Source organism: Podarcis gaigeae (assembly GCF_964106915.1).
Source record: "Podarcis gaigeae genome assembly, chromosome: 9".
In the NCBI taxonomy this organism is placed as follows: domain Eukaryota; kingdom Metazoa; phylum Chordata; class Lepidosauria; order Squamata; family Lacertidae; genus Podarcis; species Podarcis gaigeae.
The window spans coordinates 32394842-32466930 of record NC_139685.1 but is presented as its reverse complement, the minus strand read 5'-3'; the positions used below and the strand labels follow the sequence as shown (position 1 = coordinate 32466930).

At 42.2% G+C, this 72089-nt stretch overlaps 2 protein-coding genes and 1 long non-coding RNA gene across 3 annotated transcripts in view; 2 read left to right on the top strand and 1 right to left on the bottom strand.

Moving 5' to 3' along the window:
* The window catches only part of NEIL3 (nei like DNA glycosylase 3), a 23157-nt gene extending 9947 nt beyond the window's left edge, over window positions 1–13210 (top strand). Inside the window, exons 6-10 of the mRNA XM_083754740.1 lie at window positions 1002–1168; window positions 3995–4164; window positions 8312–8690; window positions 10677–10851; window positions 12475–13210. Of these exons, the coding sequence (XP_083610866.1) occupies window positions 1002–1168; window positions 3995–4164; window positions 8312–8690; window positions 10677–10851; window positions 12475–12657 (1074 nt within the window). The 3' untranslated portion in view covers window positions 12658–13210. The remainder of the gene's footprint in view (window positions 1–1001; window positions 1169–3994; window positions 4165–8311; window positions 8691–10676; window positions 10852–12474) is intronic.
* Window positions 13211–25847: 12637 nt separating this feature from the next.
* Window positions 25848–41387, bottom strand: AGA (aspartylglucosaminidase). Its single transcript, XM_083755937.1, has 9 exons — window positions 41168–41387; window positions 38961–39114; window positions 37690–37802; window positions 36056–36168; window positions 33642–33759; window positions 31329–31404; window positions 29980–30087; window positions 29205–29338; window positions 25848–28545 (listed from the first exon to the last, which is right to left on the bottom strand). The coding sequence occupies exons 1-9, from the start codon at window positions 41310–41312 to the stop codon at window positions 28445–28447; spliced, it is 1062 nt and encodes a 353-aa protein (XP_083612063.1). The 5' UTR covers window positions 41313–41387; the 3' UTR covers window positions 25848–28444.
* LOC310852567 lies at window positions 33771–36135 on the top strand. Its single transcript, XR_014568271.1, has 3 exons — window positions 33771–35464; window positions 35496–35633; window positions 36013–36135. It is a non-coding gene; the product is annotated as an uncharacterized lncRNA (long non-coding RNA).
* Window positions 41388–72089: the final 30702 nt, after the last annotated feature.

Sequence of the window (72089 nt, the reverse complement as noted above, 5' to 3'; positions counted from 1 at the left end):
ATTCAATGTTCCCAAGCCATCAGAAATTATCTGGATATAGAAAGGTAGCACAACCAGGGGAAGTGGTTTTGGTCTTCAGCATGCTAGGTTTCTGTTTGATTATATTTTTAATAAGAAAAATGTAATGTGAACTCTCCTGGAGTGCTGCACTATCAGCTTTTTGTGTCCAGGTTGGTTGGTGCTTAAGCACCATTGATGGCAACTGCCAGAGAACTGGTAACTAACCCATCATCCTTTGCACTGTCCTTAAAAGATGAATTGCATTGCTTGACGTCTTGCTTACCTATAAGTCAGAAAGCTAGGGGAAATGTTGATGGTTTCTTTTCTCTTTTTTGCTGATAACCTTTTGCTTATTTTGCAAATAAGAAATATGGGTTTGTAACATATATATAACTTTTTTAAAAATTAAAGAGCTTATTGGTTCACAAAAAAATGTGCATTGTTGAATTTCAACCAAGGGGAAGCGAGGAAATCACTTAACAAGGTCAATAAGTATAATTTTCAATAAGGTTATGATTTTTGTTTGTTTGTTTGTTTTGTTCATTTATAATTTTGTGAAAATTAATTTTAAAAATTGAGAGGAAAAAAATGTGCATTGTCTTTTTCTGACAACAACAAAAGCCCTGCAGTGATTGACAAGCAATTAAAAAAAAAAGCAATGATAAAGTTATAAGAACATATTAAAAGCAGATTTAACAAAATAGCATCATTTGTGCTGCCCGAGGAAAACAAACCTCTTTGCCCAGTGCCAAAACAAGGCTGGTGCATGGTTATTCCTCTCTGGGGAGATCATTCTATAAAGGGGAAGCTAATTTACAGGACAGAAAAACAGGAATTTCTCAAATTCATGGAACTTTTTTTAACTGCCCAAAGTGTGAATGTATTTAAATCTCTGTTTTTGGATTTATTTATTTTTTTAGTCAAGGATAAAATGATTTGACAATGGGCTGGAGCTCTGGCTTTCTGAATCACATGAATAATAATTCAGTTCTCTGTTCTAGTGTCGCAAGACGGGATCAGCATTGTATAAGCATTACAGGGTGTACAAGCGCCCTAACTGTAGTCAGTGCAGAGCAAAGATCACGGTGTGCCGCTTAGGAGAGAATAACAGAATGACGTACTTCTGTCCTCTGTGCCAAAAGGACAAGCCTCAGCTTGTGGATCCTGGGTAGGTTGTTCACCTTTATCAAACATTTTCTAAATTATCTCAGCATTCTGAGAAGAGCTGGTTTTCGAAACGATAACCTTTTGCTCAATAGCTCTCCAGCTTGTCCAGTGTCAAAATCCAACCTTTGGCGTTTGTTTGTTTTAAATGGCATTCTGTATTTTTCTGTCACTCCTTTCTCCTCTCTCTGGGCTACCCTTGCCCATTGCCCAGCCACCTGAATTAAGCCAGCAATTCTGTACGCTAAACCTTGGAGCGAATCCTATTGAACTTATTGGGACCAAGTAGATATGGATAGGCTACCACAGGAAAAGAGTTGAATGTGCACCAGGGATGTCCAACCCGTCAATTGCTATCAATCTATGTTTACAAAATGCCTGAATACACTGGAAATAAATGAATAAGTTGTTATCCGAAAGAATATACTGCTCTCTCACAAAATATCAGCGTATATAACATGTTTAACAGTAAGATCACATATTTGTACTCCACATTTACAGGAGAATAGTTGCTTCCTTGCAATCTTTGCTCATAAATAAATGGATGTTTGTACTAGGGCTGCAGGGTTGAATCACCTTATTTTTTAAATGTCCTGATTAATCAGGCAACAGACTTCTTCCCCTCCCTCCCTACCCACCCAAAGTATTGCTATATAGCAGGGATGTCCAACCGGTCAATCGCGATCTACTGGTAGATCGCAGGGCCTCCCTGGTCGATCCATGTCTTTCATGTGATCCTGACTGATTCACCCCCCCCCCCAAAAAAAATACTTTGAACACGGTGGGGCTTATTTCAAGGAAGGCATGCATAGGATTGTGCTGTAAGTAGCCCACCTACTTTTTCTTCGTCTTCCTTTAAATATTTTTCATCCCACCTCTTCCCTTCCTTAGACAAAGTGGTTATTTTTAGGGCCGTATTCCCTGATTCTAAAACAGTAGGGTTAAGGAGCGCATTCACTGCTGGAGTCACACAGATATCTTATTTTCATCCCCTTGTTTCTCTCATGCAAAATAATGCAGGCAGCAGGGTTTCAGCTTGTTAAGCTGCAGATGGAGGATGTCTACTGAGAGCACCAGGGGGGCAAGCTTTTATTGAGAATATTTTCTCCACGATTCAGAAAAGGGGAGAAAAGAAAAATTCTGCTACCTTCTAGCTAAATTGGAAGAGATTTTCAGGGAGGATCGTTTTAAGAACATAAGAAGAATTCTGCTATTTAAGACTAAAGGCTTGCCTAGTTCAGCATCCTGTTTCTTACCTTGGTCCACGAGATACCTCTGGAAAACCCAGAAGGAGGGCAGCAGCCTCCTCTCATGGATGTCCCCCAGTGGTATCCATGTACAGTGGTACCACGGGTTACATACATTTCAGGTTACATACGCTTCAGGTTACAGACTCCACTAACCCAGAAATAGTGCTTCAGGTTAAGAACTTTGCTTCAGGATAAGAACAGAAATTGTGCTCCAGCGGTGCGGCGGCAGTGGGAGGCCCCATTAGCTAAAGTGGTGCGTCAGGTTAAGAACAGTTTCAGGTTAAGAACGGACCTCTGGAACGAATTAAATACTTACCCCGAGGTACCACTGTATAGCTAAACCGTTGCTGTGAGGGCCTGATGCAATACCTGCCTTTTTCTTAGAATGAATTATGCATTTGTCCTCTTCTCTCCCCTCCCCCCGCAAAAAAATCGGGTGTACTCTTTGGGTAGGTACATTTAAGACTGCAGTGACAGCATGCCGCATTAAACTATGGTTTGGTCAGGATAACAAACCGCTGAGATGGGAAAGCAAGAAGAAACATGTGATTGAAAATGGCTTCCATCATTCATTCCATTCCCTGGTTTTCAAATCACAAGGGGGGAGCCTGCACATTAGCATCCTGTCCCATCTACAGGCTGCCCCCACAATGAATGGATATTGGAGGCTGGGGGGTTGAATCTAGCAAGCGTAAGTCCACACTCTCCTCCTCATATGATTGATTGTTGATTACATGAGGAACAATGCCCAGTCAGGGTTATTTTGTTGAAATCCAATTTTAAAGCATGGAAGAATTTGAGAATTAGGCTGGAACACAAAGTTCCCATTTATGTCCCCCCCCCCCCAAAAGAAAAACTCACCTATATCTAACAATCTCAGTGCAGGATACACAGAAGCATGAAACAACAGTTCCAATCACAAGTGGGGGACGGAGTGGGCAGACTTCTCTTCTGATCTACACGTGTCCATTGGAACATGTGTATAGATCCCTCTATGTATGGCAGCTGTTATGACTGTACAGGGCAAGGGAGGAACCTAATTTCCATCACTTCCTGGCCTAGCATGTGTATTGAATCTATTTAGAAAGTCTTGAAGGGCTGGATTGCATAGATCAGGGATTGGCAGCCTGTGACCTTTCAGACATTGTTGGACTTCATCAGTTCAAGCCAGCATGGCCAACCACCAGGAATGGTTGGCGTAATGATTGAAGAGCTTCCAGAGAGCCAAACAGTAGCCATCCCCAGTACATGTGGCTGATATGCCACTGTGTTTTATCATCCAGTGCTTTGAAATAAGTAAACTCTTATTGTTGTTTTTGGGAAATATACTTTTGAGGAGCAGGAATAGTGCCCTTCCCAATCCATGTCTCAATAGCCAAGTTCATAGCCTTGATAAACCCTCAAGGCGAAACTGGAGCCTCCAAGCTATCAGACGCAGCAGTCCAACTTTCCCCCTCGCTGGTGGCCAAGCTATTAGAATCCAGTGCTGAATCTCCCATATAACCCCTGGTGGAACACAACGCTCAGAACAAACCTCTCAACATGTTAACATCAATTTCCCCCTTTCTTTCATTGTGCAGCAAACTGCCAGGAAGAAATGGTTTAATTGGCTGGGCGTACAGCAGGGGGTCGTCTTGTAAGGAACATGTTGCTCAGGAATCGGAAGAGGAGTGGGCCTGTACACTATGCACGCTGATAAACAAGCCGTCTGTCAAACTCTGTGATGCATGCCTGACTCCAAGGCCTGAGCGTAAGTCTATAGGGTTGTCTGACTGGCATCATAATGTATTACAGCAGTGCAAGTAACATGGAACCGTTTTGCTTTGCTTTGTGTTGTTTCTACTCCTGTTCACAACATACATGTAATATGTTCATTAATACGCTGGTCCTAAATGCCTATTACTTGCCCTAATGCTTCAAATCTGAAATAGTATATGAGGAGGAAGACAAAGGATATCATTGATATCATTTTATTTCAGAGTTGCTTTATACTTTGTGGCATGGCGCATGCACTGTTCCCTCCCCCTCTCCTTTTCTCTCTGCAGAAAATGCCACTCCCATTTAGCTAGACATGTCCCCAAACATTTAGAGACATGTGACGGACATGTAGTTGGAATTGGGAAGCTGCTATTGGATGTGGCTTCCTGACACATGTTTACTGCTTATTTGTTATCTTTTCTTTGTGGACTTGACCCCTTTGATGTAGGAACTGTAGGGGTAGCTAGCCTAGTTTGAGGGCCTGCTCTGGTTCCCCAGGCAACTTCTTCTGGGACCCCAAGACCTGGCCAGTTTTCATGACAGCATCAACAAGAAGGAAAAACAGTGGGATGCAGCGCTGGGGTTGGTAGGCCCAAATTCCTGACATGGATGCAGATCTTCCCTTCCCCAGTCATTACACCAATGACTAATGCGTGGAGAGAAAGAATGATAGCCAACCATGATACATCTAATCTGTATGCTTCGGCTGTGGAATGGGATGGGGAGCAGTCTGCTGGTGTGCCTTTTGCATGTGTGCATAGATGAGGCTATGTTTTGAATGTGTGGCATGGAGGGTTGAACAGGGCCAATATATACTAGCCACCCCAAAGTCCCAATTAAAAAGTAAAAAAATGAGAAGGTCCTTAGGTGTCCTAGCTACATGGGGTGGGAAGGATAGACAGCCCTTCTTTCCACAGACTAGGAAAGAAATTCAGAGGAAATCCTCGCTCAAGAAAATTAAGATAGAGAAAGGTTATATGAAACAGCCCTGAGCAGATGCCCATGTTCTTAGAATCTGCATTATAAACCCAGAAACTTGTATCAAGGAACAACTGTTTGTGCAATAATAGCATGTTCCTTTTGTAACTCAAATATATACTTTCACAGCTGTTATCCCATTCCATGCTGCATGAATTATTCAGTTAAACCTTTGGTACTTTTTGCAGATTTCAGCAACTTCCCTGAATTGTCAGACCAAATGTTCCATAAATTGAAAGGGAATGCATTTGTAAGGAGAAAAAAAATCTTTTGTAGCTGGAAGGGACAAAAGCTGTCCTCCACCCTGTTAGTATTTCAAAAACAATAGAAGTGTTTATGTGTGTGTGCATGAAAACTGTTTAAAACCTGTAATAAAAAATGTGATTTTAAAACTAAGTGTTGAAACTTCACATGGGTATTTTTTTGACACCTTTTACAGTTGGAGCCCGGTGTTTCCGGGCGCTGCTCTGGTTCGCCAGAAGCGGCTTAGTCATGCTGGCCACATGACCTGGAAGCTGTATGCCGGCTCCCTCAGCCAATAAAGCTAGATGAGCGCCGCAACCCCAGAGTCGTCCGCAACTGGACCTAACAGTCAGGGGTCCCTTTACCTTTACCGTTGGAGCAAACACCAATCACTCAGCAATGATGTCTTTCATTTCTCCCACAAAGAAGAGCTGTTCTCAGCTGCAGTGTTCAGCTTCTAATCCCTGACGCACTCTACTTCTCTGCCCTGCCCTACCCTGATTGTATTTCCTCCTTTCTCTTCCATGATTCTCTCCTCCTTGCTGCCTCTTCCTTCTCCTTCCTCCTGCCTTTGTGCTTTCTGCTATGCTGCTCTAATTTATCATGCTCCCCCCTCTAATGGACAAGCCAGTTTCTTTTAAGAAGCTCCCCAAGTTTGGGTTAATATACTCTTTCCTGCATGTCCAGTCTCACCTGGATCAATTGCTGGCTATCCTTACTAACTGCAAATCAGGGGTGGGGAAACACCCACTTTTGCCTCTTCCTTGCCCAGCAGCGGGCATGTGGCCCCAGAAGGTTGCATGGCCCTCAGACTGCTGTCCATTCTTGTCACTCTTCCTCTTTCAGGTCTATTTGTTTTGCACCTGGTCGGCCAATTGCAGTCCCTGAGAAGGTGTCTTTACCCATAAGGATGACATAGACTAGTGAAATATGCCGGGAGTGGGCTTGGCTGTCAGTGGAGTACTGATGCTATAAGCATCTGGTAGGATCTTCCAGTCGAAGCTCCCGGAAGCCTTTCACACTCGGGACCGCGACTGGCTGTAAGGGAAGGTTGAGAAAAGATGTGCCGACCTGCTGTAGGCCTTCTGGAGCCAGCAGAGTGCTGGGCAAGGGAGGTTAGCGAGCAACTATCTGCAGTCGGGAAGGATTTCTGTTGTCTGCCAAAGTTGCTCTTGGCTGATTGTCTTCCACTAAAATGTCAGCCCCAGGAACCTAAAGATTTAGTCTGTTCAGAAAGTCAGATTTGCCAATTAACTTCTCTCCTGGAATTTATGCACCCAGCTGGTTCCCTAGAAGCTGAAGCGGACCCAATACAACAAAGGCAGAGTGGCTTAGGGCTTTAGAAGAAAATCACGATAATGCTCTTTTTCTCTCTCTCGGCATCTTTCATTCCAGTTGTGAAGCTTTTGAGCTGTTATCAAAGTCCAATGCTGGCATCTAAAGACTTCTTTAACATATGTTTAAATAAAGCAACTTTATCTCAAAAATCTACATTAAAATAAAATCTAGAGAGTTTTTTTTTAATAAAAAAGGTGATGTAAGTAAAATGATTTCCTCAATGTTTATAATTAATACTTTTGTCCTAGAATCAGAATTGTAGAGTCAGAAGGGACCCCAAAAGTCATTTAGTCCAAGCTCCTGCAATGCAGGAATCTCAATGCACCGACGGTCTTCCACCCAATTTGAAACCATACCGGATCCTGCTTAGCTTTGCAAATGTGCTTGCAGTTTTCCCCCCTCCACTTAATTAATGTATGTAAAATTCCCTTAATTAATTGAATATATGAAATTTTACTTTCTCTGAAAAGACCCTTTCAAAAACTTAAGTTATTCTACATTCCCCATCCTTGCATATGTTGCTAGTGTGCATTTATAAGGCCCTTGCTGTCTTTCTACAATGCTAACCTGAACTGACTTGAGTCCCATTGATGTAAATGGGGATGTGCATCAGCATCCAAGCCTAGTAGACATGATGGATAACTATTTCTTAAGGAAGAACTGTCGCTCAGTACTTTCATGCAGAAGGTCCAATATTCAATCTCTGGCATCTCCAGGGAGCGCTGGGAATGTCTCCCTGTCTGAAACCCTGGAAAGTTGCTTCCATTCAGGGTAGACAATCTGAGCTGACTGGACCAGTGGTCTGATTTGGTGTAAGGCATCTTCCTATGTTCACAACTATTAAAAGGATCTAGGGGTCTTGGTGGACCACAAGCTTCACATGAGTCAACAGTGTGATGCAGCAGCAGAAAAAGTGAATACTGTTCTAGGCTGCATCAATAGAAGTATAGTGTCCCGATCAAGGGAAGTAATAGTCCCCCTCTATTCTGCCTTGGTCAGACCGCACCTGGAATAGTGTGTCCAGTTCTGGGCACTGCAATTTAGGAAGGATATTGACAAGCTAGAACATGTGCAGAGGGCAACCAACATGATCAAGGGCCTGGAAACCAAGCCTTAAGAGGGTCTGTTGAGAGAATTGGGTATGTTTAGCCTGGAAAAGAGGAGGCAGATATGATAGCCATCTTCAAATATCTTAAGGGCTGTCACAGGGAGCTTGCTTGTTTTCTCCTGCTCTAGAGGGTAGGGCTTGAACCAATGGATTCAAGTTGCAAGAAAGGAAATTCCAACTAAAGAACTTTCTGACAGTAAGAACTGTTTGACAGTGGAACAGACTCCCTTGGGAGGTTGGGAACTCTCCTTCATTGAAGGTTTTTAAGCAGGGGTTGGATGACGATGTGTCGTGTATGATCTAGTTGAGATTCCTGCATTGCAGGGCATTAGACTAGATGACCCTTGGAGTACCTTCCAAATCTACCATGCTATGATTCTATGATTAGTAGTGTGTAGATTCCAGGGGGTGATAAGTGGTTCAAAGAGGATACTAACTGGGATCTCTTCCTTTTCTTGCTATCTATTTTAAGTTCCAGAAATACAGAAGAATGAAGCTTTCGCAGCCTTTAACAGCAGCTTAATCAAGTACCCATGTAATAACTTTGGAAAACCAAGGGGAGAAATTAAGATCAACAGGAAAACTGTGTTTGGGACAACAACATTGGTGCTGTCAGATTTTGCTAGCAAATTGCCTCTGCCGAAGCATAATGGAAGCAGAAGTCTAACTCCAGATGGAAACTCTCTGTGTGATTCTTCACGAAATGATTATAACAACACCAACCACCATGCTGTAAATACACCCATATCATTCTCCCATCAATATAATTCTTTAAAGCCGGCACAGAAGAAACAGAAGATTGATTCCTCATCTTCATCTGTTGGGACGATCAATGAGAATTTAGCAATCAGGTTTGTTAATTCCAGATCTAAACAAGATTCCTCTAAAGTATATTTCATTGAATGTGGACTTGAAAGGTAGAAATTGATGGGTGCAAGGCAATGTTTAGAGGGAAACATTGGTTTGGGGTTTATTGCGTGTTTTGCTTTTGAAGTGGTTTGATATATATTCCGTCCAATAAGGATAATGGGTAACTCATGAAACAGAGTTTGTTGCTGCTGTGTGTCCCTTATTTGTCACAGAATCACTTGTGACTTGGGCAGCTTGTTAGATCAGAAGAAAGGGCAATTTGCCAAGCTCAAGTGGCTAACTGTAGTGGCAAGAGACTAGTTGCTGTGTCTTAGAAATGAAGTGGGGCAGAAGCCCTGGAACTTTAAAGAATTTAATTGTAGGTGCAAGGGGGCCGGTGGGCTTCTCTATAGCACAGCAGAGCAATGTATTCCTTGCTGCCTGCTTCCATACTTGGTAGCCAAGAAACAAAACTGCATTGTGGTGTAGCAGGTGTAGCACCATGGTTGAAAGTCTTAGTCATGGACCTGTGAGACCAGGGTTCAAATCCTTACTAGGCCATGAAGCCCACTGGGTGCCCTTTGGCCAGTCTAGCGTACCTCACGGGGTTGTTGTAGGGGTGAATTATTAATTAAAATTGTATACCGCCCTATGCCCATAGATCTCAGGCCGATTCACAACATAAAATTGAGGCTGGAGAGAACCAGGTATGCCACTTTGAGCCCCTTGGAGAAAAAGACTGGGTATAAAGGCAATAAATTAATATAGTTGTACCTTGGTTCTCGAACGCCTTTGTACTTGTACATTTTGGTTCCTGAACGCCAAACACCCAGAAATAAGTGTTCTGGTTTTTGAATGTTTTTCAGAAGCCAAACGTTCAACGCGGCTTCCACTTGAGTGCAGGAAGCTCCTGCAGCCAATCGGAAGCTGCACCTTGGTTTTTGAACAGTTTTGGGAGTCAAACGGACTCCCAGAATAGATTAAGTTTGAGAACCAAGGTTCCACTGTAAAGGTATGGGGTGTATATAACCCATTTGAGTAAGGAGCCAAGTAAACCATTACCCAAAGTTGGACCTTTGGGGAGGTGGTGAAGACTGAGAGGGGGTTGGAGGAGGGTGTCAGAGTTCCCAGGTAGCACTTTACGATGTACACAGGAGCGCGAGAATAGCACCGCCGGGTGGAATTTGGCCTTGACTTGTAGAATTATAGCAAAAAAAGGTTGGCAGCTGCTAAATCAAAGTAACAGGGAGCGAACTAACCTTGTTTAAACATTAACCATCAAGGAAGATGCCCTTGTGCCTTGTAAGCGAAGATGCTCTCCAACTCTTCTGGTGACGCTAATGTTAGGGGAGAGTAAAGCTTCCCTGCCACCTTCATAAAATATACTTTTCTGCTCCGCCAGTCAGACTTCCTCCTCTGTGGAACATGATTGGGATCATTAAAGTAGCTTTGATCAAAGAGCATGGAAAATTGTCTCCGAAGCGGACAAGTAGGTAGAGATCCCCATGGCCTGGTCTAAGACACTTGTAATAGCTTTCCAGAGGGGGAGACTATAATTGGAGGGAATTGGACCTCGAGTACGTCTTGCTGCTGCCAATTCGGAATGCCTTTTAAACAACATGAAAGGACAAAATTTATGCCAGCGACACCAGAATGGTGCTGTTTTATATTTTTAAAATTGAGATAAAATAAGAGGCCATGCAATTTGGGGACTTTAAATTTGCCACTTGCCCTTCATTTCAATTGCCTGGGTGCTCAGTGAAGATTCCTTCAGTTTTATTTAAAGAAAAATCAAGTAGGGCAGGTAAAATATCCGGTTTCTCTATTTTGGTCACTACACGTGTATAACAATGCATTATTGACAGCTGTGTACGAAAGGCAAGAGTGTTTGGTGGAAGGGAGGAAGAGTGTTGCTGCTGCTGTTGCTGTAACTAATCCCTTTTAACTTCATGCAGTTTTTATTATTATTTTGCAACCTGTCATTGCAGAGCACCTCCAGTTAATATGACAGATGGTTCTTACACATTAAATACTGGCAACCCTCGCTGCAGTAAACACAGCCGCTTCTGCGTTCTTCGCGTGGTGAGGAAGAACGGAGAAAACAAGGGCAGGCAATTTTATGCTTGTCCTTTACCCAGAGAAGCCCGGTGCGACTATTTTGAAGTACGTGAGATTGCGTAGCCTTGCCGAGTACCCTTGAAGGGTACAACTTTTTCCCTCCAACCCATTATGATTACTCATGGGTTTCATTCGTACTTTCGGGATTAGTGTACTGGAAGGAGAATTACAATGTCACTGATGAAGTTAGCTTTCCTAGATAACTTCTAGACACATCCTGGCCACTGCAGAATGGTTTTCTGCGTGTAGTAGGGGACTTTGAATTCAGATTTTACACTAAAAGGTTTTCATTTATGGACACTATTAAGAGTTAATAGACACATGGAAAGCTATGGCTTATTGATATCCCTTCCCCAGTTCTGAAAGCAGAAGCAGGGGGGATGCTCCTGTCAGTCACAAGCGGGATTTAACTGCCTGGCTAGGGTGACTTCTTGCGTGGGGAGGGCACAAGAGAGAATTTATTTGAAGAGTGGAATTGATGCAGAGATGGGAATAGAGATTCTTTTTCAATCAAGTCGCCATTGCTGTCCTTGAAAAGCTGGAGAATGGGGAGTTTGGGAGAGGGTTCTCCCCCTACTTCTCTGCCTCTTCAACCAATAGCCATCTATGGCAGTGATGGGGAACCTCAGTGATGAGACAAAAAAAATTCCTTCCAGTAGCACCTTAAAGACCAACTAAGTTAGTTCTTGGTATGAGCTTTCGTGTGCATGCACACTTCTTCAGATACAGATGGCAGACCAACACGGCTACCTATCTGTACCTCAGTGATGAGGTTCGCCTTGGGCCTCTCAGTCAAGTCTTCAGCGCTCTCTCCAGGCCACAGACCTGCTTCACATCCTCCTGGGATGTTTTTGCCTCATTGTGGAATGTGTGGTGGTACCTCCTTCTTGCTCAGATGGAGACAGATTTGTTCCTTCCATATACACATGGAGGAAGGAGCAGCACTTTCTTCTCCCAGACGTAATTGCAGCTTGTTGAAAGGTCTGAAAAGGGCTCCCTGTGCAAATTAGCGGTAGTCGCTGCAAAAAATAAATAAATCTAAGAATCTCTTTGTATGGACCTTGGTATCCTTTTCAGACCTTCTACCTCATGGGGCTGGGACCAGCAGAGGACAGATATGTTGGGAGTGGGGCCAGTGTATACACTCCACTCCTCTCCACATGCTTAATATAGACATGGAAGGAAGTTCTGAAAGGGGAGTAAAAGGCCCTCTCAACTAACTTCCCAAGGATAGGCTGAACGCAATATACAATAGATTATTTTCACGTGGGTTTTGTTCTGTTAACACAGCAATTACACTGGCCTCTGCTATGCAGTAAGGAGTGCAGTTATGTCATTTTGACCTTCAGATTCTGAAAAGGGAGAGAAGGAAGTTGGAAGTGTGGGGAAGTGAGATCTATTGCTATTCAGCTATGAGGTACCAGAACTTTACTTGGATAAATTGAACCCATGTTGCCTCCAGAGTCAGATAAGACTTCCGAAAACTCTACTCTCACAAAGTCAAACCAGTGGAGCTCAGGCGGTGAAACATATAGCGTATTTGAAAGAGAGCCATTTACCCTGATTATTAGCAGTTGCCACCTACCTGGCAGAATTAAAGTCGAGTTTCTTGCCACCGGTCTAAAAGAGGGATCTGATGTTAAAAGGAGAAATGATTTTTCTCTACAGTGGGCAGACCTGCATTTTCCCTTCTGCAATCACCGGAAGCGCAGCATTATGAGGACGGTGTTGAAGATTGGTCCTAATAATGGAAAGAATTTCTTTGTGTGCCCTCTTGGGAAGGATAAGCAGTGTGACTTCTTTCAGTGGGCAGAAAATGGTCCAGGAATGAAGATTATCCCAGGATGCTGAGCAATTCATCTCCAATACACCATCTGACGTTAATCTTCTCAAACTGTGTGTACAACGCTGCTCTTCTCTCGGAGATACTTTAGGAGGGTCATGATCAAGTGGTATCTTGCGATTGCAAATCCATCTAGATTATACATTTGGACATGCTTTCTTTTGTTCCCTCATTCTAACTGCCTCTGTGATTTGTTTTATCTATCTAGCACTAGAAGCTCTCATGCGGAAGGGTTAACATATCTGAACAATACCCAGTCGTATCTTTTGTTGTCTTGTTTCCTGCCACCCCACCCCACCCCAAATTGCTTAAATGCAATCTTCAGGAATTATCTGGATTTAGTTGTCTCTCACAATGTGCTACAATCTGTCAACAAAACATACATTTTTAGTCAGAGTTTGTACATGTTGTTTGTCCTTCAGCACTTTCCCCCCACTCCCAATTCTTAAGCTGTGCTTCCATAAACATTTATATTTCAATGCATTTAAGATGAATAGATTTTAATACACTTTGTAATCAGTTATGAAAGATTAATATATTCAATAAACTTGTTTCTAGCAATGACGAGCCTCTGTTTGTTCTTAAGGATTGCTCTGAATGAGCTTCTTGCCAAAGTAGAAGGGATGCATTAAACTAACACGCTTTGTTTGTTGCAAATCTGTAAGTGACCTTGTGATGGTTTTCCCTTCACCTTATGTTTCTTTATATAGGAACCTGTCCTAAGAAAAAAATGTTGCTCCTTTGGAACTGAACAGGTGGTCAGTTTAGCTTGGCTTATGCAATCAGCCTGATCCCCTATACAAAATTAGGCACACGCATTTGGGGTGGTTTGGTGCATTAAGTCTGCATAGGCCACTTGCACTTAAATTTGGTGGAAATTTGGACAGCACTTTACCCATCTTTTTAGATCCATGGAGTTTGGCTAACAAGCATGGCAGAGTTGGCCACTCTCTTCGCATTTATTGGTGACCTGTGCAAATGGATTGGACACATGCCTATTTGGGAGTAAGTCCCATTGAATTTAGGTTGATTTAGTTCTGAATAGACATGCATAGGGCTGGGCTCTTGGCATAATTCTTAAAGAAAGCTCTGGCTCCAAACATTAGCTAGGTTAGGCACTGGCCAAGAGCCCCATGAACCCAGAAGGACCTCTTGCCCTGACCTCCCTGCCAAGTCCCTGGGTGGTTGTGGGGGTTTTTTTGGGGGGGGGGATCTCTGCTCCCACCTGCAGTGTTCACCGATCATTTTAAATTTACCCAAAATGCAATGCCCTAGCCTATAGATCTACAAAATCTATACGCTGGTTAGGAATATAGACCCACAGTGGAGCATTGCATTTGGGGCAAATTAAGGTGATGGGTGGCCATCACAGATGGAAGCCCATTCAAAAATGGTAAAAGGTAAAAGGACCCCTGACCGTTAGGTCCAGTAGTGGAAGTCTCTGGGGTTGCGGCACTTCTGGCGAACCAGAGCAGCACATGGAAACGCCGTTTACCTTCCTTCCGAAGTGGTACCTATTTATCTACTTGCACTTTGATGTGCTTCCAAACTGCTATGTTGGCAGGAGCCGGGACCGAGCAACAGGAGCTCACCCCGTACCAGGGATTCGAACCGTCGACCTTCTGATTGGCAAGCCCTAGGCTCTGTGGTTTAACCCACAGTGCCACCCGCATCAAAAATGGTACTGCCCGCTAAAATATAATGGGTGGGGGTAGTCAGCAAGGAGAGCAGCAGGTGTAGCAGAGCAGAATAAAATATATTGCATGTTTATCCGGTGGAGGCCCTGCTGAAATACCATTGTGGTAGATTCTGTTGGTGGATTGGCACAGATTTTCCTGTAGTTGCTCATTCAAAGACGGAATGTTCTCCCCATGGCTGCTCCTCCTATCCCAGACTTCCTCTGCTTCTTTGATCTGCTCCCCTGGCATATAGTTTTTCTTGGGAGTCTCTTAGAATGAGCACCTCCCGTGGCAATTGAATTGTACCTCATCTTTGTTTGTTCAGCTCACCTATTAAGATCATCCTGGGCCAGCAACAGAACTTAATTGTGTTGAAGTGCTTTAACACCAACGGAGTGCTGTTTATTCTTTAAGGTCACTTTGAAAGTGCTTACACATCCGTCGTTCAAGAAAGCCTAAAGCAAAGCAGCTTATGGAGAAACCCTATGGTTGTGTGCGGTGAACTTTGACGAGGGATCTTTCGAAAGGACAACCTACCATAGGTACAAGAAGAGATGCATTGCGGGCAGGAAAATCGCCTTGGTAAACCCAGAGGGAAACATTTCCTGCCCCCTGTGACAAGACTGCTGCTCTTCTGAACCCTCTTAAAGTGCACAGCACCACCTTGTTTTCCTTCAACCAGTGTGGTGTAGTGGTTAAGAGCAGTGGACTCGCAATCTGGTGAACCGGGTTTGATTCCCTGCTCCTCCACATGCAGCTGCTGGGTGACCTTGGGCTAGTCACACTTCTCTGAAGTCTCTCAGCTTCACTCACCTCACAGAGTGTTTGTTGTGGGGGAGGAAGGGAAAGGAGAATGTTAGCCGCTTTGAGACTCCTTCAGGTAGTGATAAAGCGGGATGTCAAATCCAAACTACTCTTCTTCTTCTTCTTCTTCTTCTTCTTCTTCTTCTTCTTCTTCTTCTTCACAGAATGTTAGACTTAGAACCCAGATTTAAAACCCAGAGTTCATTTTGTAGGCAGCCTCTGTCAAATGAGGGTAATACTGAAGTTTGTCCTCCTGACATGCTTAGTTGCAGTACATAATTCCACCTCCTTTTCAAAGGCATTCTGCTTCTACGACAGGAATGACACGCCTGCACTTATTGCCAGATGGTTTCAGTGCAGGAAATCAATGCTGTATGTACATATGTGACATACATAACATCTTAAATTAGCGTTGAATGACCCACAGTGGGGTGGGGGGGACAGACTGCTAGAGATTATGTAGGAGCCTTCAATATTTGTTGCGGCACAAATGATGTAGAGACGCTGCTTTTGTAACAACAGAATTTCAAGAAGTAAAGCACTGCCCATAACTTGCCACCTGTTGCATTTATCTCATACATCGTTAAAGATTATCTGTCAGTGGTGAAAAGGTGGCAAACGGCAAGTATTATGAAACAAAATGCACAGAATTCTCTCTGAAACCAATTATGCCATATAGCTAGCTGTACATTTCATAGCGTTTGGGGATATATACAGGAAAAAACAACGATGTGGATGCCAAATGCTGAAATGCAGAGAAAAAGGAAAAGTCAGATCTCTCATTTCCCATCAGTTTTTCATTGAAAGGGGTGTCAATTATTTGCTTTAGTTTATCTATCCCCCTATTTAAAATGTGTTGAATTTAAATTAGGGCATTATTAAAATTACCAGCCTATTAAAAGGCACCCTACCTTTCATTAGGATTGCAAATCTTTTAAAGAGAGTATCCAAAATGAAATTACACTATTTAAGGCAATAGCTTAATTCTCATCTAATAGTTCTTTCAGCATTAACATTTCTATTGTAGATTGTGAAAAGCAATAGCAATTCTGCAAAAGAGAATGCAAGATGTGAAAGAGTAAGATTTTGTTGTAATCGTTACCTTGGCTTTTAATGGTTCTGTTTTCCAAAGTTTAGCTAGATGTGGAATGCTGTTTTAAAAAATTCTAGAACTGTAAATGTAAATAGAATAGTGAGCCTTCAGCTGTCATTTAACACGGAATAAACAAACTCTGCTACAAGTATCTCATTTCCTGGATGTTCCTATTGGGAGGCAGCAAAGGATATAATAAACACATTAACAAATTAGACAGAAATGCAGAAGCTTGCTTTTAGCAACAAATGGAAGTGCTGCTATAGCTAACTTAGAATCAGACTAAAGCAGATTAAAGTAGATTGTCGGCAACTGTGCATTTACAGCTGAAGTTTTTGTGGGTTTGCACAGTATCTCTCCTAAAATAAAAAGAACTGGTCTTACACATAATACAATACCTTGGGGGGGGGGGGAACAATACGGCAGAACAAAGCTAAGGAAGACAGGAGCAGGAATAAACAAGAAGGTATGAAGGAAACATGTAAATATAATGAAAAAGTCAAGGCCTTTGGGTTTGAACTGCGAATGACTTTAACACAATGTAATTATAATGGGAAGTAGCTAGGCAATGAGCTTTTGAAGTAACATCCTGAATGGATCATTGGTTCATGCCCATATAAGTATTTATTATTGAAAGGGGTTTAAAACACAGGACAGATTTCATGCTGGAAAGAAGCACCTCTATAAACCCTAGGGCAGAGGTGGAGAATCTGGCCATATGTATGTTGCTGGAGGATAATTCACATCATCCCTGAACATTGACCATGCTAGCATCAACTGATGGGAGCTAGAAGTCTAAAAATATATTGTGGGTCACTGGTCCCCAACCCCTGCCCTAGGCTTATAGTTATAGTTCAGGCATCCCCAACCTGCGGCCCTCCAGATGTTTTGGCCTACAACTCCCATGATCCCTAGCTAAGGTAACAAGACCAGTGGTCAGGGATGATGGGAACTGTAGTCCAAAACATCTGGAGGACCGAAGGTTGGGGGTGCCTGTTATAGTTGATATCTTATTTGCTCACTTCTCTTTGCAAAACATAACACAGGTGGAAAAGAACTTAGTTACTGTGATGGGGGAACGAAGACTTCTGTATTAGGAGACAGAAAACTGAGACAAATACTTAGGAAATCCGTTTTAGCTTCAACAAAGGCTAGAAAGATACACAAAAATTTATGGCACAACTTTGAAAAACTATGAGAACTATGAAGATACTCAGGAGGAAAGAATATTCCCTATGAGGAAAAGTTACAACATTTGGTGCTTTTAAGTGTAGGAAAAGGGCAAGCGGGAGGGGGGAGGGGAAGAATGATGATAGAAATCTATAAAATTATATGTTGTGGAGAAAGTGGATAGAGAGACGTTCTCCCTGAAATAGGAGAACCTGGGACAATCCAATGGAGCTGAATTCCAGGAGATTCAGGACAGATGAAAAAGAAGCACTTCTTCACACAGCACATAGTTAAACTATGGGGTTTTCTACCACAAGATGTGGCAGCCAGCAACTTGGACGGGAGTTGGTAAAATTCTTGGAGGATTAAGCTTTTGATGGCTTCTACCCTTGATTGCTTTTAGCTACTTCTAGTAGAGGTGCTAGGCCTCCGGATACTGGTTGTTTGAGAACATGAAGCGGAAAGCGGCTGTGGGGCTCATGTCATGTTCGCATGCTTCTAGGCATGGAGTTGGCCACTGTGAGAACAGGATGCTGGACTAGATGGAACTTTGGTGTGATCCAACAAAGCTCTTACGATGAAGTAATCATCAGACCTGCATATCTTCTGGGTTAGCAGCTGAGGTGCTTGCTTTGAAAACTCCAGTGAGAGTCAGTGTGGTGTGGTGGTTAGTGGTGATATCAGGCTTTGGGGGAGCGGCTTCCTCCCTCCCTTTGGCCATGGATAAGCAGAACAAAGCAAAAATAGTCTATTACCATTTAAAGGGATTTAATGATCAAAGCGAAAGAACCAAGAGTCAATTCTTGGAGTAAAGGTACTTCCAATTAAGGTTTATACCTACTTCCTCCTGAGTCACCCTCACCACTTCCTCATCTTGCATCCTGATCTCGCAACCACTGTGCCTTCTGTGCAGCTACTTATCTAATCTCTGTGGCCTTGGACTATCCAGCGAACTGGAGTCTGTTAACTCTCTCTCTCCCAGTTCTTCTTCTCCTAGTTGTTCACCACCCAGTTCTTCCCAACTTTTGTCTTCTGAACTATGTCCCTCAGCAAACCACTGTTCCAACTCTATACTGTCCCACTTTTCCTGGGAAGATTCGGGATCCTGATCAGGGGGAGGAGGAGGGGAAGGCTCCCACCATTCCTCATCTGTGCAGCCCTCCTCAGCACAGTCCCTGACAGGTTATCTAGGACCTGGGAGACCAGGGTTCAAATCCTGACTTGCTCATGAAGCTCACTGAGTGACCTTGGACCAGTCACTGCCTCTCAGCCTAACCTACCTCACAGGGTTGTTGTGGGGGGTTAAATGATGAGAACCACATGTGATTCATTGGAGAAGAAGGTGGGATATTAATGCAATAAATAAATTTCACACTAGGCTACGAAGTGAGACAATGTCTAGCGCAGTGCTACTAGCCCCCTGCTGAGGTGTGGGCCAATGCCAACCGCTGATCCCGATCACATCTGCAGGCCAGTATCCCATGCTAACATCAGCCCAAGGACACTGCCTCCTCCTGCTCTTGCCTTCTCCAGGCCTCATAAAAGGTGTCTGCCAGGAACAGGACCTTTTGACTGGCACGTGAAGAAAGCTTCACATTCTTTAGACGGCTCTGACAAGGCTGCTTACAACATAAAACACAACCCCAGCGCTAGCCCCAAAATTTCTCCCCAAGTCGGCATTCAAACCTAACACTATTCATCAGAGGAAAGCAGGAAGACAAGCACAGAGTGGCAATTTGAAGCAGATGATGAACACCGCGTGTCGGAATGAGAGATCCATTTAAGCATAAGTATAGTTAAGTGCAAGTTAGGCAACAATTGTAAGCATCAGATTTCAGGATGCTAACAGCTGGGAGGTGGAAACACTGATGGCTGAAACCCACAGAAGCTTTTTAGCGGCATTATACAGCCATTCATCTTGTTTGGGCTTCTGCTCTGGGAGATGCTGGAAAAAGAAAAGATAATGTAATGGCAATAGTATATCAACAGTCAATTGTGGTTCTCTCTGAAAGCAAGGAAAGACACTTTGGATAGAGGAAAATATTTAAAATGCTTTTTGTTGTAATTAACACTGCAGCGCTGGTGTTTTTAAAGGGTCTTGTTACACCCATTTACTGGAAGATTTCATTAGAAGGCCTCTCAGTTGTTGAGCCAAGCAGCTGTAGGGTTGCTGCAGGTTCAATACAAGAGAAAAAGAGAGTGAGTGAGTGAGTGAGTGAGTGAGTGAGTTAGTTAGTTCCTGGGCCTTTAACTGTGGGCAGAGACTGCTTCTTGCACTATGGCAGCTTGATGGCAGGGTAACTCAACCCTTCCCAAATACTACCTTCTCTTAATCATTTAAAGTACTGAATTCTCCTGAACTGGGCAGCTCTAGGTGAGAAAATGATATTACAAGGTTCACCATCAAGTTCCAACATAAAGGGTTGGGGGTTTTTTTAAGTACTTTTAACTCACGACTATAAAGGGCAGGTTGAGTTGTTTCACATGATAAATATGAAAGACTTCTGTGCTGTAGTGGTTAGAGTGTTCAACTAGGACTTGAGAGACCAGAGTTCAAATCCACACTCAGGCATTAAGTGGCCTTGGGCCAGTCACATTCTCTAGGTCTAACCTACCTCACAGGGGTTTTTTTGAGGATAAAATGAGGGAGAGAAATTTGTATGCTACCTTGAGCTGCTTAGAGGAAAGGTGATGTATAAATGGAAAGAAGAAAAGAAAGACTTTTATACATAATGTAGGACTGGTGAGCAGGGATTGCCTTGACATACAATGTCTAATCATACTATCTAAGCTCCATGGTATGCTGTCTCCTTCCTCGAGTCATAAGATAGTGTCTTGGGACATGCTTGCATCATCATGTCTCAAGATAATCCTTAATATACGGTACCTCCATGTTGGAATCTGTTTGCACAGCAAGATATTAGTCCAAGGTAAAGTGAAGAAAACTATTTGGATGGTCAGAGCTTTTTTTCCCCACTCTCTTGTTCTGGGCTGGGTCCCCAAATAGGCTACACACAAACACTCAGAGTAGCCCAAGAAAATGAACTGCCATGGAGACATGGCATGGATATCCCTACTTATTCAATTTTGTCTCCAGCTTGCAAACATTATAGAATGTATAATGCCACTATCTGCCTCCTGAATTGCTTCTAGATTTCTCCCATCAAAAGCAATGGGATTTGAACTCCATCTCTGTCACATTCAGACAGCAGTTTCTAATACACCTTGCAGAAAGGCAGAAGTGATTTTGTATCAGTTTGTTGTAATCAGCTCTCACAGCAAAAACAGTTTGCAGCTGCTTTGTCCAAATGAAGCTGCATATTGTAACAGTGACAACAGTCCAGCAATTTTAGCTCCTGTTTGAAGCAGGTGAACAAACAATCAGAGGTAGTTATAACTACAGTGGTGCAGAGAAGAACATATTTTGGACACCAACTGTGTTCTAGGCCACATGTGGTAGGAAATGTTTGGATAAGCATGCCTCCATTGATAGGTACAGTATCCCCATGATTAAAAAGTATTTGTATATTCGGTGGTTTGGAAGGGATGAAGACAAATACTTGAATGCCACAGCTTCCGGGAAAATATGGATGAGAGTAATGTCATAAGACTTAGTCACTTAAACAATGCAGAAAGCATCCAGAGAGAGAGAGAGAAATCCTGCTAGCAATTTACTGAGAAAAACCCCCCAGAACTAAACCGTGTATAATTTGAGGGAAAAGCAGCAGAAAGGCTTTTCCTTTCTCAGTTCAGGCCTTCAACAGAGCAGGGACACATTCAATAAAATATACACAGAAAAAACTCCCTCATAACTACACAGCCAATCAGGAAACATGCTACCTCAGTAAACATCATGCCCCTCCACCTGCCTGGTTGCTAAGCTATACCTCTACCTATACCCTTCTTGGCCAGTTGACTTCAATACTAACAGAATTAACCATTAAGTTGCACACAGAATGATCTCTGCTGTTGCACTTTCAACAAAAATACAGTCCAAAATACAGTTCTTTTTTTTTTATCCAAACATAACTGGGAAAACATGCTACATTTTTAGCATTAAGCAGTAAAGGCACATTCTGAAAAATTATGCCCATAGATGACACTGTACAAATAACTGGAATCGTTTCCATGTAATGTAAAAGGAGTGTGTGGTGAGGAATGGTAATCTATGGTGGGGCTGAATTTGTGTTTGTGATGCATCTTTAACATTTAACATGCATACCACCACAATTCGTTAAATTGTGCATTGTGCACATATTCATTTTCCCACCTCTCAGCTTGCCTTTGGTAAAGCTTTCTCCACAGTAATAGAAAACAATTGATAATTTTGATTTTAAAAGAAAAAAGAAATAAAAGTTCCCACAAGGCTGCTATTAATCAAACACCATTCAGCAATGTAGCACTTTCGTCTGTTAATTGTAATTGTTCGGGTATCTACTGTAGAGTGGTCTTCACAAATAGAGAAGAGTCCTTTAATGACTACTTAGGTGATTGTACGCAGCCTGTATTTACTGACAGAAGAGCCTGGTTGATTGAGGACTTTTACTGATGGCTGTAAGTTGCTTTTCCTTATCCCAAAAAGAAAAGAAAAAATCATGGCCAGAACTTTTTGTCCTCAGGTTTCCTATTCCAGAGTTATCTCTTTCTATTTATTTATATCCCAACTTTGCTTCAATGCACTCAAGTTGGCATATACTTTTATTACTGTAATCCAACAAGATACAGAAAACCAAGGTTGAAGAACACTGCCCTAGCAGATCTATGGATGGTCTGAAATAGATCAGCAAGGTTTTATGATTACCAGTTGTTCAACAATGACAATAAAATGCCCCTCCCCTCGGATTAGACTGCTGAAATTAAGAAACCTTGGGGTAACCAGAATTCTTTTCTGTGGAAGTATGGAAGTTCTGCTGTGATATGCAGAAGAAATCTGTGTGCCCAGTAACTACTCAGAGGCAACCCGTACTTTAAATCTAAGCATATGTGCTTTTGCTCAGGGCTCCAGTGAAACACAAAATAGATCCTGCAATCTTGAAGTCTGCCTTCCCCTGTTGACTGTACCAGCTTACCTGCATTGTGCCTGCTTAAATTCCTGGTCCAAATGAGTAGGAATGTGCAGTGACGTATGTTGCAAATCACCCTTCTTCTATAATGATCTGGTGATCTAAAATCCTAGTTTAGAATGTTAATATAAATAGACACTATTAGTAGCCAGCTTGCTTTGTTTCTATTTGTATACCATTCTTGAATTTACCATACTATGCACTTACTTACTAAAGGCCTGCTTTTGTGTTGTTTTTAAATCTCAATGACCAAGCAACCAGAGTGAGAAGCAGATTGGTCCTATGTTAAGTAGTGCCAGCTTGAACATTTGAAAGGTGATGCCGTTGCCATTTTCACCCTTATTTAATGAGAGCAGTGTCTTGTTTTCTGTATAGCTGACCTTTGATTTATTCCCCCTGGAGTGGGACATCACTGTAGGGGTTCAGTATATAATTTTAACAATGGCTATCAGAACAGTAGGGATCTCTGCTAGAGACAAGACATCTTTGGCATGAAATATGACAGTTTTCTTCTTTGGTCTTTACAGTGCTTGTTGATGTGTATAAAATGACTGCTTCAAATACAAGAGCTTAGTTAAGGAGCATTTCTTTTGTTTTCCTTTTCAGGATTCTATTTTCTTTTGCTGTTTCCAAGCAAATTAAATTTACTTTCTCCAGCCGCTGGTCTGGATGGAAGTAATGCAACCATCATAGATAGAAATAGACCAACAGATGTTTTTGGATTTTGTACCATTATATGAATGTAGGTAGGCATGTTGTAGATGAGCATGTCATGTACTCATAAGCCCAATCTATGCAGGCAAATTGACAACCTGTGAAAACTCTTCCAGCTTATTAGGAACAATAAAAGTGACGTTTTGGACTTGAAATCTTGCAGTCCTTACTTTTGACATGTCTGGTGCAGGACAAACTAGGTTAATAAGAAGTTGCTATTAATTCTGAAGAGGCCATGTAGAGTGTTAGACAGTTAGAAAAGCTTCCTGCAATCAGAGGTTGGAGGCAATGCTAATTTCCAGTTAGTCATGTAACTCCATTGTTTTCATGTGAATTGTGGCTGGGAGGTCTAGACCCTGAGAAGGTTCATTTACCTAGAGCTGTGGAGAATTGCAGCTGAATGACATATGATATGGTGGATGGAATTTTTCCATCATTACACAATAAAGGTATAGGAACTCTCCCGAAGGATGCCTTCGGACTTTCACTATTTTGCAGGAGAGATTCAAGTACATACCAGAACTTTGTTGTTGTTGTTTAGTCATTTAGTCATGTCCAACTCTTCGTGACCCCATGGACCAGAGCACACCAGGCACTTCTGTCTTCCACTGCCTCCCGCAGTTTGGTCAAACTCATGCTGGCAGCTTCGAGAACACTATCCAACCATCTCGTCCTCTGTCGTCCCCTTCTCCTTGTGCCCTCCATCTTTCCCAACATCAGGGTCTTTTCCAGGGAGTCTTCTCTTCTCATGAGGTGGCCAAAATATTGGAGCCTCAGTTTCAGGATCTGTCCTTCTAGTGAGCAATCAGGGCTGATTTCCTTAAGAATGGATAGGTTTGATCTTCTTGCAGTCCATGGGACTCTCAAGAGTCTCCTCCAGCACCATAATTTAAAAGCATCAATTATTCGGCGATCAGCCTTCTTTATGGTCCAGCTCTCACTTCCATACACCACTACTGGGAAAACCATAGCTTTAACTATACGGACCTTTGTTGGCAAGGTGATGTTTCTGCTTTTTAGGTTTAGGTTTGCAGAATTAAAGATTAAAGCACTCGTCACCCTAGCATAAATCCACTTTCAAAATCCAGACCCAGACATCTTGTGGTTAGTAAATTGATGGGGGAGTGCATGGAAAAGTATAGGATGAACAATTGTCCTCATCATCCATGAACTAGCTGTGGCATCTGCACAAGCCAATCTGCAGAGACTTTCTTTGGAGTTGGAATCCTGAATGCTGAGGATTCCAGCTTCCAGGGGAATCCTACACACAGAGAGATCTACATAGGGCAGCTCTTCCTAAGCAGATGTCTACACTTAGAAAGCCATGAAACATCAGAGGCAATGCCAGCAGTGTGGTCTTGCTGCCCCTCGATTGTGTGGAGGCCTCTTCATGTCAATAATATGTGAAGCAGGCTCATCCAGGCAACCAGACTATTCCGCATGAGAGTGTCAAATGAAAACCAGTGGAACCTGGGGTTCAATTCCCTGCCTGGCACGACTATTTCACATGGGGTCACTGTTTACTATCACAGAAGTGGGGTTGTCCCTAGTCAGTCTACTTCTGCATAGCAGTCTACAATGTAAAGTGGGTACCCAAAGTTTATTTTATCCCACTCGGAAGGGCAAAATTACTAGTTCTAGCTAATTCAGTCAATACAGTTGCTAATACTTTAGTAGTCAAATAAAATTACAACTTCACTTGCCATCCTTATTGTCCTTTAATTGGTTCCCTAAACCACACTGCAGCTAACGTCTCACGTTCTAATTAATAATGGTGATAAGGAGAAATTATCTTCATTGGGCACAGTATGTCAAAGCTATTAGGACAGAGTCTATTAAGGAATATCATAATTTGGGTTGTTCCAAAGCAGGGGGTATATGGAATGTTTTAGATTCACCGACTCTGGGATCTTCAGCAGTACTTATTTGAGCAATCTTAAAAGGAGATTCTCATCTTCAAAACATACATGAAGAATAATTCATCCAAATACAAAGGACAGCTTCCATTTCCCCCCCTTTTAATGTTGCAAAGAAACCCTCTCCCTGCCATTCCACACAAGATAAAATGAAATTCGGAATCATTAAAATGATTGTCTCTGCAAATTTTACTTAGGCTGCAATCCTATAATCAGTTAGCTGGTAGTCAGTTGAACTTAATGAGGCTTACGTCTAAGAAGATATGCACGCTACAGGATTGTTAAGACTGCTGTAGGGGGAAAATCATAAGAAAAGGCTAAAGCCTATTAAGGTCCATCCTTATAATTAATAGAACTGGAAGAGACTCTAGTCCAGCCCTCTGCAATGCAGGAATCTCAACAAGAGCATACATGAGAGAGGGCCATCCAACCTCTGTTTAAAAACTTCCAAGGAAGAAGAATCTACCACCTCTCATGGGAGTCTGTTCCATTGTTGAACAGCTCTTACTGTTAGAAAGTTCTTCCTAATGTTTAGTCAGAATCTCCTTTCTTGTAACTTGAAGCCATTGGTTCGGGTCCTAGCCTCCAGAGAATACATCTTTTGCTTCCAGTGAGAGGAGTGTAAGGCCCCAAAGAAACACATATTTATTTACAAATCCAATGAGACAATCCGAATTCAGTCTCATGAATAGTATGTCCTCAGACTAGTATGTCCTGATCAACCTAAATAACAACAAACAACAAACAGGTAAGACCTACTCTTGCAAAACACACAAAAAGAGAATGTTTTATTTTGTCTGAAGACCTGCTTCAGGAGACAGTTGTTATTTTAAAAGCATGTTCCCAATCAAATGTTATGTTCCACAAAGCCGCACCTAAGGAAAACATCTCCAAAATACAGATGCAATAGCTTAATGGGCGTCACCGAAACAATTTAGTTAACACTGGTAATAAAAAAGGAAAAAGGAAAGTCACCTGAAATATTCTCTTAAACAACACAAACATGAACAAATATTTCTGACTGCCATACATTTAGGGACTTGACCTACACTTAGAAACCCTGTGTGAGCAAAGTCTGCTTCCAGCGAAACCAACACAAAGACATACAGTATCCCAGAGTCATGGGGATAAGTAATAGGGAATGAGCTGACAGAGGCAGCTGCATCCTGGCTTGAGAGTGGATGTATACCTTAAATGCCTTTTAATAGGTTTCTGCAAAGAAGACTAGGTTCCAGAAACTGGACCTGTACTGGAAAGTGGTCCAAAAGGAGGTTGGGATTAATGGTGCTTTGGGAAGGTCCATGGCTCAGTGGAAGGGCATCTGCTTTGCATGCAGAAGGTCCCAGGATCATCCTAGTCATCTCCATGTAGGGCTGGGGAATATTCCTGTCTGAAACCCTGGCAAGCTGCTGCCAGCCAGCATGTGAAGATGGACCAACAGTCTCAGTACAAAGTAGCTTCCTATGTTTAGCACAGCGCCTGTGGGTCTGTCCTTCAAGAGTAAATCAAGATGGAGAAGTAGAAGCCTTGTCAGTGCTATTCAAAGTATCGTCATTGGCTCTTGTCTCAGGGACCAGTGGATAGGCAAAATCTCTTACCTGGTCTGGTTGAGTAAAACAGGTTGTAGGTTCCAAAGACTACTTATGAAAGGTGTGAAATGAGAAGCATGACACTTAGGTCCAGCAAGTTCATCTTGCACCAGGGCAAAGAAGGCATTAATACTGATCTTGGTTGTAACCCAAACACAGCAGGTCTAGGACACGGTTTTGGAAACTAAGCTTTTGATTTTGGCCCTATGGGCTGAAATGATCTGGAAACAGATCTGGTGAGAAGCATTTTGCAGAGATATTGTAAATTAGGAAGGAATTTACAGGGGTCCAAGGAAGGGTTTTTATTAGCAGCTATTTGTATCCATCTTTTTGAGGGGGGGGCGTACACAGGGCAACATTCACAAGGCGATCCCACTTCATTGGCTTGGCAACAAAAGGAAAGTTAGGTTAGGTTGACTGATAGGAACTGGCCTAAGCGAGCTTTACAGCAGAGCTCCAGAAGTTAGCTGAGTGGCTGGGAAAACCCAGCCAGGTGGGTGGGGTATAAATAATAAAATTATTATCATTGTTGTGGTTAGCAGCAAGAAAGGGCATGGAAGTAGTAGCTGATTATAACACATTTGGAGGTGTGTTGTTGTTGTTGTTTTAAAAAAACAACTACTACAAATTCAAGAGCAGGGTGGCAGTTCGGCAGCTCCAGCATGTGAAAAGGGGAATATTATTTTGTAAATTGCTAGAAGGAATGATTTGATTTGTACATTTTAAAAATAGTTCTTAAAAATGAATGTGTTTATGGGGAAAATGTCAATACTCAATTAACATAACCAACAGTCCTTCCAGGACTCACACAGCCCGAGTGCTCATGCTGTATATTAGATAGGTGGTTTCTTTTACATCAGGTGGAATGTAGCAGTACGTAGCGGGGGAAAGTATTTCCGCCCCGCCTCCCACAATAGCTAGTATTGAAACCCTGTCCTGTCGCATTTCTCTTCCATTCTTGAAGATGCATTTCCAGCTGTTACTGGGAGAAGGGACATATTCAGAGTGTCCTAGCAGGGCTATTCCTCATTCAGAAATAGGAAAGAGAACTCCGGTGGATCTTTCAAAACAGAAGTCAGCTGAGAGGAAGGCTTTGTGGTAGGGTTTGTTCAAAGTGCCTGGGCTTGACACATTCATTTCTTCTCTCCCACAGACGGTAGACTGCTTTGGTTGAAGTTGAGAAATATCTCGGCATATATTTGAGTGAATTTCTTTACTCAGCTTATTCTGTTTAAATTTACTTAAGGGTCAGCAATACGGGAAAGCAAAATTAAGGCTACAATCTTAAATTGTACGGGCGGAGAATGAAGGCCACCTAAAATTCAGTTTCCTGCTAGACTCACGCAAACCCTCCTCTATCCTTTTACCTTATTTAGTTTGGAACATTTACCCCCCCCCTATAGAAAATAACAAGGAGGAAATTAATGAGAAATCTTGAGGGGAAATCTTCCCATTCTGGGAGCATGTCAGGAGGATGAGACGGCGATGGCTCCTGCTCTCTCTTTGATGTCAGTAGGGCAGCAGGAAAGCCTAGGGGGTGGAGATCTGGCACTCTCTTTCTCTGCCCCCCTCTCCTCCCAAGGGCCAAAAGATTACAGTCTTAAGACAGAGAATATAGGCTCCTTGGCGCAAATCAGTAATCCCGCTGCACTATAATTTATGGGGAAGTTGTGTGCACAACAAATTTTTGTAAAAAACGGCAATGGCAAAAGTTTAATTTTGTCTTCTTCGTTTCTTCCAGTGAACTCTTTAAGTTTAGGGGGGGGGTTAAATGCAGTCTATTATTTGCTCAGATGGTTGCTTCAAAGTGGGATTAGAAGCCATAAAGTGAAACTGTGTGAATCCTGAAACTTTATTGCAGGCAGCACCTGTGTCAGGAAAGGGAGAGATAAGAGAATAAAGAGAGAACAAACTATGAGAGGCGCATTAATCTGTCTCCTTGTGCTTTTAACATCTAAGGATCCCACTATTAATTCAACTACAATTGTGCAATTGTTCTTTTATAGCCTTAATTAACCCAGCATTGCGCTTTCTTTAAAAAAAGTCATCTTTCCTTCACTTGTTTTAAACTCTTGAAGACGAAAGAGTCTCCAGCTAGCACTATGGCCCTCACAACCTAAAATATAATTCCAAGTTTAGTATATTTTGTTTCAATTTACATCTTAATACTGGCAAATGTAATGAGTCCACGGGTCTCTAATCTTTCAAACGGAGAACTGTGGGAAATCAAAGATAAAAGAAGTGCACTGAGCAGCCTAACCCAAAACGTCATATCGATTAGCAAAATGATTCTGCATGGTGATCCAAGGGCTCAATAATGAGATACCCAGCATGACTGATCTTGGATTGCTTTGAAGCAGAGTCTCAGACTCTGTCCCCCCCCCCCCCCCCGAAAAAGTGAATATTTTGTTTTGAGCCCTTTCCTGCATGCTGATGTGACAAATGGGCAACGAACATAGAATCCGAGTGTTGCGAACTTATTCCAACCTATAAATTTTCATGAAATGAACTTCTGAGGTAGACGTACCATAGCTTCCACTCGCGTTGGCACAGATAACGGCACCAAAAAAGTATGGTTCATATTTCTGAATTCTAGAAATAACTTTCTGGCAGGCTATGGTGGGATCCATTCCTGTTCGCATATACTCCACGGCTTGATAGCTGATTTAAGAAAAATAAACAAACAGATATTAACACAAAGGTTCTCCAAGTGTCATAGTATGCATAGTATGCCAAGGAGGAGGAAACCCTCCTCCGCTGATAACAAAAAGGGAATCTTGCACGAACTTGCCCAACGTTGACACGGGATAAAAAACCAAGACAGGGCCTTTTTAGTGGTGGTTCCCTATCTCTGGAATGGTTTGATTTGGCCCTAGTGATCCACTGTGATCAAATCCTCTGGGTCTAACTGTTATCAAAAACTCATAATTAACTGGTTTGGTATAATAATTTGTCCAGGTCTTAATGCTTGGATGCAATATGAATTGAACACTAGTTCCCTTCAAAATTCTTCTACGGCTAGGATTGTAGAAAGAGAGTCTGCATATTTTAAAAAAATATGAAATAGCTATTATTAGTTCAAAATCCTACTGTTTGGACAAGGCTAAGCAACATCCCCAAGATGATGTTGTTTTTCTACATCACGAAGGACCTATGGGCATGCCTAGTGATACCCCCAAGGCTTGAAGCAGTGCAGCGCAGCTTCTGAGCTTGCCTATACAAAGCCCATCTTTTACCCCAGGCTGGTCTCACAATTAAACCCAGTATCAAAAAGACCCAAAGAGTTCACAGAATATAAAAACCTGGGCAAGAAGCGCATCATCAAATCCCCATCTCCAGTGGCAGCTGCAGCTCCAGCTGTACTATCTGCATATGCTCCAGCTCCAGCAATTGGAGAGTCTCCCACACGTCTAAGAAAGATGAAGGTGACGTTAATCCAATGAAAACAGCCGGACGATGGGGAAAGATTCTGATAGTTCTAACAGAGTCACAAACAAGCTAGCAACAAAGACACGCTGAGGCATGTTTCTCACTGAGGTAGTAAACCTGTGCCTGCCTCGAGTAAGCTTCTCGGAGCTATATGTACAATCTCAGGACTCTGCCAGACAAAGCATTTGCCAGATTTGCTTGTACAAAACTTAGGCAGAGGTAACATGTCTGGTATTTACTGAGTATTTATTCAGATTTGTTTGTTTCTTTAGGAGGAGAGCTTATGAGGACAAAAGGCCATTCATCCTGATCTGCTTTTGGGGTGTCTTCCCACCAATCATTTGATCATTCCACACTTTTCTATACAGAGCACTTTCATTGCGCATGTCTAAGTTTCCTACTATGAGCTCGAATTTCCCTTGCAAAATACATGACAGAATGCTTGTCTATTAAAAAATAAGACACACACCCCCAACCAAAAACCACAAAACTTAGAATTGCTTCTTCTCAACATTTAGTTTTCTGTGCAGAGGATAGTTCAGTCATGGGAGTCTCTGACTGTAGTCAGTACAGCCCAGACACAAGCTTCCCACCTCAAGAAGATGTAGTGGAATGTCTCAGTACAGTGGTACCTCAGGTTAAGTACTTAATTCGTTCCGGAGGTCCATACTTAACCTGAAACTGTTCTTAACTTGAAGCACCACTTTAGCTAATGGGGCCTCCTGCTGCCGCCGTGCCGCTGGAGCCCGATTTCTGTTCTCATCCTGAAGCAAAGTTCTTAACCTGAAGCACTATTTCTGGGTTAGCGGAGTCTGTAACCTGAAGCGTATGTAACCTGAAGCGTATGTAACCTGAGGTACCACTCTATATAATAGCAGATTTTGTTTTCCCATGTGTCAATTCCGTTCTTTTTGGGCAGCAATATTTATTATTATATTTGCTGAACTGGGCTGAAATATCAAGGCAACACTTAACTTACAAACATCCAATATAATCAAGCACAGCTCTAAAACGGATAGAATTGAAGAGGAAGAAGACAGAAAACAAATTCATGCATTCTTGACATACCCACTTTTCCACAAAATCCTTCTTTCAGGTGATATAAAAATCATTACCATTACAGCAGCAGTTCACATACACACTCATGCTTACTATAAGCAGCACTCAAGAAAGGAAAACAAATCTCATCAATATTGAATCTTGATTTTATTGTGACACTAACCCCTGAATTTTGTGGTCTGCACCATTTGTAGACGTCCCCACAGCAATGCTTCCATTCTGACCAATCACAATCATGCCTACAAATGAAAACAGTTGGGGAATTTAGAAGCAGCATTATGGGTTAATGATTTTGTTAATTGAATAGGGGTAATGTTAGGCGACCACCCTTTAAAACAAACCAGACTCCTGCTGTCCTTCAGACAGAAGTGGGGAACTGGGTTTGACTAGTGAGTTACAATGTTTATATCCCCATCCCCTCATAGGCCAAATTTGACAGGTGGGTGGAGCTCATGAAACCCCTTTCTAAATTCTGGGCAATGTAACCCTTGGACAAAGCACAATCTCGTCCATTGTTTTACATAGTGCTTCGTAGACACTGCTGATCAGCCGGGCCTGCAAACCCCTTTTCAGCTAAGCCACGTTTTGACCTGGCCCATACTGACAACATATATGACAGCAGCTGTGTGCAGTTGGGCCAAAGTGGTCTTGAAGGCCAAATGGGAGGCCTGACAGGTGTAATCAGGTTTGGAAGCTGGGGGTCCCTGACACCTATTTTAAGAGTTCCCGGTAATATACGACAGTCGCCACAATCTTTTCTTATCACAACTAGATGGTGATGGGATCCACTTCACCTGGGAACTGTTTGCCTTCCTTAGGCCTCTTTTATGTTTGGAGTAACTCCACCCTAGAGTCCATCTATTACGTTTAAAGAAAGAAAATCTCCCATCCGCGAAGACAGATGATCACCAGGATCACAGTCTGTCCCATAATTCTGCACTGATTAAGTCAGAAACATGGGCTTTGGCTCCTGGCTTCAGATGGGAGGCATTATAATCATTCACTTCAAGTGTGGAAATACATATTTTAGGACACTTAATTGTTAATTTATAGACCCACATCCAGATAATTCATGCACTGGCTACCGGAAGGCAGTAAGTGCCATAAACATAGTGTCAACTGACACAGCATGAAGCAATTGTTCAAAGTTTGCATTCAGTTATTTGCCAAGTAGGCAATTTGCCTAAGGAATGCAACTGCCTACAGTAGCCTAGTTCAGTTCTGCTCGCTCTTTGCCTCCCAAAGAAGGGAAGCAAAGAATAAATCACTGACTTGGGCAAACTGCCAAGGTGCAAAAGTTCATAAGGACACACCTTTAGATTAGCAAGAACCTTGGCATTTGACATTTTTAAAATGCTAATTACTTGGTGGTGACGAATTTAATCATCACACTAGAAGTGCCTCTTAAGTGTCTGGGAATGAGGCTTGTGCTCCCAAGTCACTTAGGTGCTTCTGTAAATTCCAAATTTAATTACTATGCAGATGGAAGAGGCTGGATCCAAACAAAGTCGTCGTCCCCCGCCCCACCCCATCTTCAGCTAATTTTGCAAAAGGTAAAGTTGAAACTTGAGCTTATTTGAAAAAAAACAACTTCCAGACCTATGTAGTTCTGGAATATCCACTAGGATGATCAATTTACTGGAATATATAAGCTCATTTTGAAATTACTTCTTCAAGAAGGAGCACTCTTGATCCACGTTCAGCAAACTAGCAAGCAAAAAGAGTAAATTAAGTTGTTCCTGCTTGAAAACAAAGTGGTGCTTCGATTTTGGATGATAATCATGTTCTACTAACACAAGTTCCGCCTCATCAGACCATGTGCGTATTTTTTAAAAAATGTTCATCATGTATCTGTAGAATGAATGTATGAATGTACGGGGACTGGGAAGGAAAGGTGAAAGGGGAATAGAATGTCACATTCCTGGTTCTAGAACTAAACAGAGAAGCACAGGCCAGGTTCCTACAGTAAGTAGGGAGACTTCCAGAATGGGGTGAGGGGTAACATGGCAGGCGTCCTTCCACATCCCAAGTCCTGCCAGTTCATGCTGGCCAAGGTGGAAGCTGGCTTCCATGAAATTTTTCACTATGCCAGCAATATATTGACATAGCTGAGAAACCCGAGGAACTTTTGGATCAAGTGGATCCAAGGCTGCTGCTAATCAGCCTCAAGACTCATTTCAAGGCTCCTACACACAGTAGCGTTTCACCCTCCTGGGCAGAGCCCCATGACCAGCAGAGAGGCAACTATGCGTAATCTGACAGCCTAGCATTCAACATTATGGGGTGCTAGGGCTTCACGCTTGGGAAATGTCTTGCTGAATCAATGATGTTATCTCTGCATCAGGCAGACTTGTTCTTAAGTGGATTGTGTCCTTATATCCCGCTTAAAATTATTCACATTCAGTTTCTTTAGTGACTCATTAAAAACAAGCAGAGGGATTGCAGCATGAAATAAGCTGCTGTCAAGAAGGCATACCAATAGTGTCATGGTTATGAACATCTATTCTTTTCTTTGATGCACTCCACTCTTCTTTGGTGAACTTTGCAGCCTGCTTGTATGGGCCACATGATTTTGAAGCATCTGGCGTCACACTCTGCAATCAAAGTTTCATTCACATTAAAATCTTGGAAGAAAAACAAACTGGCATTTCAAACAAACCTGTCTTCTATCCCTCCCCCCCCCCCGTCATCCCAAAAGAATAGTGTAAGATTTCTGTATATGCCAAGGATGAAGTTTCATCGAAGGCAAATTACTGTAGCTCAGATGCTTTAAACAATGAACAGACAAAAGCATCTCCCTCAATTTAGAGTAACTCAATACTCAAAACACTCTAGTTATCACAGCCCGGCTCAGATTCCACGTTATGTGATTTGCAAATGTTTCCTACAATGAACAGCCAGCAGAGAAATAATACATCAACATTCTATGTGCAAAAAACGCAGCATGATAATTTGTCTTACCACCTACCGCTATAATTCAAGATCAGTTTTTCTCAATCCTCATGAGCATCCATGCTGATTGTGATGAGACAACTTTATAGACAAACCATACAGCTAAAGGCGCTGAAGCCGGATAATTCAACTTGCTCTACTTCCACTCCACATACCCTGCAAACACCCTTTACAATCTAACACACCCTATTTTTTTCCCTTTTGCTGGTGGCTCAAGTAATAATTAAGAAAGACTTTGCTTCAGCCACACAGACTTCTCCTGCTAGCCTTAAAGGTTGTTATCTTTCAACTTTCTTCCTATGGTCTTGGGTGCAGAGGTCCCTCTACAGGTTTCTACATAGCCTGTGTTTTCTGCAGGGATAACTTGAAGGGCATAGATAGTCAAGAGGGTGGGATCTGCATGCACAACGAAGGAAGAAAACATTTTACACAAATCACAATAGGCTTCTGAATCAATCATAAACGAATAGTACTGGAGTTCCATATTATATTTTTAACAGTAAATATCTAATTGGAGATTTATTTATTTTAAGTGTGCCCATAGTTATACATCTGAGCGAGGTAGCATAAAAACAAAAAAATGCCCATGCTGAACGGCTCCACATAAATTTAATGGTTACACACTTATCAGGATCACAGCAGGCTCAGAGCAGATCTTAAAATGAACCTGCATTCCAGATGCATGGCTAGAGGCAATTAAAAAAATCTTAACCAGAACATAAAAATAGTTTAGGAATTTAAAAATAAGGTAAACAGCAGGCAGAGCTTGGGCTTGTTTATATGAAATAACAATGTGTGGATTCTAATCATGGCACAAAGCTTAAAAGTTCCAAGGTGGGGGAAGAGCAGAAAACATATGCGAAAGATAACCAAGAAGCTTAAACCTAGCTCCCACAGAAGATCTGGTGAATAGAAGAACACGGGGAAGTCCCTGGGTACATAAACTCCTTAAAAGCAACTGTCCAGTGATGGCAGGGGGACACAGATAGGATTATCAGGTGCCCAACACTTACAAGGCAAACAATATGAAAGAGCAAGAATCAGATGCAGTGGAAGGATTCAAGTTGAACTGGTTAGCAGAAGCTGGTATCAGCAGTGACCAATTCTAGGTCGACTGGAGGCTAAAGAGAACTGAAGAGCAGGACCCTCAAAGCTGATCAGCAGGACCATTTGGCTCCATAGGCCTAGCTCCTTCGGAGAACTCTCTTGTACACATTCACGTACATTTGTTCTTTGGTACACAGCACATTCCTCTTCCCCTGCAGCTTGCTCCAGTGATGGAGTGGGGTGCTGAGAATGTTGCAGACATAAGAAGAGCCCTGCTGGATCAGGCGCAAGGCCAATCTGGTCCACCATTCTGTTCTCAGTGGCCACCCAGATTCCCATGGGAAGCCTATAAGCAGGACCTGAGTGCAACAACACTCTCCTCGCTTGCAATTCCCTGCAGCTGGCATCCAGAGGCATACTGCTTCCAAGAGTGGTGGCAGAACAATATTTAATACAGTGTAGCCACCAGGTTTTGAATTATGGTGCTGGAGGAGACTCTTGAGAGTCCTCTGGACTGCAAAAAGATCAAATGCATCCATTCTTAAGGAAATTAGCCCTGAGTGCTCACTGGAAGGACAGATTGTGAAGCTGAGGCTCCAATACTTTGGCCACCTCATGAGAAGAGAAGACTCCCTGGAAAAGACCCTGATGTTGGGAAAGATGGAGGGCACAAGGAGAAGGGGACGACAGAGGACAAGATGGTTGGACAGTGTTCTCGAGGCTACGAACATGAGTCTGACCAAGCTGCGGGAGATAGTGGAAGACAGAGGTGCCTGGCATGCTCTGGTCCATGGGGTCACAAAGAGTCGGACACGACTAAACGACTAAACAACAACAACAGCCACCAGGTTTATAAAACAAGAAAAAACAAGGGGGAAAGTTGTGTTTTACCTTCCAGAAGTTTGGCTGACAGTTTCGATTAAGCCACTGTAAGTACATTGAAAGAGAGCTCTGTGTAGTCAGGTCTTCACTTGGAAACCCCATGCTTTCTGCAAATAGTGAGGCTTTATGGAACAGAAAATAATGAGTAATTTCTTTTTCTATGTAACTGTATTTTCAATTCAACAAGCATGCAAGAGGACACTTTTCAGCTCATCGAGATCCCTATGAAAACATGGCATGGCACTTGTAAACCATTTTCATATAGTATTACAACAGTCAGAGCCCAAGTCACTGCCCTATACAAGTGTATACATTATTATGATTATGTCCTCAACAGACATGCCTTTCTCATTTTCTAGAACAAGAACATATATCAGGGGGCTTCAGAATCCTGAAGACTGATAGCAAACTAAGAGGAAGTATATCAATTTGCAACACGGAATCCATAAATGAAAGACTTGTGATAAGAAACAGCAATGTTCCACTACACTGTCAGATAGAAACTTTAAGAATTCAAAGTAGAATGTTTTAGACTGTATTGATTATTTAAAAAAAATATCCTGTTGCTTTTATCTAATATATCTGAAGTATGTTTCTATTTTTTCCCTGTTAATTTTTTTAAAGAGAAAAGTGTTTTTGGGGATGTCATATTTATAACTGCACAGCTTGTGTTTTCACAGAATCCTTTCTGAGCTATCTGTTGCAGCTATACTTTTTAAAGAATAATTTCTAATGCTAAAATTCCAAAAATCAGTGATGAGTTTTTTCACTGAAGTCTGCGATTCAATACAAATTTATTATTTTAATCTATAAAAAACATTGGTCTCCAAAAAGAGTTCCCCAACCAAGTATACAAAAACCCAAAAACCCTCTTCTACACACAAGAGCATTCAGTAATAATAAATACACAAACAAAACCATAATCTGATAAAATTAACACATCAAAAATTTGGCAGAACCAAAATGCCTCAACTGCCCACCTTGAGGAGAAGGGACCTTTCTAAACGGAGTAAACACCATACCTCTAGGTTAGGTTACTTGCAATATGTTATACATGGGCCAGCCTCTGAAGATGGTCGAAATTTACGATAAAAACCATAGAAAGATGGTTTGAGCATGTAACACTAACCCTGGCTCAACTGCACTGGCTGCCAGTGTGTGTGTGTGTTTATACTGTAAACCACCCTGTGATCCTCGGATGAAGGGCAGTATAGAAATTTAATAAACAAAGAAAACAAAATTGTGAACTTAATGAGACTAGAGAGCATGATGAAGAGGGAAGAAATAACCTATCAAGTCAAACCAGAGCACAGTGGCCCCTGTCCATTTAAAGCAGGTGTGGGGAATCTTTGACCTGCCAGATGTTACTGAACGACAGTTCCCACCAGCCCTAGCGAGCACGACCAATGGCCAGGGATGATGGGAGTTGTCGTTCAACAACATCTGGAGGGCCAAAGGTTCCCCACACCTGCGCTAAAGCATTGCACTCTATCTTAATGAAATCAAGTAACTTGTCGCAACCATCTTGTGACAAAGTTCTGGACACCAGCGAGGCAGCTTAACTTCATTTGGACAGAGGCGGCTGCCTTCCATCACTGCATGGCAGAGCCAAAACTTCAAGGCAGCAAAATGAAGGAAGTTACCTGACTCTCCAACCAGTAAGGTGTGCTGAGTATGCTCTATCACTTTTCGTGCCACGCCAATAGCATTTTTTACGCGTCTGAGATCAGCTACTGCCCCAACTTCCATAGTATTACTGGACCAAAGACAGACAATTGTACCCAAAAGCAAAACAGACAGACAGAGCTGTAGTTAGGAATATTTTAAATTTATACCAAGAAATGCAGAGTATAAGAATAACGTATGCCACATCTAAAGGACAAGCATAAGATGGATATAAAAACAAAGATTGGTGTCCAAATGTTACTTGCAATCCCATTAGACTACTCCAGACTAAATGGGTTGAACCTGTAGATGGGGAATTCCCAAATGACTGTCCACAGAACATGAGTGGTTTGTGATCGTAATTCAGGTGGTTTGTGGCATGTCTGTGGATTTGTAGTTGAATATAACACATCTATTGCTTTAAATATTCATTCTGACTTTTAACTGCATTCTAATTGCTTTTAATTTCTCATATCACATTTTAATGTATTATAATGTGAATTCTATGGAATTCACATTGTAATAGAATAAAATGCAATATGCAGGAAATTAAAGCTGCAATAAAGACACAATTAAAATTCATACAGCATCTAGCACAGCACAATTGCTACAGCAGGCAGAAAAAATCATTTAAGTGGTCAGCCTCAACAATTTTAAAGTGGTCTGTGGGTAAAAAGGTTTGGGGACCACTGTTGTAGACTACAGTTCAGATGGGCATGTGCTCTCTTTAAAATGACATTTTAAAGCATTTTTAGTGAGAGGAGAAAATAGAGCTAAACCTGACTTGCTAAACCAAAGGCATATGCTCTATTGCTACTAGTGCACAGCTTATCATTAGAGCAGGGCCAGTTACATACATTGCTATATGTTTGTTTATCTGCTAGTTACTTTAGAGACCAGGGAGTGTGTATGAAATAATGTGCATAATAATGCAATAAGCCAGTAAAGAAACTGTACTTCTTGAGATCAAGGAGTGAAACAGAAACTAGAAAAAAATATATATGTGTGGATAAGACTGACATAAAGATTTAGAAGAAAAACCCCATCCCTAGTAACAGCCCAGTCAGTCTCAGATGCACGCATGCCCTTCTGGGCTCATAGGTTCCCATCAGCTTTTCAATGGAGAGGGCAGCAAGGACAAAGCTGTCTACTCTTTGAAGTGAATGGGGAAGATTCTGAACATGGAGGAGCTGCATGCAATTGATAGCAGAACCCCTATGCCTGTTAGGAATGATGTGGGATTCCTTACCCATCCATAATCATAGCATCCAATGTTGTTTCTCCATGTTCATCTGGGTGTCCTCCATACCCCACACTTCCATCGCATTGCTCAACTTCACACTGACCACAGCCTTTCTCTACTGCATCCAGTTCAGAACCACCTGCCAGTAAGGTACTCCAAGCTGAAAGGAACAACAACAAAATCCCACTCACTCCACATGTAAAGTACGTAGAAGTCATATTCTTAAAAAGCACACCCCCAATTCCCATCCCTAGAATACACAGTACAGTGCAAATGTGTAAGTGTTCATTGTCCTGATTTTATGGAGGCTGGTCAATAAGTACAAGAAAACTAAATCCATCATGTACAGGGAATGCAGCATCAGTGGCAAAACTCTTAAACCTGGGATTCCTAGACATTAATTGTCAACTGTCTGCTTCTCATTGTATTCTCCCCCCTGCCCTGCCAATCTGGCATCAGCCACAGTTGGCAAGCAAGCTATAGATTAAAAATGGCTTATTTGTCTGATGTGACAAATGTTGAGTTCATTCTAATTTCTTTCTCTTCAAGCCCAGAGTCTCCAATGAGCCAATTATGTTTAGAAGTAAAAGCAAAGCAGCACAAGGGTAGATAATAAAAAAAAACCTGGCCCTGCTCTTTTAAGTGGGGAAGCTTTTTCTGGCATGGTGATAAATGGTGGGGAAAGTTTTCCTGGCTACATGTCTGCATCAAGTTGCAGCAAAACAGGAATGGACTGGGGGTGGAGGGATCGGTGGAGATGGGATAACCCTCACTATATGGCAACAATGTGCTAGTTAAAGGGGGGGAAAGTTTTTAAACCATTTGTATGGCATTTCACTGAGGGATTTAAAACCATTTAATGTTGCTCCATATGCTCCGTTTGCAAGCCAGGCATGTCACTTATGGTGCAAGAATTTCCTCAAGATGGACTTTAGCACAAACTTTATGGATATATTGGGCAAGGGAGAGGACTCATTAATCTTGTCCCAGATGCATGCACACTCACTAGAAGGAAGTGAATAAGCTCCTTTTTACACACTGTGTGTGACACAGAAGCAGAAAGTGTGCAGATCATATTTACGCATTGTCTGATGTTGCTGTTATGAATCCAGTGAAGACACCCACCACAAGAGCTGCCAGCAGAAATCTATGTTGCACAATTGGCCACAAGATGTTGCTGTGGCCTAGTAGACCAAATTATGTAGCTAATACAGGACACAACACAAGCTGAACTTCTGCAGACACAGCAGCACACCAGTGTTTCCACTGTTAATAAAATGCCATGCTAAGAGCCCTTCTTCCACATTACTGTGGATCAGAACCCCTTCCCCAAAAGACCTACACTGAAATGGAGGGGGGAAGTGCCCTGCCTGTAACAGTGCTACACTAAGAAGCTGACTAACGTGCACTAAGTAATGTAGATTATGTCTCGTTAAACCAGAACGTAAAATGTCCCACACCAAACAAGGAAGAAGAAAGTAGCAGAGAAAAGCCAAGGAAGTTTAACAGTAGCAGTGTGGATGGCTAGTTCATCTGATCAGGCTTAAACTGTCACCACCCTTTCTCATATTTCAAACATTAAGTCTTGTTTAAAAAGGGCACTGTTGAACATGCACAGAGTGCCTTTCCCACTCCTCTCCCCACAGACAGATTTTTGGGATTGAGATAGTGGCTCCCGTAAATAAGAAAAAGGGGAAGGGAGGGGGGAGGAGAGAACAATTGGGTCCCAGGATCCGGCAGGACACTGCTGAAGGTGAAGTATCCCTCTCCAACCAGCCCAAATCTGGTTAGCTTGAATTCCTCCCCAACCCTCAAAGCAAGGGGTCCTCCTTACTGCTTCACTAGCCCCAAGTGATCGGAGGGCCTGGGCTCCGAAAAAGCGACTGCTCTGCTCTTATGTTTCTCATCAACGCCTGACTTTAGGAAGGCTCAACACAACCTGCTCGAGACATCTAATGCCAGCGTGCGATGTTCTCCCAGCCCAGAGATGCCAGCATGCAGCACGCACACAACCGCCTGCAAGGATCTTTGCAGATTTGCCAATGTGGCGCTGAGATCCGGGCTTGATCATGAATCTAGAAAGCGGGGTGCGGGGTGGGGGGAGCCCAAACAAAGTTTGGGGCAAACCTAGGATGGGGCGAGGGGTTCCTCTCCGCCCGCTCGAGCCTCTCCTCTGCGCAACCACGGAAGCCCTGGAGGAAACGAAACAGCACCTGCTTCGGCGGCTTTCCTAAAGGGCCAGGTGTTGAGGACCAGAGGCAGCGAGGGCGCCTCGCCGCTTGCCGCCACCGCCTGCAGCAGCAGCAGCAGCAGCAGAGGCAGCAAGCAAGGTCCCCTCGGGCGGCTCCCGCGCCCCATGGCTCCGCCAGCCCCACTGAGCCGCTCCCCTGTCAGCCCCACATCCCGTGACCGCCCGGCGGATCGGCCGCACGCGCAGTAGCCCGCGAAGGGCGGAGACTGTGCCGCGCGTAAAAGTCTTGCGCGGAGCGGCCTCTGGTGGCAAGTGCCGCCCTCTGGGCGCGCCGCGCGGTTCCTCTTTCTCTCTCCAGACCGCGGCGGTTGCGGGGCCCCTCCGTCCTCCCATCAGAACTGCACTGGAGAGCTAGAGGAGGAACCATCGTCGAGGGTTCCACGAGGGGGGTCGGCAGACCATCTTAGTCGCCTTAAGAGGACGCTCCTGTTGCTTCGCAGAGTTGGTGCCTGGCTAAGCGCTTGTTTGCGTTTATGTTTCTTCTTTTGCACGCCACGAAGGAGAGAAACGTCCGTTACTACGAGCTGAATAAAGAGCATGAAATTCACACTCGACTCCGAGTATACTTCAGACGGGGAGGTTGTGGCGCGCCAGATGCTGTGGGGCAACGACTCCCATCCGCCTTAGCCAGCAGGCCCAGTGGTCAGGGATGACGGGAGCTGCAGTGTTGTGTGTGTGAAGGGTCCCTCATCCTCCACTCAGCACATCTCCCCAGCATGCCAGAGACAGGCAAGCAAGGATTAGGCACCTGGTGCTGCCTAGAGAGAGTTACAGCCTAGGCTTACCTGTCCATGCCTCCCTATAAGGCTTGGTTTCCAAACCCTTTATTGTCCTGGTCACTCTCCTCGGCATTCTTGTCAATATCCTTCTTGACACAGGACTCCAGGTGAGGTCGGTCCAAGGCAGAATATTACTTCCATAGTTGTCAACTTTTGTATTTGAAAATAAGGGATCAGCAGCCTCGAAAATAAGGGACCAGCAGCCTCACCTGACAGTACGGGATATCTAACAATCCGGGATAGCAGTAGGAAGTAGCGGGAAATGGTGCTGGAATAAGGGAATTTCCTGCAAAAAAATGGAAGGTTGACAGCTATGATTACTTCCCTTAATCTGGACACTAGAATAGCATTAGCTTTTTCTGCCACTGCATCATACTATTGACGCATGTTACGTTTGCCCTCATATTAGTTTTGGCCCTCATATTAGTTTGGTCCTTTACACATGTACTTGATGTCAAGACAGGTGTCCCCCATCCTATATTTGCATATATGATCATTCCCACCTTAAGGAATAATCTGATTATCCACATTCTAAAATTGCTGTTTATCCCCCATCCAGGCCACTTAAGAGACATTGAAGGTCATATTCCATCCAGACAAAACACTCAAGGAAGGTGCGGCGCAAACAGGTGAGGATTGTGTCCTGGGAAGAAAGGGTGTGTGTATTGCTAAGGGAGCATCCTGTGGGCCAGTTAGAGAAGTATGGAGGGCCACATTGGGCCGCTAGACCTGAGATTGTCCACTTCAAATACATGATGACAGTGACAAAAGAAAATATTTAAAACACCACAGAATAACTGCACTTGCATTTGCATGTGTGTGTTAGCACCTGTGAGTGGGAAGGGGGAGGATTGCTAGTCCAGATCAGACCCATTGCAGATACAAGTTGGGGGAGGAAAATCCTCCACTTAAGGGCAAACTGTGTGACTATCATAACATGCAGTTTGGCCGTTAGTTGGATTGAATGTCCTGTTTTCACATGAGTTATAACAGGAATAGCCTCATATGAGTGGTAACTCCCAGACAGCAGTCACCTAGAATAAATCAGGTGCTGATGCTACTTTTCAGTGGCAGGGAGGTTATAGAATAACTACTGAGGAAAAAACACTTTTGTTTCTCACACACACCCCTTTTATTATTATTATTTTCAACACGAGAACACAGAAAGTCGTCACAGAGATGCTTATACAATAGTGGTAAACACAATTCTACACATGAATATGAATACTAAATCAACACATAATTTAGAGCTGTATTTCTTTTTTAGGTACAGGTGCTACTTCAGGTTTCGGAATAACTGTCCTGAAAATGCACTTCGTTTATAATATTTCACTTGCAGAATATACTCCTACATAGTGGAGAAGTGCCAGAGGTTAATTTGGTTCCATATGTATGGTTCATATTTCTGAAAAAGGGGAAGACAACTTGGCAGGACCTCATGTAAGACAAGATACGTTTTGAAGATGCACGCATATTTTTAGAGCATTCAAGCTATTTTAAAAAGCCTGAGGCTATGTTATTATTATTATTAGAACAACAAAAAAAGAAAAAAGGTGCTGTAGGCTTTGGAAGACTAGTTACCTCACAGCCTATTATTATAAAAGTCTGCAAAAAATAATAAAACCCATAAAGGCTTGAGAGCTGCAATAACTTGACCTTTGCCTCAGAAGTTCCATAAGGATGATATTACAGGAAGTCCAGAAACAACAACAGCATATAATTTAGCCAACATACTGATGTTAGTTCATTTCTGATATGAAACTTTGTATTCCTACCCTATTCTTTTTTATAGACCTTCGGGGGGGGGGAGTGAAACATGTATGTGGTTAAATGGGGAGAAAAGTTAAAAAGGGACACAATGAATATCTGTTCTCAAACAGACAAAAACAACAGTGATTTTTCAGTGAGCTCCATTACACACACACACCAATTCTCAATTGTAGCAAGAAAAAAAACAACACAGACAGTTATTCAGTGGTAAAGACCTAGATACTATATACATGCTGTTCTTAAGGAAATAATAATTTTGATGTATGCAGCCTCCACATGCAGACTTAAGTAGGAGGATAAAAAGTAGCAATCATATACATGTTCTACTCACTCAGGCTAAATTATATGCTGTTAGTGGGGAATACCTAGCACTGCCTGGGAATTTGTAGTACCCCAAAATTATGATTTTTAAGTGAATAGTGTAATTTGTGAGTTTGGATCCCACCCCTCAAAATGGTGATGTTATGGCAATTTCATGTTTTGGTCCACCATTTTGATTTAATTTGTTGCCTGGCACCAAACATTGATGGAGACTACTGCTCACACCTTTCATGCCAAGTTTGGTGACAATATCTAGAGAAACAATCAAACCCAAGGCAAAAAGTCAGTCATGTCTGAATTATATTTCAGTCCTCCATCTTGATTCAAAATGGTGTCCAGTTTCCAAATGTTGATGATTGCTAGCCCCATCTCAGGAAACCTTCTGCTGAGTTTGGCAATGATAAGCATCCAAACCAACAGAGAACAGTTGGGCAGACAGACAAACCATTTCCCCAAAAATATAGTAGATGCTTAATGTGTAGTAATCAGTTTTGTTTCCAGATCTTTTAAAATTGCAGGGCTGGAGAGATTGTTATGACCAGTGGGAACTTTTTGTTTCTTAGGTTTTTAGAAAACAACTTCAATTTCTGTGAAATATGAAGGTGGCTTTCTTGCAAGACCATGCATGCAATTATAATATGTAACTTGAAGTTTCATTTATGTGTATCATTGTGAACTATGTTTCTAAGAAATAGCTGATTTTTTTTATTGAATATCCTGTTCTCTGGATGAAGGGCTGCCCGGAGTAATCTATCAAGTCTATTGATAACATCTGAAATCTCTATCACTCGTTTTGCCAGTGTTTGAATGCTTCCATAAATAAGGAAGTGCATTGTTTTGCATCAAACAGCCTGAGGGACACTAGACCATCCAAAGACATTGCCTTTTCCAATGCAATTCAATTTGTTGTTTTTTGTCTTCTCAAGGCACTCGGCTTTTGTTTATTTTTTTACAAATTAAAAACATTTTACATTTTTAAGAAAATGAAATTATTTGTTGGTTCCATATGTCCCCAGCTGTGATCTCTAACTGTTTTTGTACCCCCAAGACACCTCCCCCAAATCTGTCCTTTAATTTTTCTAAATTTATATTATTATTATCTTAATCAGGCATGGCCACACTTGGCCCTCCAGCTGTTTTGGGACTACAATTCCCATCATCCCTCACCACTGGTCTCCTGTTAGCTAGGGATGATGGGAGTTGTAGTCCCAAAACAGCTGGAGGGCCAAGTTTGGCCATGCCTGTATTAAGTGAATTTAATAATGAATGATTAAAAATGATTTAAAATAGTGTATAATAGATGATGGGAGAGAGTTTTGGAAGTCAGCTTTGAATTCTCAACATACCATTTTTTACAGTTTGGTCCCACTTATTTTTAACACATGTCCCCAGGCGGATTGACAATGATTCAATGCAGCCCTCAAAACCCCCTGACGGTTAGCTATTCCTTCTCCAGTGGTACCTCAGGTTAAGTACTTAATTCATTCTGGAAGTCCGTTCTTAACCTGAAGCACCACTTTAGCTAATGGGGCCTCCTGCTGCTGCCATAGCACCGAAACACGATTTCTGTTCTCATCCTGAAGCAAAGTTCTTAACCTGAGGTACTATTTCTGGGTTAGCGGAGTCTGTAACCTGAAGCGTCTGTATCCTGAGGTACCACTGTATGTCCCAGGACCAGATATTTCAGAGGTCATCTCCTCCCATATGAGTCCTCTGGTGTGCTTGGGTAAATTTATCAGACCCTTCTCCAAGGGCCTCAGCCTTTGAAAGCAAAGCTGAAAGCTATGAGAGGCAGGACCTCCTCAGTTGTGACATCCACTCTGGGGAACTTCTTCCATCAGGAGGAACGTCAGCAACATTCACTGATGGCTTTTAAGTGTTTTGAAGAAGGCCTTTATTTATAGCTATTTCAAACGCCCTTACAATCTAATACTGCAGCAGCAATTGTTTTATTATTGTGTTTATAATGTTACTGCTTTATAGTTTTGAATGATAGCTGCCTTTGAGGGCCTGATACACGCCAGACATTGGGGTCTAGTACAAATGAAGTTTAAAACCCAAATTTCTGTATGTATTCTTTATTTTACTCTAATAGTAGTTTGTTTCATTGAAAAGCACGTTCCTAGATATTACCTGGTAATTGTAACTCACTATCTCATTTATGGAATTGTCCTATGTAATTATTTGCATTTTAGGGAAGATTATGTTGCTGCAATGATATGTTGGTCTGTTATGGTCCTTTGCTTCTGGTTTCGTGTGCAATATTTTTCTCTTTAATAATTGTAATAGTAATAATAAAGTTGTCATACTCAACGTGTAATGGACCACTTCACATTGTTGGAACTGTTCTTTTATTACAACTGTTTGTAACTTTATGAGGCTTTAATAAATGTGATCCATTGCAATAATAAAGCTTTTGAACAGCTGCTACAACTCGCTGTTTCCTAACCCCAACCTTGAAAGATACTGTGACATTGATAATTAAGACTCTTCAACAATAGAATTTCAGGCAATCAAATGTATTGCTACGGGTAGGATACCATACAGCTAAGATAACCAATGAGAATCAGTTTTATATAAATCTATAAGTATTTACTAGGATTTATGGCCCCACCAAAACAAATATGAAGTCCATTTGGTATACAACATATTATAAACATAATGCTCCTAATGAATAAGTTGTCCATTTTTTTTACATGATGCTGTAGTGCAGGCTTCCTCAACCTCGGCCCTCCAGATGTTTTGAGACTACAATTTCCATCATCCCTGACCACTGGTCCTGCTAGCTGGGGATCATGGGAGTTGTAGGCCAAAAACATCTGTAGGGCTGAGGTTGAGGAAGCCTGCCGTAGTGATTAATGTATCCTTTGACCTGATTCAGTGATATAGCATACGTAGGAGCTCTTAAGGTTCCTGCTTGCAGCGATTTCCCATTCATTTCAGTGGAGCAAATGGATCTTTTATTCTATTGAAATGAGCAAGACAACCGTATTAGAATATGGTTAAATGGTATTCATACGAATACCCCACAAGCAAATCAGGATGAATGCAGAACAAATGATCATTGTCATATAATGGCGCTGTAAGCAAATCAGAACAAATAATGCAGACAGGATATAATCTCACCTCCGCTGGGGGATCCCTCAATCCATTCAATACCAGCTTGTTCATTTGCCTTCATGTGAATCCTCCTCACCTATGGCTACCAGACTAGTACTTAAATACCATCATCTTCTTCTTTGGCGATCACTCGTAGCTGAGTAAGATGGTCTTCCATAAACACGGTTTTAACAATAAGTCCGTAAGTTACTGTGGAGGCCAATTCTGGATCCACACATCCTTCCACAGTGGGGACATTGGTTTCTGGGTGGGAGTTGATCATGGTGTGAATTTGCCAAGCATGCCTTCCTCTTAGCATGTTTCTCCCCTGCGTCCTGAATTTGGGTGTCTTCAAAGCCCATGACACCTTTGGTAAAGGTTGTTCTCCAACTGGAGCGCTTGCAGGGCAGTGTTTCCCAGTTGTCAGTGTTAATACTACATTTTTTTAGATTTGCCTTGAGACAGTCTTTAAACCTCTTTTGTTGTCCACCAGCATTACTCTTTCCATTTTTAAGTTTGGAATAGAGTAGTTGCTTTGGAAGATGATCATCAGGCATCCACACAACATGACCAGTCCAACGAAGTTGATGTTGAATATAAGGTTGCTTCAACACCATGTCCTGAGTGAGAATTTCTTTCCTGCCTTTGCTATATTTTGCTTTCTCTAAAGAAATCACAGTTTGCATACCTAGTCCCAAAATGGCTGTATCTGGATGTGGCAGAACACCCTCCACCAATTAGACAACAGGCTTGGTGACCAGGTGTGCTGTTTCTAAACCATCACCCCAGCCCTGTTGTGGCGCAAATAGAGACACTTGCACTTTTACAGTACCGCAGCAGGCCTCAAAAAGGAAGGAGAACCTCTTTGTTACAGTTCTTAGTGGATGGCCAGCCGCACTGCTGTTGAGAGCTATGAGATCTCTTGGAATGAATGGCTCAGTAAGAGGCGATGATTGAGTTCAACTATCCTGACTAGCCTTGTTTGTGGATTATAATAATGTAATGCAGCTCAGTTCATATTTACTTACAAGTAAGGATCACTGAGTTCAGTGGTGTTCATTTCTAAGTAAGCCCACACAGATTTGCAGTTTGAGAATTAATTACATTGCAGTAGTAGTTTGCATATGTGCGTGCTAAAATCGGCGTTGCAGGGTTGCACAAAGGAATGTTTGCATAGTTTCTAAACTCTAAGGGATGTGAAACAAAGGTTCATTTGCTTCATAAAAATGGTGTATATATAGAAAATATATGCTTATTTACTATTATACCAGTTATGGTGCTGTATACATAACACCGTTTACCATCTGCTACTAGGAATATGGCACATTTTATCTGTGTCTGAAGGAAAACACAGATTTTTCCTTGTAGAATATGTTTTTTATGTCTTTGAGGTTTGGGTAAAGAAAAGTAGGCTACTTATTAAACATTGTTTGTTAAACATAACAGTAGGTAGGTTTCAAGACTCAGCAAGAGGGACGGGAAAAAGGACTCCTAGCATTGGAATTGTTGACGATATCTTAGATTCTTCTTTCCAAATAGCTCTTCATTTCCTGCTGGTCTGCTACATATCTATTCATTATGACTCATTTCCCAAACACTCTAGCTTTAAAATAGAAACTGAATTCTTATTTTTCTATGGAGAAAAATAGTGCATGATGATTACCCAGAAGGACCATTAGAAACAGGAAGATGTAGCATATGACTGACACCGGGATGTGCATAGAAAACAGCCTCCCAGCCAAAACTAACAAACAAATATTAGTGTTTTGAATCAGTGACTTACAGTTTATATTTATTTTTGAGGAGGACCAGTAGGGCAGCCATTGCTACTTTTTCTCATCAGTTACATTTTTTAAAAATATTGTATATTTATGTAATTTAAATATTGTCATTTGAGTATCAAGAGCAGCTGTGGAGCCAGGGACACATCTGTCGGGCTATTGCGCCGATAACCATCTGGTGCTTGGTTCTGCTTGATTGAATTCCAGCTGGAGATTTAAAATTCATATCCACCCACGACAACTGAAATAGAGGGGGTACATATTATTCCACTGGAATCACCCCCACTGGGTTGTTTTTTTCATTGAGAGGCATTTTAATGCAAACAGAAAGCGCATCTCTGCTTGGATGAATATTTTCACTTATAGTTGATAAACCAACAGGAATAAAAAGCACAGTAATCAAAAATGCTCTGGAAATTTTTGCTGATGGGGGAAAATGACATCCATTTTGGTGACTTCTGTGTATTGGGAATGAATCTGAGATTAAGCATCAGCCAAAATGTATTTTAAACTCAATGGCAATAAATCACAGTGAAACGAAAGCACCACAAAAACTGTAAAAACGATGACATGTACCAAAGCTATCCGTTTTCATAAAGGCTAATGGCATCTATAGCTCAATTATATCCCAATAGTGAGATATAAGCCTGATTTGCACCCAAAAGCTACACATATATCTAGCTCCGAAGGCACCCTGAGTGGTGTACACCAATATGGGCATAGTAGCATCTTGTATGAGCTCATTGTACTACTGAAAGGGAGTGATTATGCTGCTGTGCTGTTTCACAGGTTGGATATCATTGTACAACACTGGAAACTTATCTAAAACTTGGTGGGTTTGTCCAAGCCACTACGTGAAAAATATTTGCCTGTAGAAAAAGGATGCAGTGCATAGTGTTTGTTGGCTCTCTAGGAACTCGTTTTTTTCATTGAAGGACACTCCCATGGATCCAACCACAGGAGCCAACTCCAGGGGGCCGTGGGGGCTGGGCACCCACAAAGTCAATGAAAAAAAACCCGGCAGGCGGCAGTGGTGCTGCCCCCAAGAGGCAAGCAGTTCAGCTACACCTTCCACAGCCAGCCAGCGAGGCACCCTTTTCCGGGGGTGGTGGTGCTTGATATGGAGGCAGAGTGTCTCTGCCTCTGAGTCCAAGCCTCTCCCTCTGGAGAAGAGTGCCTTGATGACTGTGGAGAGGAGGAGGAAGAGGAGTCGCTGCTGGCCACCGCAACACAGATGTGTGACGTCACACACCTGCATGTCTGCACTGAGGTGCTGGGCGCCCACAATCCTGAGGACAAGATGACTCCACTGGATCCAACCCATAGTATTTTAACCTGAAGGACAACACATAATTCTTTGGTCTTTATTGAAGCAGAAGAGGCATAGGCAAAGTTGGCCCTCCAGATGTTTAGGGACTACAACTTCCATCATTCCTGACCACTGGTCCTGTTAGCTAGGGATGATGGAAGTTGTAGTCCCCAAACATCTGGAGGGCCAACTTTGCCTCTGCCTAGCATAGATGACCAAGAGCAGTTATCCAGGAAGGTTTGGGAGCTGGTACTCAGTAAAGGATAATCATAGGATCCTAGGTGAGTAATTAGTTTATATATATATATATGTGTGTGTGTGTGTGGTGTGTGTATTCCTAATATCCGGCTTTAGATGCCTGGTTTGCTCCAATATACGGATATATCTATCTATCTCCCTATATTGGAAAAAAAACAGGCATCTGAAGCTGGATATTAGGAATAGGAGAAGGACTAATGTCACACTTTTGCTAAAACATCTGCACTGATTGCCCATATGGTACTGGGTCAGATTCAGTGTTTTTACATTAATATGCAAAGCTCTGCACAACTTGGGTCACTAAGGAGCACTCGAGCCCTGAAATCCCAGCTCAATCACTGCAATCATCCAGAGGAATGTTGTTGGTTTCCCCCCATGTCTCAGAAGCCTGAGATTTGGCAGGTGTCTTTGCTTCTAATTTTCAGACACCTCTCAAAGTCAGTGGCAAATGGTGTGATGCAGCTGTGCCACTCAGCTGACCTCTGTGTAGCTGAGTCATGGCACCAGGATGGAGAGGGGGACAAGTACAGCGACTGTGAGACACATTTGCACCATATCAACCTTGCCATCTCTGCACCCCTCCATCCCAATATTTTGCAGTGACTCAGCCTGATAGAGGTCAGAATAGTGGCACAGCACGATCACACTGTCCAGTGTTGCTTAAAGACCCTTTTATGCCAACAGACCTTATTCGGTTGTTTGCATTTTTATGATTCTTCTGCATTGTTTCATTGTACCTGTATATATTGCTGTATACTGCCATGAAATTTTGTAGGCACGGGCAGTTTATACATATATTTAGAAACAAATAAATAAGCCACAATGTATTTAATGTATTTATTTACAAAATGCACCAATACCGATATTTTAAGAATATCTAAGTGGTGTTTTATCAGGAGTTTTATCAAGTCAAAGCATATAAGATAATAGTAAGAGCATATGAAAAACAATATAAAATATTACCTTGCTGTTTCATAAAACTGGCAGGAGGCATACTTGGGATCACACTGCTGGGAAGGCTTGTCTAAATAAAAATGCCTTCGATTGAAGTTGAAACCAAGTAAGTATATAACTAAGAATATTAAATTTATTCATATTGTAGCAAAATATAACATTTTGCTCAGCTCTATATAAAATGAATTGGATTCCTATATATGCATGCACACCCACACACCAGCATACTATAGCATTAAAGGTACTGATTTAAAGTTCAAGGATCTTTATAAAACTTGCAATAATTTATAATAACATAATATGATATTTTATAATTTAATGAAATAATTTACATGAAATTGATTTGTTACTCTGTGTGTGTGTGACAAACTCATGGAAAGTTAGATGGCTGCTCATGCTTCTTAAGCTAGATTTCTGCTTTCCTAAATGTTATTGAACTGGTTGTGTAGAAAATTGTGCATCTTTTGATTCAAAAGCAACAGTGCTTCTGTTCCGAAGCAATTTTTGTACTTTATAACATTGTTTTTCCATTCAGCTTGACCCAGTGTCGGTTTGGAATGAACAGTTTGTCGAAATGTCTCCATTACTGCAATATTACATTGGTGGATTGAGCCCCTACTGCAATTGTTAGGTGAACTTTTAATTCCTTGGTGGTCCTGATATATCTGCCCATTAATTATGATTAGGCTAGGCCTGTAGTACATTTTCAACTTTACAGTGGTTATTGATTTGTTCTTTTGGAAAAATCAAGGTTTAAAGCTACCTGTATAAGTGTTTTTTGTTAAAGTTGTACAGTTGCTGAGTATTCCATATTTCAATTCCCCAGAACATTTCCATCCCCCAATTGTGTAGAAACAGTAATGCAAAGATGTATAGTGGCACAGTCCTCGGCACCTCCATTCTGCATCTGGTTAATTACACATATCTGAAGATCCTGAAAGCTGAAAATGGCCCCAAATGTGCGAGCTCATGCAACAAGAGAACACTTTCAATGCACCAACATAGCCATTTTCTGGAGCCGCAAATCCATTTTGCCAAACATAATAGGAGAGAAGACGTTCAATGCATAACCAAAGTAACAAAAAACGAACATCAACATATAAAAACACTGCATCCTAAGAAAACCCCATGTAAGTGTTACAGATCTTATGTAAAGTACAGTGGTACCTAGGTTACAGATGCTTCAGGTTACAGACTCCACTCGCCCATAAATAGCACCTTGGGTTAAGAACTTTGCTTCAGGATGAGAACAGAAATTGCACGGCAGTGGAGCGCGGCAGCGGGAGGCCCCATTAGCTAAAGTGGTACCTCAGGTTAAGAACAGTTTCAGGTTAAGAATAGACCTCCAGAACGAATTAAGTTCTTAACCCAAGCTACCACTGTACCAGACATTTCAACTGCTATTCAGTAATGCAATGCTTTATCTTCATGGTAATTGAAGAGAAGGCTAAAAAATCACTGTCATCCTAAGCATTCCATCTCTCTATCATGAAAATGGGGAAAGAAGGCTACCCTTTAGATTTCAGTAGCATTTTGTATTATATGAGCTTAGACAAGGTTTGAATGTGGTTCACTATTTGTTAAAGAGCCACAGGTTCATGGCAGGACACAGTCTTACTTGGCTGCAGGTACTTGCCTGCAGAGAGCAAGAAGCCATGGTGAGAATTAGCCTGGATATACAGATTTGAGTGATGACCTAAAACTCAACCATTTGCCCATGTGGCCCTTTGCCAGTCTTGGGGCAACAGCAAATGCCTGATCTTGTCATCCTTTAAAGCTGGCCCCGTCTAATATATCTGTGGCAGAAGGTTAAGGAAAGGAGACAAAAATTGCCAAAGAGACTGGATTACTGTGAGAAATAGATGTAGCCTTTAAAGTTTGTGTTGTGCTTTGACAAATGGGTGAGACAACCCATCTGATGTCATAATGACACCAGGCAGCTGACAGGTTGGGTGTTGTGCCCACCAGTTAAAGTTAGCCCGACGGGTGGAAACAGGTAATGAACAGATCTACTGGGCCAAAATGTTTTTCTGACCCTTTTTAAACTGGGAAAGGGGGAAACTGAGCATTGCTGGGGTTCTTTAGAGTGGATTTATTGAGGCAGGAGTTGCATTCCTGGTGTTCAAAATTGGCAGCTGAATTTGGACTAAAGGCTGAATGGTACATTCTAGCTATGAGAGACAGGAAAGATGGAAGGAGAAGGGGAACTGAAAGCCTGCAATGCAGAGCAGTCTTACAGCAACATCACATCATCATGGCATCTGGACAACAGTTTGACACAGTGCAGGACTCTGATTTAAAGCATAGCTACATTGCATTGGAAGGGCTATAGGATTATATAAATTCACAGCATAAATTAAAAGTAAATTTGATGAAGGAAAAGAAATCATTTTTCTAAATATGCTCACCTTGTTTCAAGCTCTCATCCCAGACCATAAGACCTGTGGCTTGCACTTGGATGTCTGTCATTAATATTGTCCTTCCTGTCTGAGATAAAGCTCTTGGTTTGGGGCTCCAGGTCCCAGGAAGTGCTCCATGAGGTCCAAAGCATGGTGAGCAGCTGTAGATATCTTTTCAGATATTTCTTTGTTGGTTCACCAAAAATAGGCATTGTGGATGGTGCTGCAAGTGATAGTAACAAACAATCCCTATAGCTTGTTTTCCTTTTCAGCCTGATCTATATTTATTGAACTACATTGATCTTGTTCATACATTTCACTAGCCTTATAAGTCTGTGAAAGAAATGAGGCAGAAAATCCTGTTAAATAGATGATACTTAATGGGGTGATCAAAGCACCTCAGAATTTAGCAGTTTTCTTTTCTGCACAGGTGTTCATTGCTGTTTCATCCAGCTGAAGTAAGATTTGAACGAGACTTGATGATTTGATTTGTATGAAGTCATATGACTGCTGTTTTCCTCCCCCATGTAGAAACGAGCCTGTTCTTAAAACTGGAATGCTGAGAAGAATGAGCAACAGTTACCTCATCAGCTATTGTCCAGACTGTGTGTTGTCACAATCCTAATTGATTTCTAGAAGGTCTCAAGGCAGCACTTTCATGCCACAACAAAAATAAACACACATGCACTGTAAAGCCATGTGTTTAAAGCAGAATAACTTATACAGAGCATTTGCAAAGCTATAACTAGTCCATTCCTCTCTGTGAGCAGCAACCACACTGTCTGGCTGTGCGAGATGGCCATGTTGAAGCATGGCTCTATGGACTAGATTTTCTCAAAATACTGTGTTCTTTCTAGAGGTGACTGGCATACTTCTGTATTACTGGTAGCTTCTTTGTTTTTAAAAGACCCCCTCCTAGATCAGGCCAAAGCCAAACAGGTACTTACAGAAAGCCCACAAGCAGGACATGAGGCCAATAACCCTTTCCTGCTGTTATTCCCTATCAAATGTCACTCAGAGGTATGCAATCTCTGATCCTATAGTTAGTATGCAGCCATCATGACTAGTGGCCATTGGCAGCCTTGTCCTCTATGAATTTCTCCCATTGTCCTTTAAACCCGTCTAACTTAGTGGCCACCAGCACCACGTCTTGTGTTAGTGAATTCCATCATTTATCTGTGAACACACAGATAATCTTCACACAACAGTGTGAAGAAGCGATTCCTTTTCTCGAATCTCCTTCATTCAGCTTCATTGAATCTCTCCACAAATATTATGAGAGAGGGAGAAAAACCAAACCAAAACACCATATCTCATAAGAAAAAGCTGGATAGATATGGATTTTGGCTAATGTCCTGTGTATATCATGCCCCCAAACACTGGCGGGAATAAAACACAGTTTTGTTTGGTCTTCTCTGTACTTTCCACAACATGGTTTGTGAGATGCAGTGACCAAAACTTTATAAGTATGTCAGTTGTGCTACACTAAAGATTTGTATAAATGTATTATGATATTGGCAGTTTTATTTTCAATTCCTTTCCTAATGATCCTTAGCATTGAATTTCACCTGTTCACAGCTGCTGCACATTGGCTTGACATTTTCATTGAGTTATCCACTATGAGCCAAAGATTCCTTTTCCTGCTCAAATACCACCAGTGTATATGTGAAGTTAAGATTCTTCTTCTTATTTTTGCCTCAATGTGCATCACTTTACATTTGTCATTTTAATGCCCTTTCACCCAGTTTGGAGAGATCCTTTTGGAACTGCTCACAATCCCCATTTTTGTTTTTACCATTCAGAATCTCAATGCTTACCCCTAACTCCAGATCATTTATGAACAAGCTCAAAAGCACAGACACAATATAGGTCCTATTTTCCTGTTATTGGTCCAGGGAGCAGGAGTGTAGTTACGACAGAAATCAACAGGTTCATGGGTGATAAAGTTGTCTGCACACATTTAAGTGGGTCTCATACACACATGTAATTGGGCTTTGTGTGAGACAAAAAAAGAGTCTTCAAATGTTGAATAGCTTTCCTTTGCAAAACAATTTTATTTTGCTTGTGAATGAAACTGGTGATTTTACCACACCTTGATTAAAGTGTAGAAAAATATATTGTGTTGCCAGATAAAAAAATCTATAGGATGTCCCTGCCCATAAACAGTTAGCATATGACCATTCGCATTTAAAAACCAGCTTTTTTGGTTTCAACAAATCTTTATTTTTTTACCCTTTGCTCTATGAGTTTGTGTGTGAGAGAGATAGACAGACAGAGAGAGTGAGCACATTTGTGATTTCCCTTAGGGAGATTGATTAAGAATTGATAACGTCCCGCTGACATTGCTGTCTAGACTTGATTGGGTAATTTAGTTGCTGCTATCTTTTGTTGTATACAATTGTGGGTAATGAAGCCTTCGTTGCAGGCTTCTTAGAATCTCAAATTGCTGTATATTTGACTTAGCATTGTGAACAAAACAGATCAGAAGGAAAAGATATAGACAGCACAATTGAAAAGTTGGCACAGATATTAGAAATGATCCTTTAACATTATTTCACTACAGATTCAATAGGGGCATCTGGTTCCGCTTTATCTTGTGCAGACTAGCTTGTGAGGCCTCAAAATTACATCAGTTGTGGAAAAGATGAACCTCGGTGCTTAATAATTTTGTTAACATGGTACCTGAAGGTTTTTCTGTTCTTTCTTCTTGTTTTTGCCTTTTCCGTATCTCAGTGAAATGCTGGATTCTGTATCTGTGTTGAATACAGGGGCAAACTTTAATTGAGGGCTTTTCTTTGGGGATCATGTGCATTCGAGGAGAAAAACTCCTATTATCAGCTTAGAGATATAGCAAGTTTGAGACTTTCATCTTGCAGAGATACCAAAATGTTAATTTGTGCTTTTGTGACACCAGGCTTGGATTACTGTAATTCTCTGCTTGCAGGTCTCGTTCAGCCCTCTCTTCAGAAAACAATAACATCTGAAATAATTCCACCACTGTGATTTTAAACATGCACAATAGCTGGTCATCATATGGTTCAGCACTGAGATTGCTGCACTGGCTACCAATTAGATACCAGATCGATTTTAAGACCCGGGGGGATGCGTTTTAAAACTCCACATGTATCCAAATGAGTTTTTGGTTCCCTATTGCCAAGCCCAATTTTTACTCAAGTGTGTAAAATGGTGGGCTTTTCATTTGTTCAGAGCTATGATTATAAATCTCTGCACTGCTTAGCTTTCCCCTGCAGCTGTGGGACGCCCTTTGCCAGCAGAGATGCAGAATGTCAGGGCTGTCATTGACTCGAGGTCAGGGCTAAAGCAGGTCATTGTTTAACTTTGCTTTTGCTCGCTAGCCGATCAAGCTGTGTCAGGATATGTTTAATGTAATATTGTATCACTCCTCTTTGTGTGTGGGGGGGGGAGGGGGAAGGTGTGTGCGAGCATGTGCTTTGGAAACCTTTCCAATGCCATAGCCCATTGCTCCCTTAGAAAGGATTTGCAAGTCACTTTTCTGCATTTTGTGGGGTGTTGGAGCAATATGGCGCTGTATGCAAACAGACCTATTTATAAGAACAGCTCATACCTAATAAGAACAGCTGCTAACACGTCGGGCATGCAAGGAGAAGATATATAACTAGTGGGAAAAGCCAGATGTGCATTACGGAGCATCAGTTATCAAGGTGAGACGAACTCAAAGACCTTGTGTGTGTGTGTGTGTGAGAGAGAGAGAGAGAGAGAGAGAGAGAGAGAGCAAGAGAGCGAGAGTGAGAGCGCACAATTATGAATGGAAGCTCATTGCTTCTCCCAGATCCCTCTCAATGAGTTACTTGATTGGGCCAGAGGTCAGATTCCCAAGGTATCCAATGCAAATCAGAGTTGCACTCCGTCAGGGTGGGAATCAAGCCGAGTCCCTCCCAGGGCATTAAAATTGTCTTGATCTTCTTCCACAGTGAAGAAGAGTGACTGCTGTCAGGCACACCATCTGTCTTTCTTCTGTTATTACATTTGGTCCAGGTTGTACATTAAATTATCATATGGAAAATGAAACAGCCTACACATTATGGCTAACTCCCAATGCTGCTGCAATGACAGGATACCAAACTGTACTCGTGGATCACCTCCACTCCAGTCATGTACGGTTCAAGCAACCGGTCCAAAGATGACATAACAGGAGGGACATCATAGGCTGCTTCATATGAGCTCTTGCATGTTCCACCCCCCCTTCATATGAAACTTCCCTGGATATATAATTTTATTTCATTTTTTGACAGAGGAGACTGTGAATCAGAAATGCCCAAGTACACTTGGGCAGAGTGTCATGGAGGCACCAAAATATTGCCAGGCAAAAGTGTGTCCATGCACCGCCAGTCCATGGGAGACATTCTCTACTCAGTCATGTTTGTCTGAATGACCACCATGTTCTCTGGTCACAATCTTCCATTTGGTTCACAGACAGACTTGGAGAGAAAGGAGGCTTCACCTGGAACACCTCTAGCCCCAGAACATCAGACCAGAGGATGTGCCCTTATCAGACTCTTCCAGCTCACAGACACCCCTCCAATTCATCCCTCATTATCGCCATGCTGCTGGAGCTAGTGGTTACAGAACAAGGCAATGGTCCAGAGGGGATGGAACTAATAGGAGGTTTGGGCTAGCCAGCCTTCAAGAGGCCTCAGGAGGCTTCAGCATGAAGCTGAGGAAACAGCTCTCACCGAGTCAGTGCCAAGCAGCACTGGCGGTTTCCCAGGTTACTCATAAGCTGGCTTTTGCCATGCCTGACCCTGGTTAGGATATGTGCTCCTCTAAGCGGGGAATCATTTTTAAGCTGAACCTAACAATTCATTGAAAGATCAAATGCCACCAAGCTTTACTTGTGTGACTTGAGCATCGATTGCAGCTTGCAGATTGTGTGGGTGTAGGAAGCTGACTTAGGACATGCATGTGGAGAAAGGGCATACGAGTTTTCCTTTCACACACTCCAATGTATATTTCTGTTCCTTTTAAAATAAAAATACCATTTCATTTATCTGATATGAGCACATTTGTGTGCTCACGATTGCATATGCTCCCTTAGTCTTTCCAGGGACATAATGAATTCCCTTGCTGTTGTTCCTTGCCATTTCATTCAGGATATATGGCTGTTGGCATTTGGAAGCATTCTGATATCCAATTAAATATATGTAATGTCCTTTTCTTAGGCAGAAGCGATTCTGTGGTTCACTGTCATTTATCTTGTTCTTGGGTTATTCGAGGGCAGCTGTAACGTTGAACTTGCACTGCAATCATGACAAAAAAAAGTTGTTATTGTCTGTCATTTTACCTCGGCAGCTATAGTTAGAGAAAACTTTAGGTATACATACAGGTATATGTTTAATAATCTATCATTAGTAGAACTGCAACTGTTCACAGCGTGCAGCCCATAAATACCTAGCATTGCTGGTGCTGTCCTCTGGTTGAAACTCTAAAAGCAGTCTTAAAGTGACCGACAATCCCCAATGCTTTAGGAAATCTGCTCCAGGCTGTCTGAGTTAGCATGGTTCTCATAAAACGCATTGACCCCTTTTGATTGCTTTGCCAACCTTTTGGTTTTAAAGGCATCTGCGCTCTGCAAACTGTGCTTGTTAGCAGCCTGGCCGATGCTCTCAAAAGATCAGGAGAGAAAAAGCATCCCCAAATTTGCTGATTGTGGTTTGTTTTAAAGAACCTTTGCTGTGCCCATCTCTCTCTCTCTTTTTATGCCATTTGCCTCCGACTTGAGAATGTGTCACAGGTAATTTCCACACCGGCACAATTTATCAGTCAATCAGTCTCTTTATTATAGTTAATGACCAGTAGTGACACAATTTAAAAGCTTGGTGAGATTTTATCCATAATACTAACTAAGGCTGCAGTCCCAACTCTACACACCTGGGAGTAAGGCCTATTAAATTCAGTGCTACTTACTTCTGAGTAAGGATGGTTAGGGTTGCAGCTTAATTATGCTTGATCAGAGTGAAGGTGACACCCTCCGTAGTGCATCAGCAAAGAGGGGGGTCGCAATCCCATGTTTGTTGAATAATTGGAATGAGAGGTCAGAGAGGAAAGAATTTACAGGGCAGACAGATGGGGCGAGGTACTTAACTCTTCCCTAACCCACCACTTTCCTTAGTGTAATCCCTTCCCCAAGTCATTTTGTATGGCCAAACTTATTTTGAGTCACAGCTGTGAAAAATTGAGAGGCAAAATGCCCAGGGGGAAGGGATTGCATGGGGATAGTGGCAGAAAATGGATGTCTTGAAACACCCCTCCTGCATTTAACCCTGGCTGTGTTTGCTTGTGTAATGCACACTTTGATCCTGGGATGAAGTATTTCGGGGAAGATGAGAACTGTAAAGACCAAAACTATTGTCCTCTGTGTTCAGAGCCTGACAATGCAAATTTAAGTCATAACACAAAATGGAATGTTGTTTTATATTTATATCGCATGGGACAATACTATGTGATATCAATATGCATATATGCAAATCACTGTTTTGTTCCTTTTCCATCTTGAACAAAATCTAAATGACACCAGCTGCAATCCAAAGAGCCCATTTAAGCATGTACGACTGAAAAGGAGCTGGCAATATGCCACAGAGGAATGAGGGGCCAGCTATGCCAAGAAAGAAAGACAGAGAAACATGATGAACCCACAGATGTGCCAAAGGCCCATCAAGTCCAGCACTCTGTTCTCACAATAGCCAACCAGAAGCCAGCACGGAGAACTTGAGCACAACAACACTCCTGTGATTCCCAGCTTCCTTCCTCTGACAGTGGCGGGAGAACATAACCATTATGGCTAATAGCTTGAAGTTTTGCACAGGATGAATAATGTTTCAAGATTGTTTCAATGGCTATCTATCCTCTGCTGCAAAAACTCAGCCTGTTTCTGCAGGTCTTTGCTGAGACAACTTGGATGTTTGGTCTCAGCTGAAGGAGCATTAGCTCTGGTCCTGAATCTGCCCCTTTCGTTACTCTCCAAGGTGCTGACTTTGCCTCGTCATTCTGCCTGCCTGGGAAACCAGGGATTATGCACCACTCCTCCTTGGTGGTGGGCATCCCTGTGGATCATGACAGCCCACTGCCAGCATGCAATATCTGACAGATGACTCTCAAGGGAATGCAGACCACAACAGGAAAAAGTTTTCTAGTCCTGAAACAGGGGAAACAATACAATCAAACACAATAAAAAAGTTGAGTGGTCTCACATGGCATTTTCAGAAAATGTTTCTAACCCTCTGCTCCTTTCCCATCATTGCTATTTTAGGCACAAAAATTGAAATGGGAGCATCCCCCCCCCACCCAGCGCAGCCTAAATGGTTTCTATTTTAAATCTCCTCTCACCTCACTCTACCCCATGTCATTTTCCCGGTGCTCCCTCTATCCAGCCAGCAGCAGAAGATGGAGTGGGGCAGTGATGCTGACCTCTGGCCAGTTATGCTAAATAATTTATGGAACAAAATCTACCATACATACTGCTTGATAGTAGTAAAACCTCTGCACAGTTTACAGGAAACATTATCCATTCAAAGAATTGAAAACATTTAAAGATAAAGATAAAATTACCAGGAAGAAAGATTAAAACAGATCAACGTCTGTGTGTCTAGCTTAACTTGACAAACTAAAATATTTTCTTAGCACCCCTGCTGCTTATTGGGAGGCATCAGCTAGGCACAAATGCACTGGGAGAGGGACCGGATTGGCTCTGATACTTCGTTTGCACCATGCTGCTCGCACTGCTCCCACCCCCTCTCCTTCCTCAAAAACAGCAGTAATGTGACTGATCAGTGGTCAAGTGAGTGCCACTCCCCTGCCATCTAATTACTTTACCAGCCTTTACATAATTACTGAAGATGAATAAGTTATCTAGAGCTTACAGAGCCTGTGTGAATGGTCCACCTCTGTCTTTATAGTACCCATAGCATTAGTTGCCTTTGCTTTACTGCCCTCATTCACCTGGACTAGATCATGCAAATCATTTATTACTTCCCATTTGACTGAAGAAAGTAGCACCTATACATGTTGCTACATTTGCTAGGATTATAATTTTCATGGCAGGATGAATTAGACTGATATATGCCTAATTCTTTAAATTATATTTATATAAATCAAAGAGAGCTCCAATGAAAGGAAAGGAGTTCTACATGCATGCAAGAAAACAGTCTAAAAGAGAAGAGAATTTGTAACAGGTATATCTTGCCTCCTGCAAGTTGCTAAGCACCCCAAATCCCCGCCGAGTTCAATAAGAGTAGAGGATACTCCCTACCTTCCAAGCATATAATTTGCAAAGCAAAATAATTCATTTTTGCTTCTAAAATGACTAAAATGGAAAGGATGAGCACACCATGCAGCTACTTCTGTGCTGTTATCAGGAAAAAAAATCCACAGGGATAAGCAAATCAAGCAAATACTGTAAAAGCCTTATAGCTTCCACCACTGGTGTTCAAAGCAAGCATCAAATCACCGATTAGGCATATGAAAACAAATACAAAACTTATCAATTTTTAAATGACTCTGATAAATTATGTGTAGAAAGTTAATTAACAGAACTGCACCTATGATGCTGATAAGCAACTAAAGATTGTGCCCAGTAATTAAGGACTGGAGGTCCCGGTGTATTCTTAGAGTTAAACCTCTTAAATAACTTTTGGTTTCTAGACCATTGGATCTTTGAAAAGTTAATCTCTGTTATCTCCAAATGCAGAAGGTTTACTCTAACAATAGTAGTTCAAAGCCCTCTAGGTAGAGAGTTTTCAAAGTCTATATTACTTGTGATTGAAATGCAATGAAATCAAACATTAGATGACTAACAACAGTGAAATCCTAGCCACGTCTACTCATCTCCATGCAGTTCAATGGGACTAACTTCCATGTAAGTGTGCATAGGATTGCAGTCCAAATTGCTCTTAAGATTTTCATCAGAGGCATCCAAACCATCAGTGTCTTCCACAGAGGCTTCCTAACTGTGGTGAAATAATAAAACCCTCTACATTCTTTGTGTACATTCATGTTTGAACATCTGCTGACTAAAAGGGACAAGGCATCACCATTTTTTTTACTCCAGAATTGCTCCAAGGAATATATTTAAAAAAATACCCTGAAGAACTCAACTAGGGCCATTTTAAACAAATCTATTGGGTATGTAAGCATACCCATTTCCCTGCATGCATTATAGGAATGGGTTTGCAGGAAAACAGAAATGAATCAGTAAAAACTGTCTTGAAATGGACTTCATGGTTTCAAACGACAATGCCAGCATGATTTTTTACAATGGCAGTAGGAATCATAGTGTCCTGTGAATGCACACATGTGGGGGGGGGGGGGACAGGTACACTTAGACATGTCAGCACTGCCTGTGATCCAGGGCTGGATATGGATCACATATGCATGTTCAGCAGCTCTCCTCATCCTCCTCTTCTCCCCTCACTCCACCTCAGACTGCTTTGCAAGCTGTCTTTGAATCTTTCTCCTGAGTTGTTCATCCATAAATAGGCTCTCTGGAATCTCAGCTGGTGCCTTGAGATCAGAATACCTTTGCTTGCATTGTTCTGAATATTATGCACCTGGCATCCTGTTTTTGTAGCTTTTATGGAAAGGGGGGGGCGTTGTTCTGCATTCAGCAGAGCAAGCTAGTTTTCCCGTCATTATTCTTCCAGTCACTGTGAATTTGTATGCCCTCAGTGAAATCTCAGGTTAACTACAAGCTTGAGGTGAAAGCCTACCCCACAAGCTTTTCCTGCTATGTAGGTGAGCAAACACACTACTTTTCTGTGTCCTTTTGCATTGTTCTGGTTTTGTCGACCTTCCAACCCATAACAGGCTTCTGCTGCACCAAGGCAGGGCTGAGGCAGTTCCCTTTTGTTTCCTCGCTGTCAGTAGAGGTTAGAATTTCTCCTGTCCCAAACCATTTTCAAACTTCCTGGGGTAGGCCAAGCCCACTTATAAAACACGGTGACACCGTTTTTACATTTTTTTGCTTCCCACAGGCATTCAAATACAGGTGAATGTCTTTCCCTGTCAAGGCAGCAGTGGGAGGTGAGAATGAAAGTCCTTTTCTCTTTCTCCGGGAAATTGGACTGCAAAAAGCTGTCAATTTAAAAATGACAGAGTGGCACAGCGTTTCTTTAAGGTGGCTCCTTTCATATTTTTTTTTTCCACTCCCGCTGTCTCTCTGACAGTCGAAGTGGCAAGAGGAACTGAGACAAGAAATGAGCACTGCTGGCACCTGCCCTCAGGCGCAAAATTAATCATGGAATGAAGCAGACCAACCTCCAAGATCCCCGGTGTCCATTATCTGCCAATGGGGACTGCCCATCCCTGTAATAAGGCAACCCACACATTGACTATTATTCAAATCTTAAGATTATTCACCATTGCTCATCAAATCCCAGAGTACTGTTCTGTTCAGCATTGTCCTTGGGATTCTGCCGTAATCGAGTTCCTGTGTGCCATCAACACAGCCTCCACGAGTCTAGCATTTTGTGGATTAGGAATGCTGTCTTTTCTCGTTTGCATATTAATGTCAAACATTGGCAGAGAATATGTAAGGTATCTTTTAAGTGGGACTGTGATCATGAAGGTACATCTGCACCCACACTCCTTGTTGCAGTTCTTAAGAGCTGGACTTCACATTTTGTGAGCTGCTCATAGGACTGCCTTAATTAAAGAAGAAGACTAAATTCATGCAGACAGCTGTGCATAGTACCATCATGTTAATGCACAAAGGAAACAAAAATTGGGAGGAAGAGCATGGCATGTAATTTACACATGATACCATAGCAGAAGAAACTACTCTTCAGGAGCACAAGTCAAAACAAAATGCACCTCATGTGGTATATTTGGTCCATGTGATGTGAAAAACAGCTCCTGTCATCCAAGACTTACCAACTGTGTGTTAGAAAGTTCAGAGTGTTACAACTATTTCAGTTACAAAGTCTTCAGAACATTAATCACAATGCTAAAAAATGCTGCTGGGTTGGCATCTTCCTCATGCATTATCACTGTATGTAATTTTTAATGGCTAGACTGGTTGAAAGCACAAAACAAAACAGACTTGAAGTCTGAGGCAGAAACGTATTTTGGTCTTTTCAATCTTTTCACCAGAAGCTGTCTGTTCAGGCAGTGCCTGGGAGTTTATCAACATTTCTGTAGAACTAGCCTTCCGCCTTCCCGCTCCACTTTCTCCATCCCCTCAGAAATAACACCTTGTAGGTACTATGATTGGTAACTTAATGGGATCTGACATTTTTACACTCAACTGATGTCATGGCATATCACTCCCTAGATTCAGCTCGGAGGTTAACGTATGTTTACACCATGCCTAATTTTCCTCAACACATCTCATTTAAGTCTCTCTGCAACGTGTAATTTTTCTGCCGGCTCCTGAGTTCCACTATTGCCACTATCACTGCTCTTATTGGGTAAATACTTTTCTGCAGAACTTGAGTGATTTGTCAACTGTAACAGCACTGTAACAGCCTCCTAAACCCAGGCTTTTCCAAGGAAACCAAGCATTTGGGGATGAGATAAAATAAGGGATTCTTCCCTCTTTGACCTTTTAGAATTTAGTCATGGTAAAAATTCCCATCTCAAAAATATGTAGATTTCCCACCATTTAAACCCAAATTGGTGAAATTCAGGAGTCGCCAAAGTGGTGCACACAATGGATCAGGATTTTACATAGCTCTCTTGGAAAAGCAAAGTGTTCGTGCATATTAACTTAATTCAGTTAAGCTATCAAAACTCCACAAACCTATTCATATACATATTATAATTACTGTTAAGCATTCTTGTCTATTTGATAAACTGTACAGTGGTACCTTGGGTTAAGTACTTAATTCGTTCCGGAGGTCCGTACTTAACCTGAAACTGTTCTTAACCTGAAGCACACCACTTTAGCTAATGGGGCCTCCTGCTGCTGCTGCACCACCAAAGCACAATTTTTGTTCTCATCCTGCAGCAAAGTTCTGAACCTGAAGCACTATTTCTGGGTTAGCGGAGTCTGTAACCTGAAGCGTATGTAACCTGAAGTGTATGTAACCAGAGGTACCACTGTATTATCTGTATCTGACAACAGATCAGATTATGTTATTTGGGGTTTCCTAGCTGGTGCCTCCCACCACTCATCTGCCTCCAGCCGGTCCACGACACAGCCTGCTGATACAATGTCAAAGTTGTGTTACTCTGAGTGTTCCCAGAAATAAAGGCAAAAGAGATACCGAGGCATAACTTCTCCCTGTCTCTTGTTATATCTTGCTCCATCCCACTGTGGCATGGTGTATTTTGGATTTCCCCCTTAGGTTGTTTTGAACATGGGTTGCATAGGGGAACAACCAATTATTCCAAATGATGACATCTTCTGAATGGTTAAATTGAGAACACCACATGGCTGTCTTTATTTCTCAAGAAATAGAAACGGTTTCTCACCAAGACAGCACTTCTTAACAAAGACCAGTACAACAACCTGGTTCCAGGAAGAATTAGAAAACTGAACACTTAAATTCACGGAGAGTTGCTATGCTAGTTGGCACGCCTGACCTTTTCAGGGTAAGTTCAAATAATAATTAATATCTGTTATAATTCAGAATGTTGTAATTTAAATAATGACCCATTATTATCTTAAGAAAGAGCAACTTGACCTTTTGAGCTCACACCTCTTCCTATTGGGGGAAATGCATGACCTAAAGTGGCATCTCCGTTCCTCTACTGCCACTTACTTAGAGCATCCCAAGTTATGCAGCCACTTCTTCTTCCACATAGGTACATGGGAAACTGACCAGTAGTAGCTCTCCAGGGTTTCAGGCGGGGTCTCTCCCAGCCTTATAGCACTTTCAGACAATACAAATACAAACTAGTCCTGAATTGGCCCAAAGGCTTTACATCTTATCTCACCTTCCAACATCTGTTCTCAGACCACTCTCTTAATATGTGACCAGCATGCAGTTGGTACACATGGAACACACAACTCAGTTCCTTCAATTCCTCAATCTTCTAATGCATTGGATTAAATGCTGGTTTACCCACTGGCTTTTTAAAATGCTTTGAAAATGTTGACTCCTAACATTTTATAACGCAGAGTAATAGGACAGAAGAGACACTCATTAGTCCAGTTGCCAATTGATTTAGCTGTTTTGCTTAAATCACTCCAGTTATGGAGGGCCATTAAATAATTTATTCCAACATCTATATTTTAAGCCTCTTTTATTACACAAGAATAAACATCACATTAGGACTGCCTTTGCAGGAACAAATGTACACGTGTGTAATAAAAGGAGAATGATGGTTCTGCAGTCCTTCCCTTCAAGTGAATTGCCTGGAATAATGAACATGATTATTTATTTAAAATGATATGTTAGTCAAATAATGCAAATGGACCAACAATCTTTGCAAACATTTCCCCAAGCTGCCTTTACAAAGCTGCACAGTTGTTTTACATCAAGCGTGGCTTTGACTTGAGGTTATGATTATTCCTGTCATATAGCACATTATTTCACCAAAGGATATGATGGCATTAAGAGCAGTTTAGAAGCATTGGTAACTTTATCCTGGGATACTATTGTAGAGAAATTGTTCAGCATATACGGCAGCGCCTATTATTGCTGCTCAGAATTCTATATGTGAATAAATCTTTCAGGGAGGAGAATTGAAAGATGACCCTCTAGATTTCCTGTGAGATACCAGGATGTAACATTGCAAGAAGATATTCTGTGATTAGGGGAAAGGCTGTAGCTCAGTGGCTTAGAATCTGCTTTGTATACAGAAGACTCCAGGTTCAACACTCAGCATCTCCAGGTAAAACTGGGAAGAATCTCTGTCTGAAATCCTGGAGAGCCACTGACTGTCAATGTGGACAGTACTGAGCTCAATGGATCATTTGGCAGCTTCCTATTTTGCTTAACAATTACATTTTTATTTAGGACAACTACTTTGTTCCTTCCTGCAGGTATAACATTCCCCTACAATGCCCCCATCACAACCCCTGGTTCAGATCTCTTTGGATGCACCGATGTACACAAATATCTCCCAGTAAGCCTGGTAAGATCAAGAGAGCTCCATATATTCAATGGAGAATTTGTAGCCAATAGTAATGTTGCAGCAAATGAAAAAGCCCTTGTCCACAAAGGATCCCAGTCTACACATCAGAGCTCTTGCATGTTTTTAAGGACCCTGTGGATTGGCTGCGCGTACGGAAGCGTGATTTCTCCATAGATAATGAGAATATAATCATAGACAAATATGCCTACAGTGGCATTCATATTCTTATCACCTAAATAAGAACAATCATGGAGATGAGTGAATATCCCCTAAATAAATTTTGAAAAGTAAATTGCGAAGAAGCACAGTCACAATCTGTTTCTTATAAGCAATCTACATCTGGCATTCAGATTTACAAGAAGTTATCTGATTCCCTTTCCTTATTTAAAATAAATGTTTCCTGTTCTTATCTCTGAAAAAAAATCTCTTTGGGAAGCTGCAATGTTATATGGAGACACCAGTCACAACAGGGGGAGTCTGCCACCTTCCAGATGTTGTTAAACTCCATCAACCTCAGCTGACATAGCCAATGGTCAGGAATGACAGGAGTTGAAGTTTAGCTATATCTGAGTGGCCAAGTGTGATGGCCTCGGATTTGGATTTGGATGCTGAACCCGAGAAATCCCAGCCTGCACAGGATTCCCCGCCTCCAGAACCAGCTGAGCCGGGGCTGGGGCTTGAGCCTGAAGGGTCCACACCTGTGCTGGATCCTCAGGTGCAGGCACCAGCTGAGTCTGCTCTGGCTCCTGAGGGGGTGGAGGACCCATTGCCTGCAGGTGCTTCACTCTCAGCCCTGTCAGGGGAAGCTGAGGTTGCCTCTGGGTCCGGTAACCCTCCAGCTTCTCCTGAGCTGCAGAGGCTCAGGGCAGAGAGGCAGAGGAAACAAAGTTCCTGCAGGAGGAGTGCTTGCCTCCAGGCCAGGAGAGGCGAGTCACCTGAGGATCGGGGCCGCCCTGTGCCTCAAGGCAGATAAAAGCCAGCCAGCCTCAGTCCCAAGTTGGGGGAGCAACTTTGTTGGTTGTCAGTTCCTGCCTGAACCCTGTCCTGCTATCCTGCTGGAGCTCCTGGCCTCACCCGACTACCTGCCCTGCATCCAGCTTCAACTTTTATGGACTGCCTCCATACTGCACCTTCGACCTCAGACTGGACTTGGACCTCGCATCTTGGTTAGCCCATGGGACCAGCACACCAAGGCTTCCTGCTCCGTAAACAGTGGATATGTGGAGTTCCCCTGGCATAGTACATCTATGTTACAAGTTGTATTTTTATCCAAAGCTATTTTAGATGCCTGTCAGGAGTGGTTGGCACAACACCTCCCTACTCACATTATCAGCCTGAGGGCCAGCTGTTGAGAGAAGCCAAACAGAGACCACAAGAGGCTGGGCAGAGTGGCCATGCTGGAGAAGGAGTGATGCTCCACCAGGAGAGGATAAATGTGTAGTGGGTGAAACATTTAGAGGGGGTTTCAAGCAGGGAGGGACCAAAAATGGAGAAGGATGAGCATAAAAGGAAAAGAGTAAAGAACTAGGCTCTGGGCAAGCCTTGCACACAGAGTGTGAGGAAGGAAAAGGCAGCATGCTGGAGCTAGCCACTCTGGTGACAAGTCAAGGAGGAAAAGGCCAGGGTTAACTGAAGGAAGGGAGAGGGATTCATGGGGAAGCAAGACAGTTTGAATGAATAGATCCAAGAAGGGCTCTGAGGATGGGAAGGGCAGTAAACTCATCTGAATGAAGAACTGACCAGGTGTTTTCTGAAGGCAAGGGAACACCAGGGGAGGGGGGAAACTCTCATATTCCTTTGAAATTCCTTTGATGCTTCACCTGGGGAAAAACACCCACATTCACCCAGAGGAGAAAAAGCATAGAAACCTAGCAATCTGCATAACTTTCTGGGACATTTCGTTTGCCTGTTGAGTGTCCTTTGACTGCCATCGTGATTTCTCACATGCTTTGCCAGAATAGATAACGTCCAAATTCACCTGGAATTATTTTGTCATTTGCTATCTCCATATGAGATCCCAGTATCCACTGATGAGTGCACTGAGGAATTGTTTTGCTCCCCACACCTCATATTGCTGGCTGCTTCTTAATGCCACATTTATGACACTGGCAGAGAGAATCTGTCCTGCAAATGTCACATCTGCCCAAGAGAAGCAAAAACATGAGGATTGCAATGTGGTTGCAAAATCAGAATTGCCTGAGCAGGTAAGTAAAGCAAGAAAAGCAAGACTTCAAGCATTAAACGACAGGTATATAATTTTTACCATTCCTTCAAATAAGAAATGTGGGAGCAAAGATTTAACATAGGAATTGCTTCAGAGGTCCACTAGAAGGCAGCAGAATCAAGCAATTCAGCTGCTATGGTACCTCCAATCATTCTAGAAACAGAAGACCATGCAAAGAGAAGAAACTGAAATAGATTATGTGAAGACTATGAATATGCAAACTGGTAAAATGAATAGACTAGAACTAAATATGGTATTTTGGCCTCAGTATCAAACACATTTGTCAGATTCACATAGATCCCCCCCCCGATGTTTGATCACTGAAGAGTTGAATTGTATCTGAATATATCTGAATTATTGTATCTTCTAGTAAATGTTTGAACAAGATACGACTATAAACACTGGTCAATCCTGATCTCTGCATATATTTTTCTAGATGTTAAATGTGCTCAAAATAGAAAGTTATGATTATTGCTTATCATAAGCAATTCTGGCATGGGTCTTATTGTCATCTCCAGAGATACAAAAAGGTGAAATAGTGCTGGTGGCAGCCTGAGCAAAGTTGGCATGCCACTGGAAAACAGTGGGCTTCTCTGGGAAGGCATGCCCAGTTTTGCCAACTTGCATTTCATGACGAAAAGTCCAGGCAGCATCGCAGGGCCATCAGAAGTCCAAAAATTAAAGACAAATTTGAAGTCACTTGGATGCCCTTCCCTATCTATCTATATATCTGCTACCTATCTCAGTACATGGGTAGCTGCTTTCTGCAAAGTCAGGTCATTGGTCCATTTGGCTTAGTATTTGTTACACTGACTAGCAGAAGCTCTTCAGGAGGACAGTTCACTTCCAGAGTTCTCATCTAAGACACAGTAAAGACGTGTGGGTGGCAACCCCACTTCCCACACAGAGGACACTCTGGATGTGTGTCCATGGATTCATTAAAGACTGGTTGTCTCTGTGGATAAGTGAGAACTTGAGGGTGGGAGTTTGTACTGAGAAAACAGAGGTTCCCATAGATTATTTTTGTAAGAGATTTACTGAAGAAGAATAAAGACTTCTTTTAAAAATCACAATCAGTTCAACAGAACAGAGTACTTTTCTTCCAATGGGAGTTCAGTGGATTTGCAACTTTGGTTATGAAGAATAAACCTAAAAGATCACCTTTTCCTCCCAGGATTCTTATTTTCCTTATGTTTACACAAAAGTTACATGCGAATGAAATAAAATTACAAAGGCTGCATGCAAAATTGGAAAATGTTCAGACGGGTTTTATGAAGCAGCTGGAGAAAGCAGCAGCAAGGATAGGTAGCTGTCCACATCCCCAAGCTGATCCTTAAATGCACCACTTTCCAGTGCATCAGTGCTGAGCCTTTTATAAATTGGGTCACATCAGTAGAGCACAAAGGGGAACCGAGCAGCTATTATGTACAGTAGCCACTTCTCTGATTGCAATCAATGTTTCAAATTAGAGTGCTCTTCTGGCTTGAGCTCTATTACAGGAAAAGGTCTTGTCACTTTGAGTTAAAGATGGCCAGGCACACAGCTTCCAGGTGCCCAGATTAATCCTCAGGTCACTTTGTTTTATTTTGTTTTCAGTTTGAGGTGTTAATTCCACAACATTTGCACACTTTCAGGTCCCAGATTAGTGGGGCTTAATTGCAAGGAATGACTTGTGTGCTCCTGCTTTCCCCCAGGGCCAAACCCAGGCTGCAATCCTGCACCCACTTACTTGGGAGTAAGCCCCATTAAACACAAAGAGACACACTTCCGAGGAGACATGTATACTATTGTACTTAAGTTAGCTATACAGTAAATTCTTAGAGAGTGTCTGCTTTTTAGCTCTTGCACAACAGGAGTCATGCCCAATTCTCCTTGCAAAGTTTGGCCATTTTGCATTTGCCATTGGGAGAGGGTGACTGACTCTCTAACATCCAC

Coding starts and splice junctions, on each gene's coding strand:
- AGA (XM_083755937.1), bottom strand. CDS start 41,312: ATGGGGCGCGGGAGCCGCCCGAGGGGACCTTGCTTGCTGCCTCTGCTG. Junction 31,405..33,641: donor TCATAACCATGACACTATTG/GTATGCCTTCTT, acceptor TTTCATTTGTAG/GCATGATTGTGATTGGTCAG. Junction 30,088..31,328: donor GCAGACCACAAAATTCAGGG/GTTAGTGTCACA, acceptor CATCTTTCTTAG/ACGTGTGGGAGACTCTCCAA.